The 72089-nt window shown below is 30.0% G+C and overlaps 1 protein-coding gene across 1 annotated transcript; it reads left to right on the forward strand.

Annotated features, from left to right (window-relative positions):
* Positions 1-5207: 5207 nt before the first annotated feature.
* On the forward strand, positions 5208-56133 carry LOC131845607 (prolactin-releasing peptide receptor-like). Its single transcript, XM_059194684.1, has 3 exons — positions 5208-5274; positions 51302-52855; positions 55582-56133. Exon 2 carries the CDS (start codon positions 51540-51542, stop codon positions 52845-52847), a length of 1308 nt encoding a protein of 435 aa, XP_059050667.1. The 5' UTR covers positions 5208-5274; positions 51302-51539; the 3' UTR covers positions 52848-52855; positions 55582-56133.
* The last annotated feature ends 15956 nt before the right edge of the window (positions 56134-72089 follow it).

The raw sequence follows: 72089 nt of genomic DNA on the forward strand, positions 1-72089 counted from the left end.
ATATATATATATTATATGACGACCTCGTATTTGAATCAGTTCTCTCTTCTTAATCAGTTATATAGTATCCATAACACAAGCTTTAGCTAGCTTAACTTGGGTCTAGTTGGTGCTGTGCGAATTATCTTCAGATTATTATTAATAGTGTCAGATTTCCGCATTGTGGTCTCTGTTATGCTAATAATAGCGAATGAACTTTCACAAAATAACACCCAATTTAATAAAATATAGACACTAAATTGATTCCGAAGCTCAGAAAAAAAGCGAACTTTTTGTGTATATTGAAGAGTCCTGGGTCCTGGTTAGCTTTATTGATATACGAGAACCTTTTTGTTTTATACTGAATTTTATTTACGTTCTACGACCGTCTTACTTTGGGTCTGTTTTCTCACACAGTATTTTATTATCATCAACCCAAAAATAGAAGCGTATTGTTTTTAAAATTATGTGTGTATGTTTGTTGGTTTTTATTGCATAATTATAATAATATAATACCTCGGTACAATTCACACAGCGCCATCTTGTCCCAACCTAAGCAGAACTCGTGTTATGGGTACTAAACAGTTGATATTTTTTTTGTGAATACATATTATACTTCGAAAACACCAAGACAGATACAAACAATCATACTCATGAATACAAAGGTTTGTACTGTGGAAGAAATCGATCCCGTGACTATCAGAGGTAATCGTGCTTAACAGCTAGACCACTATCATATTGTCTCATAAGTATCATTCAAATGTTTCGATTACAATAACGGTAACAAGTTTCATACTAAAGTTTCCATCTAGATTAACATAATTAAAGATCAATATTTAGAAGCCCTATCGTCTTAATCCTCAATAATGATAATGGATTAGATATGTAATTAAAATAACTAATAATATATTCTTACTTCTTACTTCTATTTATAGCTTTAATTATATGTTTTATATAATTACACACAATTTCACTGCCTCCCTGATTTAAAATCTGCATCACGGACGTTAATTTTTTTTTATATATCCGAGCATCTACGTCTGCATCACATTTTTTCATTTTTATTGCAGCTCTGCTCCTATAAGTTACAGCTTTATATTATATATAGCCGATAAATGGACTATCTGTTCTAAGGTTATCACTAATTTTCAAAATCAGTTCAGTCAATTCTGTGATCACCCCCTACAACCTAATCAATTTTACCTCTTTATAATATCATTGTTGTATAAATAATATTTTAATTTCACAATATAACTATTCAAGAATATTGTCACAGCAAAATCTAAATAATTTATTCATATAGGATCCTTTCAGTCACTTATCGCTATTCTTATAACCGTCCAATTCGACTAGCTACTTCAATTGAGAATAACTGACAAGAAATTCAGAAAAATGATTACCATTATACATTTATATATTTTGTTAACCTCGTAGAATAATAAATTATTCTACAGTAATTCTATTTCATGCAAAGTAATATAATAATATTATTTTGTTATTCTAGTATACGCAAAATGAACAAATAACTTATTAAAATTATAATTATTCATAAAGAAATACGAGCATATACAACACTATTTAATTCCAATACTAATCGTACAGTGAAATAAATAAAACGTAGAAAAACATACGTTTGCAAAGCCAAATGAATGCAGCGGCAAAAACCTGGCAGCATTGATTAAAAATGCCTTCCTTTGCAACAAATAATTTAAACAAATAGCAGAGTCTGAATTATATTTCCATTCTACCGTCAAAGATAATCAACTGCATACCCCCGCCAAGTTTTTATCTGCTTCCTCCTCATGAATTTCAATTGGGGGTATAATATTGGCCGGTGAGGTAACTTTTTATTGCAATATCGGAATAGATCAATGGATTATACATTCGAGATGCGATCACGTAACAAAGAAGCAGAAGTGAAGAAATTACTACACAGTATTCACCTGGATTGGTATTAATTAAACCTATTCTTATTATTTTATAAGTTATTAGAGCAGTCATGGTTACTTCACTATTGTATAAAATTGTAATGTTATTTAGTGGACTGTAGAAAGAGTCTTTGGAAACAACCAATTAAATTGACAGAAGATTTGTGTATTCCCATTACGTCACGATAGAAAAGAGAACGCGGAAGTGTTACCGTATAATAAACTCTGAATTGCCTAAATAAAATAGGGTTTCAAACAACTATCTGGTAGAGTAAGAGTTTACGTTGCTTTGTAAAACGTCAGCTGCGTACCCACCTCAGTCTTACCTGTTTGCTAAGCTGACAAGCAGCTTGCTTTGTAAGATGTGATTACGAGGAAGGGTGAAAATAAAGCAATGAAATTAAAGGATAGTGGCAAGGCATCTTAGTGATGTTTATATAGTCTCAGTGATGTCTATAGCGTTCATGTATATAGAGGAAGGTTACAATTTATTATCAGATGAGGCGGGGAAGGGAGGCAGGGCAAACGTGAAAATACCCCCGGGTGAAAATACGATAATTTATTTTAAAAATTGTAAGGATTAAATAAATAAATAGTAATAATTAAAGTAATCAACATGGCTCCGCGTACTAAAGTGGCAGTGTTTACGTCAATAGATATCAATTTCAATTGTTCATAGAATATATTAATATTCTTTCATAGATTTATATTATCTATACATATATAGTGTATATTTAATCTCTGAAAGTAATGAACACTATTTTCGTTATATATAGGTATACCTAGTTAGTTATTTGATGACAGAAATGAAACCATTACCTATCTAGGATAAATATCTATAGATCTATAGCTACATAGATATAATCGTGATATCATTATAAGTGTACATATATAAGATTATCTCCTGACCCAGTTCACAATACATTTTCAACGGATTACTCTGTCTAATTTAATCTTAACGCAACTCGTAGCTGAAATTGTGAGACCAGTGTGGCACATCTGCTAAATAATAATAACGTTACAAATACTTGATTTTTTTTGTAAATACATACATAATATTCATAGAAAACACTCATACAGGATACCTACAATAGTAACTATTGTAGGATAGTTATTACTGTCCTAAATATGAATCTTATTACCGTGCGAAGAATTAAACTCGCGACCATCTGAACAAAAGCGGTTTGCTAAACCGCTAGATCGCCAACACCATCGACATATTTTATTTTAATTTATTCATGCATCCAACGTCATCTGTCTTCTTCAGTTCCTATAGATGTGTATTTAATTGGTTTAATCAAAATAGAGTATTCAAAATGTAATAACTCCGCTCATTGTAGGATGCTGTTGACGATAGGTGACACTGGCGAAGCACTACTGAAAGACTAGTAAGATTCAGTTAATCCATCATGGCAAAATCACAAGGAATTAACGATAGTTTACAGGGGGAACCGAAATGTAGTTAAAAAATGCACCTTGCATTAATATCTATGAGGTACTGTACCAATACCAATACTACCTTCCTCCCAGACGAGGTATTTCCGTTTTTCATTACAAAATAGTAAATAAAGAACTGATATAAATATTTTTGTTATGAATTTTAAATAAAATCGTCAGCATTCAAAACTATTTTTTACGAATATCGTAATTATTAATTGTTGTTTTATTTTATTATTGTATTTATTGTACTAATTTAAATGTAAGGGTCATAACAGAATAGCAGAGAGGGTGGGCTCACTGTCCCCTACATCGTAAACCGTTTTGTCTTGATTGGACAGACAATCAAGACCCACACATCAAGGCCACACCGTGATATGACTAAAATATTTGTCTATTTAATTTTATTAATTGACATATATATGTGACTATTTGTGTGTATGAACAATGATAACAATTGTAAATAATAATGAATTAACACATATGTTATCTACATCTTTATTCAGCGATTACTCTGGAATTATTACCGTTATAGAATCAATAACAATGCATGTAAAAATACATATTATAATAGCAATAAAGAAAATAATAAGCAAGAAAAAGAAAACCAAATACATATATAGAAGAATTTTTTTTAAATATACTAATGATTTTCTGATGTAGGCTATGACATATTCAACAAACTGAAATATATAATATACTAGCTGTCCCAGCAAACGTTGTTTTTCCATATATATTAATAATGCTATAACAAAGGGGTTTGTGATAGAAGGGTGAAAATTTAGAGTTGTATATATTTTTTAATGCCACACAATAAAAAAATAAAAATAAGATATATTGCAGAAAAAATGAAACAAATATTTTTCCTGCGAGCATTTAACACTTAGGTGTACAAAAATTTTAAAGGTTATAAACCTATTCTCAGACCATAATGAATTTCTTCAAAATCGGTCAAACCATTTCGGAGGGGAAAGATACACGAAACCTGTGACACGAGAATTTTATACATTAGATATCTAATCAAAAGAATAAATAAAACCTTTTGGTTTTTTTTCCAGTTCACAGGTTTATGTGTCCAGTTATTCATTTTGGATATAATAAATGGAGGACAGGTAGCTTGTCTCTATAATCCTGTCGACCTATTCATCCTGTAAACAATCTTTCAGGTGGATTTAAACAGAGTATCCTGTAGAAATCGCCACAGACACGTTCCTCAGCCTAGAAACTATTTCAAGAACATTGTTTATATGGTTGGACAAGATTGATATAAAAACAAATACGGAAAGATATTTGACGACTCCTTTTTCTATTGAAAATATTTAAGTCTAGACAGCGCATAAAAACATATATGGCGATCGAACATAGAACCTTATATAGACAAATTTATTAAAAAAGTAATTTAATCAATGTTTTGAATATGTATAAATTAATATTCGTTACATCTTCGAAAATCAAATACTTAATAACAAAAAGGGGCGCGTTAGTGAATCTACTAAAAGATTAAACATCAACGCTATAGGTAGAGAGGTAGGTATTATAAAGATAAAATAGAAAGCATTATATTATAAAGCAAGTGAAGAGTGTCATAAAAATGTCTATCTTTTGTAAAATGATGTCAATATCATCATATTATATGATATTATTTTACTAACCGTATCTACAGCATACTGGACATAGAGAAAAGTCAGTCTGATTCTGAACATTGGTGCGTCAACACGAATACGCCCGATTATACGACAGTCACGCGCGTAAACACGGGAAAGTTTTAAATTTTCAAAATTCGAACATATTCTCTATTTAATAATATTAACTTTTCATTTATTTTAATTTATTATTTATCGTGAAAACATTTTATTTGTGCCGAACTCTTTTCATAAATTTAATACTGACTGAAAAGTTTCGAGGATTATTTTAATATCAAATATTTTTGGTAAGACGATTTTTTTTTTAAATACAATACATTGCATGCGCCACTAGGGACATAGATTGATCAAATATTTTTATGTAAATCTGTACAACTAATATTCTTAGCACTGCACGTTTGCAAGCAAATGTTTGCGTAGATTAATTCTGAAGGTTTTGTCCTTAAGTTTAAGCCTTACTTAATTAATAAAACAATTTTATATAAAATTATGATACTTTCCTATTTTTAGAACCTTTATGGTAACATTATAAAATTAATGCAATAACGGTTTATTTATTATAAGGGCGGTGTGAACTCTTACAGTATAAATAAGTATCTGTGTAGAATTAGCGTTAATTGGTCTGTAATTAATAGCATATAAACATAATTTATTATTAGCTGAGGATATGAATGGATAGAAATGGAACATGGTATTGCATACATGCATATTAATTATTTATGTGAGCACGAATAATTTTACATTAATTTCTAGTAATGTATGATTATATGGTTGTATTCTACAAAAGTATATGTGTAATATGTTTGTGTTTCATAATATGTCACCTTTATTCACTTGCTGTAAATAAATTTCAATTTCGTTTGTAAAAAACTTTATAAAAACAAGTATAATACAGTGAAAATTTATAATAATCTATATAAATATAAATTAATCATAATTAAAACCAAATCAAAAACATAATAATTATTCCAATTTTAAATGAAACTGCTAGATCCATATTAAAAAGTGAATTGTTATATTTATTGATGGTTTATTAATGTAAATAATAACAATATTAAAATATATATATATATATATTTATACTAATGTTATAAACTAATATTTAGTGAACTATAAATAGATTTTAGTAAGGTACAAGAGTATCTCCACATAGTATTTGTAGTGTTATTATAATATATATATCTATGTTTATATAGTCTATAGGTAATTACTAGGTATATTCATCAGATGAACCGTCAGCTTGTTTAATATTCTCCGAAGCACAAAGCACAAAGAAGCTAGTCTAACAGGAACAAATTAAATGAGATTGCAAACATCTAAAATTAATAACTAGACTATTTCAATAAAAGGAGCGATATTTGAAAGGTTGAAATTTTGTTTTATGTCAAACATAGCATCGCATAGCTAAATGTTAAAGCATTTATTCTCCGTACCCACTCTCTAGAGAATTCTAGAGTTGGCGATATATTTTAAAAGAAATGGGAATTTTGTTTCCTTAAATTCGGAATTTGATACGAACTTCTTTATTGTATAGTTATTGTAACTAAAATTTGTAAACAAAGTTCTCTATCTATATTCAATTTACCAAGCCAAAAATCCTACAAGAAGTAGTAGAATAGTCATAAAAATGAAACAATTTTCGGCAAAAAGCAAAAGTAAATAATATTTTTTGCTCAAAAATACAAATAGTATATAATATCATGTGGCTACGTGATTTATACTCAATGAATAGTATTGTATAATAGTTTTAAACATTATTTTAGATTTTCCATTTATCTTTATTGAATCAGTAATTCAATTTCATGCATATTAGACTCTTTAAGACTATAGAATCTTAGTCTTAAAGAGTACAAAACAATATAACGTTAATTATATGTTATACAATATATATTATATAACTATATATTATTATTATTAAAATTATACATCATTACTGTCCAACCCTAATGAAGTTAGATGACTATTAAATAAAACCAAGAGATTTGGAAGCCAACCCTCACTAAACAACTAGGATTATTACTTTGACCTACTCCTACGTAACTGTAATATCATGAGCTAATTCTATATACATTAAATTATACGTTATAAGAGCGGCACAGTGATTTACTACTGCGATTTATTGACAAATCTAAAGGTTTGTGGTAGTTATTGATAATTTATATATTGTAAATGCAAACGTACTATCTCGGGAAATACTAGTTCGAATTGAATATCATCATTACATAGTCTATACATATAAATAAAATTGGAGTGCCTGATTGTAATATTGAAATAACCGTTTTTTACGACATGCATATTAATATAAATACGGTACGGTACATACACCAAAACAACATTTTTTACAATTTTTGTCTGTCTGTCGGTCTGTTTGTTCCGGCTAATCTTTGAAATGGCTGGATTAAGTTAAAAACCACGCGGACGAAGACGCGGGTACAGCTAGTATAAAATAAAGTCGCTATCTATCGTATCTATTCGTTGTCTATCCCTATGTATGCTTAAATCTTTATAACTATGCAACGGATTTTGAATCTGTTTTTTAATAGATAGAGTGATTCGAGAGGAATTTTTATATGTATACATGTACACCCGGGTGTAGCTGGACCGAATAGTTAGTTTATATATAATACATTAATAATGTAATTAAGGGACAATATGAGCATAGGTACTTATCCCTAGAAGAAATCTCTTCCTGTCAACACAAAACAGTGGTATAGGTGGTAATAATTGATGCAAAAAAAACGATAATTTTAATGTTGCATAAACCATTAAGGCTATAGGCTATATAATATGAATATATGGCTTAACACATACATACTATATAATATATGTATAATATGAATACATACGATAACACAGCACATCCTGACTGCTGAAAAAAATTATCACAGTGTTGTGTATTATTCGAAAACTAAGGACAATTTATATACTACACGCACACCACATGTGTCTATTAAATTTCTATAAAGGAAATAAAGACATTTGTCTAAAATAATCCTCCAAAAAATAGAATCTCTTTGAAAAAATAACTGACGTCTTATATATTATTTGAACGTAAACTCAAAAATTGGCTGTTATTTAATAACTTTTACAGTGCTCAAGAATATTTAAAAAAATAATACTTTCTTGTAATTTGCATGACTGTTAAGATAATTACTTTTTAATATTTTTTTAAATAATTTCATTACAACCATTGGGAGCCAGTAATGAATAATGTAAAAACAGGGAAAATATAAAGAATAAAAAGTTACGCGGATCAACTAGTCATACATATTAGTTTAAGATATTTCTATGTCTAGTATTCTCTCTAATTATTATAGTTTCTATTCACACAGTGCCATCTAGATCCAAGTTAAGCTAGCTAAAGCTTGTATTATGGCTACTAGATAATTGATACATATACATTCATATTTCATAAATATATACATATTATACATAGAAAACACGCAGACCTATACAAACAATCATACTCCTGAATACATATGTTTGTGCCGTACGTGGAATCGAACCCATGACCATCAGAAATAAGGCGGTGTGCTAAACCACTAGGCCACCGAGGGCGTCAATGTGGTATAGTTCGGTAGAAAACTAAAATATTACTTCTAGAAGCGGATCACTGAATCGAATAGGTACAACCAATTACACCGCCTATCGACAACCCAATTAGAAGTCATGAAATCAATGTCAACATCAATGGGCTACAAATACAGGCCCGCCGCGCCGTCGCCCAACTGCGCGGCAACATAATGGATCCGCAAATAGTATCATGGCAAACGTCGATACGTATGTATGATTTATATACGACATACAATTTGCATAAAAACACACCCGCGAAATGATTTAGCGAAGTGGTTTTTGAATGACTTCCATTTTCAACACCATATAGTTAGTGGTATATTTATTTATTAAAAATAGAAGTCAATCTAAAACCCTATCAATAATATCATAAAATAGATTTCTCTTCTTTATTTTTAAATGGAATGGTAAGCAAGATCATAGCCCAAATAGTGGTAAATCGCAATCATCCGTATTGCCTATACACATTGAGAATGCTACGGATATTAAGTGTTCATGTGACGACTGTGCTCCCCTCATGCGTTGTCAGTCTGGAAGATTAACATATTATTTATCGTATCCTATAATTTAATTACCTAAGTTACCATCATTAATTACGTTAATTTATACACTATCAAAGTGGAAGCGAGAGGTATACCAGCGAAATCCCTCTACAATATTTTTGAAGATCTTAGCTGGCTTAGAACAGCAATAAGATATGTCTGATGAATTTTCTAGTATATATACTAGAACATTCATCAGACATATCCTACAAACTTGGCTGGACAGGGAGAGAAGTCATCGTCAAGGGGCCGTTAACCTACACCCAGGTCTCATGTCCCAGGAACTGATTAGAGTTTCCCCCTCTGTGACATGATAGACTCTATACCGCAAGGTGTCTCCATAGAATTCCAAGAAGTTCTTCTCTCTCTCTCTCACCGTCCAATCGTAACACGCTGCTTTTCAGCTACCTTCAATATACAAAACAGATAATATTCTTACAGGGATGCAAATGAGCTACATTTTGTTATAACTAAATACTCGCTGATAAAGTTACAATGTAAATTGATACATTACTTAATTTTACGTCCTGTTTACGACTTCGCATGTAAGTTTATGTTCGTTGAATGAATATTGTGTTTGATGTGAATTTATAATTAAGAAACAAAGTGAAGCGAATCCATAATATTCGAACTTGCTCAATACTAAAGTATATTACATAGAAACCCTTTTTCTCTTATATATATGTATATAAGAGAAAAAGGAAAGAAAAATAGAAATTTATATTAAAAATTAAAAGACTATAGTCTTTTCTAGTCATTTTTATAAATTTCTAGACAGTTGAAAATCCTTCTAATTACTTATATTGTAGGAATGAAAGTAAAACTATATTTCTTTATTTTTATAAAAACTTATTAGCTGAAAATTATTTGTTAATAAACTGTTTCCATTATTTTCTTTAGTAGGTATCTATAACAAAACCTTTACAAAGTTTGGGACTAAATGACGCTATAAATTTATTTATGGAACACAGATTTCTGAACCTGCATTGTTCTAAAATGGTTTCATTAATAGTATCAAGATGTTTCTCCTTTATCTTTTCAGTAACATATTCTCCATCATTGTTTATCAGTTGCCCTTCATACCTATATATGAGAATCTCAGATAGCTATACTTATCAACTCAAGATATAGTACTAATCATAATTCATATCAATTCTCGATGCAACATGTTATTAAAAGTATGTTTATATGCATTTTTTATTGTTATACACATTATTGTTGTTTTTAATATAGTAATACCAAATATCCTAACTGCTTGCCTGAAGGAAAATGTACATAGGTATGAAGTTATATAGTGAATGCCATGGAAACACTCAAGCGTTGTCATTCCTGGGGACTAAGTTGTTAAGCTCCTGTTCCATGAAATCTACTGCAATATCTCACTTTTCAGTCGGAACATAGCGTGCAAAGTAAACTGTTTGCTGCAAAATTCGGTGTGATAGACGTTTCTCGCGCTGACTACTTAGTAGTTACAATGTTTAGGTCTGTGTACTATATTGAATCTCTGTACTACGAAATTATAGCAATCTCTTCAGTCCGAAACATAACTTACAAAGTACTAATGTATATTTGTAAGAAGAGTATATTATACAGAAACAATTATCAACTATACATCAAAAGTCAGTAATAATATTAACGAAAGATAAGTAAATAATTTTAAATAATAAATTATTTATTTTCATCCGAGGTTTTTGCCTAGGTATTCATAACTCTATGAGTTATGTATTACTATTAGCATACCTATTTCACTCTGGCATACAATTCCCTGGAAAAAGAGAACGAATTTTAAAAATCAATGCATCACAATAATTTTTACATAGCTTATACTAAAATTTGTTCTCTCTCCATTAAATATCTCTCTCCATGTATTATTTATTACAGATAATGAAAACATCTCCTTAATACAACGTATATTAATGAATGTAATTACTAAAGAAATAATTATTCCCAAATAAAATAGCTAGTCTAATAAGATGGTAGGGATAATCATAAAAAAACACGTCCAAAAGATCGTATGTTAATAAATAATTTTAAACTTCAATTTTAATCAATTGCAATAATATTGAAACCAATAGTGTTTCACTAATTCTTCCTTCTTGTTATCGTGCCTACTATCTTAAAACAATTTATTACAGCAATGCTACTTGTCAAAAATACATAACCATTATCATTTTTTACAATCAGGCAGACACAACTTACCATAAATACTGAGCACGTTCATATATAAATACTAACAAACATGACGGTTTGTATGCATATTAGGGTAGAGTGGACAATGTATGAATACAATAAACAAAAACATACCGTAACATTAATTAAAATGTAAAAACCTTGGACCATTGTTAGCTCGTTTCGATTATCTTTCGTTTTGTTTTTACTTTAAATATTTTCTTTTAATGATACTGTAATAACGTATGCTTCATCTATCTCTTGAATTACTATCTATTGCTGAAAACTGCATTAAAATCCTTTGTGTATAATAAAAAATATAAACACACAGACCGTGGCGGCGTTCTTAATTTATACTATGTAAAGATATATTTTTAACTATTATTTCTGATTATTTTAGGTAAAACTAATTATAATTATTTTTTATCTGTACTTTTACAGTTACAATTTTTATAATTTTCGTAAAACAATAAGAAAAATACATCCAGTGTTCAGAGAAAATCACAGACGCTATTATTTCAAATTGAATCCACAAATGATAATAACGGTGAACTTCATTTTGAACTGGGAAGTTTCTAAAGCATTATTTTAACCGACGAGCACCCGGGATTGAGAAAATTAATTAATTCTCAGTTATAACAATTATATACTTCAAATTCACGACAATTAATTGGAGGACTAAATTCTATGAAACAAGTGCCTTTTATATTATAACTAAGTGCTTTAAAAGTGTTCTTAGAAGAAGCAACTTGAATAATCCTTAATAATAAACAGCAAAAAGTCAAACGATTTTAGTCTACAATTTTATAAATAACCTTTTGCTTAAATCATAATAAGCCAGAAGAATTTGCACATCGTCTTGTAATCCCAAGCTAGTGTTATGAGTTCTAGATAACTCATAAATACTTAAATACATAGGTAACTTATTTTACATAGAAAACACCCAGACTGATACAAGCAATCTTACTTCGAAAAACAAATGTTTATACCATTGGAAGTAATGTGATGTGCTAAACTGCTAGACCAACGAAGCTATCAATAGCAAAAGTTTAAAGTAATAATTGGAAAAAAATACAAGAGGCACCGTCAAATCTGTTATTACGGATGTGGTAGTTAGAAGCTTTATTGACTGTCAACGTCATTGTTAAAATTTGATATCTAGAAAAATGTGATATCCTTCGTGCTCACATTTCACTGGGTATTTTTGAATCCATCCTATCGCTGTTTAATTCTATTTTAAATCATTACGTCGATTTAGTTTTCAGGCTTCATATAGACTTGATGTAGCAGTTAAATTATTACAGTTCGAACACCATTACAGTTTCGTTCCTGTTCAACTATGAAAGCTATTTGAATTGCAAATTTAAATTCCAATCGGTTCGAAGTGCAATGGAGTCCCCTGTTATTAAAGCTGAATCTTGGTAAAAGCTTGGCAATTTACATAACATTTATCTATAAACTAATTGAATTATACGGAACCTGCAGCATTGCAGTTGTAACCTAATATTCAATTGTTTTCATATGCAATATGAAAACAGATGAATGTATTTGGTATAACATCTATTTCAACAGTTTTATCAGCAGGTGGAAAATTTTAGAAACGGGAGAATAATCTAAAAATGGTATATTTTAAATCGTTTACATGCATTATATCTTAGGGACACAAATTAGATATTTCAGAACCCCAGTCTGTTTCGAAATATTTGATTTTTAAATTGACCCTACCGATCAACGAATAGTACGGTCAACTTATTTACACAAAATGCCATACCACACAATAAGATTTCAGATCACGTCGTTGATTTAAATGTGATTTCTTAACAAAATATACGTATGTAAATATTTTGACAACCTAATTAGGTTATAACCCAATTATAATAAAAAGTATAATGCAAGTATATAACAAAAAAGAGCAAATATTAGGTACATTATAAAGACTTCATTTCTTTTACTTCGTAAGATAAAAGGTGAAACTTTATAGTGATAAAGTTTCACCTTTTATCAAAGGCAAAGTAAATACATCCAGGGCTAAATACAGTTTCAACTAAGATAATGCACGAATCCTTTAGCTGTCTGCACGGAAATATCTCTCTGTGATGTCAGATAACATTATGCAGGAAACTCTTACCTCAAAGGACATCAGTACTTTGACTGGCAAAAGCTTCCATGCAACGAAAATCCAACAAATGGAATATACTTACCTACATTATGACACAACAAAGCAACTATAAGAATGATTGAATGTAAATTTGGTATGTTAGAATAAGTTTATGTAAACTGAAAATTAAAAAGTGAAATACTAGTAATAATGCAAATATCGAGTAAGACGTAGATCAAATATTATGTAATAAAATAATAATAATCTTTATTCAAACTTATTTACATTTTGTTTATATTATTATAAATATGTTTTAAGTCAACTGCCATATTTAACATATGTATCATATTGAATTCTTATTCAATTGAATTCACTTAAAATTCGTGGTGCTAACAATATTATTTGATTAAACAAAATATACTCATATTTTGTTTAACCCGCTATGCACTCGCATAGCGGGTTCGATGTTAATTATCACATGCCTCCTCGTTAATATGTTCTGTGTGATTACTACAACATTTGTATAGTATAGTAATATATTAAAAACATGTAAGATGTAAACCAAAGACTTGTTCCTGTCTATATTGACATTTGACGTTGAAGCTATCCAATCGATGTGCCCCAAATTGGTTACATGTGAAAGGAAATAATGCGAAGTTAGTTTTAGGGTTTAGTTTAGAAAAACACTGGATTAGACTCGTTGCATCCATTCATGAAGTCAATTTAAGACTTTGTTCACATAAACATTATTTACCTCATCTAAGGGACAAGGTAAATAATTTTTATCCTTTGTTTATATTAGGTTACAAATTACTAATAACTATACTTAACAAATACGAGTACTAGTAAAGAATAGCGATATTTTCTGTATTTGGCTTTCAAAGACGTTGTCTAATAGTAGTATGGTAAAATTGTGTCCTTACAAATACTAAATACAAAGTTTATTATTGTTTTTTTATAGTACTTTTGTTTGTAGTGTTCTTTGTTTACTTGACTAATTTGTCATTTTCTTTTTGTTACGCTTGCCACGACTTTTTATTACTTTTCTCAGTCAGTGAAAACATGTTATTGGCTTTTTATTTGCAGCTGACACTTCTAACTGTTTACCACGATTTTGTTCACGCCAAACCGTTATCTTCCTTTTATATGGTACTTTCGAATTGGAGTTCTAAATATATTGCAGAATAGTTCCTTATTATATTATATTTGGTATGAAACTAAAGAAGAAACAACATCAGAAGAAGAACTATTTCTGCTTTCATTTTAATTAAATGTAATATTTTTTTATAATTTCTAATAATTTTGTATATCAGTAATTAAATTAATATTAATCGATAATAATAGAATTCTTAAATTAAAGTTATTCTTTTTATAAATTTTTTAAATTTTCTTGCTATAATTAGTCAATATTTATGTTTTTATAAAATTTAGCGAACAAATAATAATTTTGCAGTAAAGTATTTTGTTATATATAACAAAATTAATCCGGGGGAAGACAGTAAGCTCACCCCTGCCAAGTTGGATTCAAATATGCTCAACAATGTTTGGGCATGTTAAGCATTATATTTACCACAACGTTGACAGTTGACAATATAATCTGAATACAGATAAATCTATAATAATAATAAAATAATAAATAATATCTCAGGTCAATTCACACAGCGCCATATAGTACAAAGCTAACCAGATCTTGTTTTATGGGAACTAGACTAGACTGTTTCAAGTACATAGATCATTATGATTATATCTTATAGTAATGAATACAAGTTTGTACCGTATAAAGAATCGAAACTACGACCATCAGAAGTCAGGCGGGGTGCTGAACCACTAGACCAGCGAGATCATCAAATAGTACGTATATGTTTATTTCTTTATGCGAAAACAAAATAATAATTCTTATGTGAAGCAGATTAAAACCTACTCTTTCTTGTAAATGATGCGCATTTTATTACGGTAGATGATTATGAAATAGTGCACCCGCCTGCGCTAACCTGCACCAGTATAAACAACTGAATGCATTTTAATAAAATTTGGTATAAAGATAGATTGTATGAAGACATACATAGTCATACATATTTTATCTCAAAATAATGTAGTAGGGCGTAAAATTGGTAATAGAAGTTTTATACAGACGAAGTCACGAGTAAATAAAATAAAAAAATATCAACGAATTAATACACCTAATGAATATATTTATTTCCTATTCTAAAATAGCAACTTTGTACATTTATAAGTTAGTAAATACTACGGTATTGTTAATTTTTCAAGGTAAATACGCTATGAAAATATAATCTAGTATGCATTTCCCATTGACGTCAACGCAAAACACGATTACGACTACTAAAAATTAAATACGTGTAGTTTTAGAATTTAGGAATCTTTTGAGAAAAAACTTTTATCTTTACAGCATCCTGCTAACCTATGACCCGTGGGATAGCCGAGCTTTTCCCATTTCCTCTCGCTACTTCACTAGAGAAATACGTTTTTGAAACTGAAATTTTAATGACATTGCGTACTATATGTGCACTGTGGTATACTTTCATAGATACATGATTAGAATAGCAAATTACTAATAATAAAAACTGATAACCATACTGATAAATAATGCTCGTGTTAAGAGTCATATTAACACAGTATTAAATCAGATAGATCGCCCGTCCAATTAAAATGATAATCGAATTTCTTAATTATTGTACTGTTAATATCAACAAAGTTCGTGACGTATAACAAAATACCATATTTACTCGTTCCATAAGTTTTCGGATCAAGGATCATGTAATTTAATAACACGCTTCAGAAACTATATGGATAACTCTTATTTGCTACTCGATTCTCGCCAGCGGCTAGGACTGAGCTTAATATGATATTGAACGTACTACCATATAACTGAATTCCATTACGGAACTTGCAGTTCAATATTTTTCTCAGATTGGAAATCAAATGCGCGCCCACTTTCAACAAACGACTAATTTAGCCTGTGGCAAACACAGTATGGAGAGACGAGTGTATTTACAGTGCATTTATCTGTGACAAATCATATTATTATTATGTGCATTTTTCTTATAATAGAAATCAAAGTGCACGGATGTGACTGGCCACTGACGTGGTATGTGGGTAACACTGTAGCAGATGCATGTGTATAATGCATGCATGCATAGTACACAGTAGTGTGCAGCCAAAATTTCCAATTTGAGTAAAAATATTGTAGATATTTTTTTCTCAAAATGGAAATCTGAGTGCACAGCTACTCTAAACTGTCTATTATATACCCTGTGGCGAATGTACTACATGGAGTATGAATCTGTACGTACACAGCGCACATACCTGTGACACTGCATCGCCAGTTGTTAGGTAATTTTTATCGAACTGTCTAATGGTTACTTATGTATCATAAATAAATAAAGTTACCGACCTATTTGACCTGTGGCACACATGGTAGCGTGGACATGGACTAAGTGCATGCTTGTTTGGCAACTAGTCTAGTAATAACAAGCCTAATAAACATGATCGGTTAATTCAAGAATGGACTAACCAAAGCCTCATGTCAGCAGCAGTATTTTAATACACAAAGGGTTATTGTGTCCTTTCTCAAATAAAAAATATTCAGACAAATAGAGATGTGCGAGTGCTAGCATATATATACTCGCCTAGGAAATACATAACAAAAATTAATCTTTTTATAATACATATTTATTTGATTCATGGTTTATCTGTATACAAACTTTACCTTAATAAAAACACCTTCATACAAATACATTATATTATATGCTAGAAACCGCTGCTATGTATGTATAAAACCCTTCATCTCCCATACCCACGGTCATTCGAGAAAATCCTTTCCTAGTTGATGCCTACGAAACATAATATATATTTGAAATATCAAGTTTCTAACCCTTTTTACTCTAAACTTCTTTATACACAAAATAATAAAACCGAACTTAGAATCACTTCATTTTGAACTATTAAACAACCAAATAAATATTGTACTTTTATCTAATTTTTTTTTATTACGACGATGGTGGTAATCAAGCATACGGCCCATCTGATGGTAAATGGTTACCGTAGCCTATGAACGCTCGAAATATGGGGTATCACGTGCGCGTTGCCGACCCTTAAGAAACCTTAATATACCCTTCTTGAAAAACCCCATGCTGTAGTCTCGTGGGAAAACCTCAGCAGGAAGTTCATTCCAGAATCTAAGTGTACGCGGGAGGAAGCTCCTCTGAAACCGCACTAATTATCTCAGACATTTGGAATTTGTTGGTCATTGTATTTATAATGAATCTTAATCAGACAAGAAGTTTGTTTTCTATTGTTATGGTGGCCTGGCGGGTTGGTGTAGGGTATTTCTTTAAGTTTTTATCATTTCAGCAATATACTTACGCTTACGATATATTCAGGGAATAGGTATTTACATATTTCTTAACTATTTTAGAATAAACATAGAGTAACTATAAATAATTATAGCCTATGTTATACAACATAATATAGGATTCTAATGGTCAAAGGATTTATGAAATAAGTCTAGTAGTTTTTGTGTTTATTTGTTGCAAACAAACAAAAATACAAATCGTCCCTCTTCACAATATTGGTATCGAAATACAACGCTCTCAACTAAATCCCAAATTTATTAAATGCAGATAATTTCAACGAAACTGTCATTGTTATGAAAGAATTTAACGCTACATTTGCTCGACGTCAATATAATCCAGAATTTAATATTAAATAATGAAGAAAATACCTATTTCATAATCAAAACAGCCGCTTTCGCCACTTTTTGTTTACGCCCTGGGTGTCAGACAAATCACGAAAACTTGAAGAATTTTCTTATAAACTTCTCCAAACAAACTTCACTAAGTACGGTTCGAAGTTCAAATACATTTGTTTGGGCATTTAAATTTCGAACAAACCCCAATGCCAGACGGATCGTTATTGTTATGCCTACAGATAACTAATACCTGGACCCTTAAAGAATATTCATTCATTATCTATGGCATTATAATTTAAATAACAAAGTCTCTGCTAAAATCTTTTACAATGATTGGCCTCCGTGACTTATTGAACATATTTCTTTCCATGAATGACGTCACTTATTAGGAATAAATTTTTATAGACTACTTAATTATAGACCTTATTACCTTAGAGTACGTTGATTCGATCATATTAAGTACCAATTTTTACTTCCAACTTGGTCTGCTATTTTTAGATATAAGATAACCAATGTTCATCCTCATAATATGATCTATCTTCAAATTAAATTTCATTAAGATCCGATTATGCGTACAGTCGTGAAAAGATGGACAGATGGACAGACAGACAGGTACACACACATGTGCATTTATAACCTTAGGGTGAATTATAAAATTTGAATTATATGTATAATATCTACATATATAATATTCATTTTATTTGTATTTAAATATAAATTAAAAATATAAAAATTAAAATATAAATTATTTAAAAAAAATTTTTTTTAAGATAGGAATACCGGTTACACGTTTTTCGCCAGAACTACCCCACAACGCTTTCTTTTATACCTAAAGGTTAGCTGGTGGATAATGCCATACGGCATTAAGCTAACCTTTTGAACAAGTTTATTGTACAATAAAGAATAAATAAATAAATATATTGGAGATTATAAAATGAAGAAGTGAATGAAATGAAATGTCATGCCGAAAGGCTACGATTTTTATTTTTGTTTATAATGAATTCACTTAAAGTACTCGTAATATAACAGACAATACGAGAAAGTCATTTGTGTTAGTATGAATATGTGATTCGCCGGAATGAATACTATGCGACCAGAAAAGTGATGACGTAGAAGATCTACAATGACGTAGAAGGCAGAACAGTGGACGTCCAGTGACCTTGGCTCCGACCATCCAGAAGGAACTTTTGACATTGGGTTTAACACCTAAAATGACGCAAAACTGTTGTAGTTTATTTTTATATCGTTACGGGTAAGAAGAAAAAGTCTAGGAATACGGATATATATATTATGAAGATTGTAAAGACATTAAAGTATAAACAAAAATGAATAATAAAAGAACAATAAATTTAAATACAAATTTAGGATAATAAATACATTTTAATTAGCCAGTACAGTATACAACACAAACTGTCCCGAGTAGCATCAAAATATAAGAAGGGCTAACCCAAAATAGAGAAATAGGATAATGATGATGTTTATAATGAAGTTACTCAAGGAATACATAACTGATTTTCAAAATTAATTCCCCTATAGAGGTATACATAATAAATGAGTAATTTGGCTATAACTCTCGAAGGCAACGCCGCGTGATAATCTAGATTTAAATAGAAGAAAATAGTTCAAGAGACTATTATAATGAATTCACCGCACGTATATGCTATTCATAAGTGTAGTACAGGCTGGTGTCGATTTATTTAGATCGGAGTTCGCAAAAAACATGTTTGTAGTCTGTCATTGAATGACAATGATGAAGTATACAATATAAGAAAAATCTGAATGTTCCCACATTCAGATTTTTTCTTATATATATGTGAGAGAGATTGAAAGTATGCTTTGCATATAAACAGACATAAATTTTAATATTGATTGCTTGTATCCACACGGAACCACGTCCGCGTGACTATGATTAGGACAAAAAGTAGCCCTTCTTCGTTCTTCCTCGTTCTCTTTTACAAATGCTGTGTTGCTAACTTAAAGAATAGCTTTTTTATATATTTTCTATTTGTAAACTTCTTAGTTTATATAAGAATTTATAATTGACACTTTATCTTACGTTACGTACCTATATTTTGAGATAACCAAAATAACTTTTGTAGTAGGAAATTTCGGTTTTGTTTGTTTGCGTCATTAAGGTATGATTATCGGTGTTTCTATGTCTGGAGATTCAGTCAGCTATTTAAATTCACACATAGTTTTTAGTTCACACGATCAATATCGAACTCATAACGTTAGAATTGTGAATCGGGGTAGCAAACCACTAAATTACGACGCTCTCCATTACCTAAAACTCTTAATACAAAACGAGTTTGGCATGACCGACTTTATAAAAAGCCATACCTTTGACGTGTATCTTCACAATGCTCATCTCTCTGGAAGACCCTTGATTTGTAGCCATCATAAGGCAAATCTGTTCAACTATAAGGCCGGTAAGTTGCCTGAATTATGTGATCCAGACGGCAAGGGCCATTGAAACTCGCTCAACTTGAACTGTTTTTGATACTCGTAGTTTCTTATATAATAGCACTCCATTATGTTTAGTAACTTTAGACGTAGTTTATATAAGTATGTAGCAAACTAGAAGATCTGTGTACAAAAAGATTTTAAGGTATGCATATCTATACCAATTTTATAAAGAGGTAATGTTTATAGGTTTAGATTCGGGTTAATCTCCTACATTACTAATCCTATTTCGATATTTTTTAGTATTGAATAGTCCGTTTATCGAGGAAGGCTATATACTATATTATAGAGATGAATAGTGTTCATCCCTATTCGTCGTAGCACGATTTAATAAAAAATGTTGCAAAAATGGGTTGCGCGAATCAGCTAGTTTTTATTTGAAGAAAAACTATCATATGTTCCCGTAAATGGCAGAATTTATCTAATAACACTAATATTATTAAAAAATATATAATATTAGTGTTATTAGATAAATTCTGAAAAAAAAATTATATTTTGTTATTATATATATATATATAATAACAAAATATAATTTTTTTATATATATATATATACGTTCATTTTTAAGGTATTTATAATATGGGCCATCAGTAACCTCAACTAAATAAAGTAATAAAGTGGAAAGATTTGGTTATTTACATTTATAATAGATAAGAAATATGTATATACTGGATCGATTTAAAGAATCAGCTACATTATACCTGCCATTCTGATAAGATTGGTATTAAATGGTAAAAGAAAAGTAGAAGTTTAAAATTATATTGAACGCAATAATTTATATGATCATTAATATATATAATCGAGTCTTAGCACGAATATTTTTTCATTAAATAAGATATTGTACTATTTTGACATTTCGACGAAGTTACACTAATACTTGTTACCATAAAAATATTCGTATTGAGACCTGATTACATATATTAATAATGTGTAATGACTACGAAAATTTAAAAATAAATATATACACCAATTACATAATTTAACTCTGTCTTCTATGTAAATAATTTAAAAATAATTATTTCATTATCTATATGACGAATCTAAAATTACATATACCTTATCAAACAGTAGTATTAAACACATTACATAAAACAATTTCATAAATTGTAATAAAGTGTCATAAAATTAAGAGCCGGCATTACGAATAGGTCGATACGCGTATCTCAACACGATAAAAGGAATCAACTTTTATCACAGTAAAGATTATGTACACTTTAGATTGCCTTCAAAAACATTGAAACCAGCAATGGGATATATTATAGCCTCGGCGTGGCAAATTTATACAGATTTATCTGCAATTTAGGAAATTCCCTATAATTCATTCTTGGAATATCATATCATTTGCGTTGCATGGATTTATTGGCGATCATTGTGTAGGTATGTGTGTATAAATTTTTTTCAACAATGAATAGAAATTTTTTTCAACAAATTCATGGATGAATGGATAAATGGTGAACCCGATTTAGGCAAGCGGAGCACTAGTGAAGGACGATAAGATGAACATAAGGTCCATGAATATATGGTTAGCCCATCGTGACAAGTTCACTAGTAATTTATTAAGATAGTTTCCAGGGGGAACCGCATTCAAGTAGATTCGGACAATTTTCCATAAGTGAAAAAAAAAGATCACCAGGACTAATGGCCCAATGCAATGTATATATATACATTGTAATTGCGCTATATATGTATATACTGAAAACACGTCACTGAACTAAACGTTTTCAATAATAGAAAGAAAGTAGAAAATACTTTGAAAACGTAATTACGGTTTCAAAGTATTTTCTACTTTCTCAGGAATTCCTGAGTATATTCCGTATTACGGGACGATGACAAATGTCTCTCTTCCCTTTTAAACAAAGAGTCTAAATTTATAAAGAATACATATAACTAATTTCAATTCAGGATATCGTATGCTATTTCCGTACTAAATGTATATTTTGTGCGTGGTTCAGTAACAAATAACGTCAAATAAACATTCAGATAGTCTTGAGGAAATGTATTTACTAACAAATCTGCTGGTGATTGGTATTGTGCAAATAGCAATTTAATATGCTCAGTTGGATTATAAGAAGAATCTAATTTATAGCATTTTATTCTTACTTCCTCATTCACCGTACGAAGAAAAAAAAACTTATATAGACATTGTAAAAAGTCGTCTGTGTGAATGTCTCTATCTACCTATTTCAGCCGCCAAGCAGCTTGCTTTGGAAATTGTTTCAGTTAAAGGGTGATATAGAACAGTGAAATTAAAGGACATCTTCCAATCTTTTCAAGGACGTCCTCTAAAAGTGAAACCATGGTCGTGATGTCCGTAATGCTGGTAATGCTGTTCATGTATATAGGCATCAGTTACGTTACCATCAGGTAGGCCGTCAGATTATTTGTCATTACAGAAAAAAATCTCTGTCTTTATATAATTTATTTTATCTTTGTGTAGTTTGCAGTTATATTTGTTTCTGAAGATTTCTAAATAAATAATATAATAAAATAAATTGGGTTAAATAAATTTCATATCATTATAATTTATCCAATTAAAATTCATAGAAATATTAAGCATAGTGCAATTAAATTTCGAATCATAAGGACAAAGTATCAAATAGGAAGTGACAATTTTTTTTAATGTAATTTATTAGTATGGAAAATTATTCTAAAATGGCATATTATCTATCAGATTGTAAGCTACAACCGCCGTCTGTTCGTCACGATATCATTAATTATTCTGTAATTTCATTGCATAGTGTCATCCTGCAATCGAAATATAGCTTGCGAAACTGCTAGGACACTAAAATAGGGGAGACTACGGAACACCCCACGCAGACATTTTTTTATAATCTACCTTTACTACCTAAGTTATTGTTACATGATCAATTTTATAAAAAAAGTTCAGAATTTGTTTTCAATTATCAACTTTGTTTCTTTGGGACAATTTATCAGTTTCATGAAAACTGTAATCGAAAACGAATGACATGTATTACATTGGCTTTGATATTGTATGTACACAATTTACAATTACAAACAAACATCGTCACAATATCTTAAAACTAGTTCCTTTTATGTCTATTCCATACAACGCTCGTCCTTTGTAACTGGGACCTTGAATTTATTGGTTGACAATAGCAATCTGTTAGCAGTGACTTAAGAATGATGGTGATATTAAATCATGTCCAGATGGACAAGCAGATGCTGGTCCAATCTACTAAAGGACAGTTACTATATACACCTTTCTTATGTATTATATAACAAGAGAAGTCATTTATAATTATTTTACGGACACAGATTAAAACAAGTAATAAAAAATAATCGATACGATATATCGTTACGTTAGATATATCATAGCCTGGTATGATTGATGATCATCAAGTTCTTCATGTCTTAAAAAGTCTTCAGTTGAGTTTCCTGCCAATTGAATGTATACTGAACTGTACGCTACGAAAAAACAAATTTTAATACAAAGAAGTTAACGAACATAAGCGGCTAAAATGACCTACATGAATAAATTATTTCTGATTTGATTTCAGGCAGTTCTCCAAAACACATAATGAGTACAGCGGACATCAGATGATTATATGATGCTCATATTGCCATTCATGTACATATATAAGCGATGAATACCATGACATGATAATAACATGAGGTCAAATGAAAATTTATATGCTTGTTTACAATCCAATTTAAACAAGAAAATCTTCTTTAATTGCCAGATCTAGGCGATGGTTATTACTTTCTATCATATGAGCAAATATATTCATAATGCGCAATATTTATGTATATAATATATATACCTTAAGAACTTAGAACAGCCTTATAGTAAGTTAAATTTAATATATTCCAAGATAATCGCTTTGTCATTACGTTTATCCACATGTCTCACCCTCGTCTATCTTTATTTGTATAAATATATAATACAACCTGCGTATAAAATGAGTACTTATATATATTATACATTGCTATATGACTGCCTAAACATAAAGCTTACTATTTTTTTATTTTCGATTCATTTTCAACGGAAAAGTTACGAAGTCGTATTTCGCATATTAGAAAATAATATTTGTATATGTCAATTTATATTTCTGACACTCACGTCATGTTGGGCATATCAAGTATTGCATTCACCACAATATCGACAGTTGACACTACCTCTATCTATCCCATCTGGAATAATAGTCTGTATTATATTCCTTCAGTGTTGTACATTATTTTCTGCATGTTTCGTCGTTAATGTTATTTATTCTATGAGATAAATTCTGTTCAATTCTAATCTACAAAATTTTTCTCTACTCGACTCTTTCCTCCGAACTCCCATAGTCTCAATGGTTTAGGGTCTGATTGATTAGTTAGTTAGTCATTATAAGACTCTTTTTATATTTAACGTACATACTAACGTAAATACATATTGTTAACAAAATCTACCCACAATTATTCATTGAACTGTAGTTCTACATTTCTTTCTGTCTTTATATTATTATATACTTTTTATTATCTAACCTTATCTAGCGTGTATTGCATGTATTTTATATAATTTAACTTATTCATGCGTAATGTTAAATTACAATGCAGTTTTGCAGAAATGCTAGTACTGATGGTAATCCATTTTTGTGTGCTATTAAATAAATGAATAATACTATATTGAATCCTAGATCAACTTGTTTACATAAATTCTACAAAATCAATATGTCTAGAAGTTTTATTACCTAGCGTAGACCATATCCAGACGTTTGTCGTTATAGACTATCAATGACATACTTATTTATACACCCGAATAATGTCCTGGGTCTGGTTATCTGGTTCGAACAGTTGAGTTATTTACGGGGACATCTCGAGTCACGATAAATTATTCACAAGTGGACATGTGAATAAGATTTTATCGATTCCCAGCAGGCATAGTAAATAACTAAAATTAAATATAATTTTATTTTGTCCGTCTGTAATTATATATGTATTTTGACGGCCTCGGTGGTCTAGCGGTTTACGACAGCGGGTTCGATTCTTCGCATAGCACAAAACATTTCTATTCAGAAGTATGATTGTTTGTATCGGTCTGAGTGTTCTCTATGTATAATAATTACGAAATGTATTTGCGAAAAAAAATCTATGCACTTGCATTAGTTATCTAGTACCCTTAACACAAGCTTTAGTTAGCTTAACTTGATAACTAGGACTAGATAGCGCTATGTGAGTTTTCTTGAGATTATTATTATTATCTGTATCTCATATCCATATATATTTAGATAAAAAGTATCATATATGCTAGTCTAGGATATGAGCTATTTATGTCGTAAAAGAGCAGCAAAATTTTCAGGAATACAAACTTTCACATTTATAGTATTCGCAGAATTTTACTCATTTTCAGAGTCTTTATTTATATACACATCGTACGCTAAAGAATAAAATGTTTTACGAAAAATGATAACGGGAATACGACTTTAAAATTTCATTTCCTAAAAGTATTTTTTTAGTTTCTACAGTTTTATTTATCGTGCAATATGCTTTTCCGCTGACTGAGTTGAAATATCACGTGTCACTCTTTTTCATATCCTGAATATAGCAAAAGTTCGAGCAATGCTTAAAAAAAGAAAATTCAAAGTAAAATACTATAATAATAAATCTAACACTGTTAATTCTAGTCTTCAGGTTCTTTTTGTTCAGGTCTTCGGGTCAGGGACAGGGAAGGGACCCTTCCCTGTCCCTGACCAGTATTAGGTTAACAAAATAAAGTCATCATGATGTTGTCATGCAATAACCTATTCACAAATTCCGTAAAAAAAACCAGCTTTACATTAAAAAGAGTGTTTTGAAAACTAATTTTAGAAAACTAATTTTATCCATATTCAAGTCGGATTTATTAAAGAAAATCATAAATTACTGATAGCCCGCCTATCCTTTACTCGAATGCTCATAACTTTGTGAGTTTTGTATATATTATCATAATATATAACTGAATCAGTGAAAGAAATTCACAAATCGGAGCAGTAGTTCCTGAGTTTACTTTCCTCATGACATAATCCAGCTAAAACAAAGATCCGCATAATCTTACATAACATTATAGTAGGGAATAAATTATAAGAAAACCCTCATTTGTTATTCGATAATGACGTTTTTATGTTAGCTAATATGTAGGATTAGAAATTACACATGGGTTGTCGTGCCAAATCGAGGGTCTAACGTGTCAAATGTTCACCTCAACAATTTGTTTCTTAATTTTCCCTTATTAGTTAGTAATAAAATCAAACAAAAAAATTACACCAAGAATTGAACAAAACATTGAATAATTATTGAAGAGTCATGGTAATGTATGGTATAAAATAAGTATAGTGTGCTGACACTTGTAATATTTCTGTTAACATTTGACACCCTGTCAGATAGAGAGATAAATAATAAATACTTCCGTACTAATGGTAATCCATTACTAAATGTAATGGTAGTATTAATATACTACTATATAAATATATAGTAGTATATTAATTGACTGATTTTAACTGATTTTAAATTAAACTTAAATAAGTTCAATTTAAAATCAGTCTACGCTACGACTCCGTGTCGAATATACACATTAATAAACACACTACCAAATAAACTTAATAATATACAATAAGTAGTATAATTATATGATCGGTGCACTTTCTACCTATATACTAAACAAATAAATTATGTAGCGACACCTCATCACATCATATAACTTCACAGCGGTCAAAGTTCTGTCCGTTATTAACATTCAATTGTAATCTAACTTCAAGCAACGTCCTATGTAAAATTTTGAGTATGTATGTTAAGGGTAGTAATGAACTAATTTGATGACAAATGAAAATCGAGAATCGTAACTCTATAATAAATCAAATAACGCCATCGAATTTGAGCTCATTTGATTTATGTGAAATTTTCGATGAATATCTATTGAGCAGAGTGGTATTAATCAGGGTGTAATCAATAAAGCGAAGATCATTAATATACAGGTACATAAATACATACGAACTTTATTTTTAACAAAATTATACCAAACAGTAGTTTTGTAGGTATAGGAAAAAAATTACTGGCAAATTTATAAAATTACTAATATATATACGTATTATTTAATTATAATATTTGTTTATTTATTAAAATAAGAATTCGTCATTTATGTATCTGGTTTTAACGCAGATATTATATATAACCTCGCAAATGTATGCATTTATTATGCATACATTTGCGAGGTTATTACCGTAAAGTTATATTTTACATCAAAAACATTAGTATGTGTACAGATTATATCAAACATATAAAAATAAAAGACATCGCTACTTATATATCATCATCAACATCATCTATTGTATACCTATTTTTATATATATATTATTTTTGTTCCTCTTAAATAAACATTTTTTAATAGTATAAAACAATATAATAATTTCTACGTTTAGTTCTAAAACTTTGCGCAACCCATTTCGTAATGAGTTTTACAATTATTTTAAACATTTTTTTACAGGAGGTTTATTTATATACCTATATATACTTTGTATTGCACCAGACATTTACTGGAATCAAACTACTCAAATTTGTTAGAATACAAAAGGCGGTTTTATCACTTATGCAATCTCTTCCAGACGGCATATATTATAATTCTTTTTTTTTTTACACAAATGTTCAAAGAGACCGGCTTGCTATACGCCTTTTGCCACGTCTAATTCATGTATTCTCAGTTATATGTAGGCGTATAAAGCCTTCTCCGAGACGTCGACGGTTCAAATGCCTGTAACTATTCCACATGAGATTACAATTGTAAGGATATTTATGTTCTTTATGTGTATGCTATTTTAGTTTCCATAACTGTTTTCGGTTTGCCTGACTGGATGTACAAAGCGATTACGTATAACAGCAAAGCTTATGAATAATTTATAAACTAGAGATAAATCTTTCAAATTTTACGGTAACAGCTGTCAGGGTTACAATCGGCATCGCATTCAATATATCCCTTTATAGCTTTGTTAAGTTTACACACCCGGTCTCAGGGTGAGTCTGTGATGAATATGGGTCCTATAAAAATATGGTTCTTGTCCTTCACGCAGATGTTGGAAACATTATCTTTACAAAACCCACTCTTTTATGTATTCATTTGACTGTCCTTTGAATTCGTTTCTGTAAATTTAATAGCAACTGGATATTGAATATGTTTTTCTTACCAGTTATTTTCTATAGTGTTTACTTTAAATATTTAATAGGTATTTTAGAAACATTGGTCGACAGTATTGATAGAGAGTTCCAATTATCGCCAATAAAAAGATAAATAGTAAATAAAAAGATATATGGTATACATAATATGCGATGCTTTATTTTGTCTTGTACAATACTCTTGGACTATAAATGTTACTAGATAAGTGTTAGTTAAATTTTGCCGGTTTTTCGATAAAGAAAACACTTTATTTTCAGGATATATCAAAATGTCTTTATTCAAAATTGGACCTTTCATTCTACACTTCACCAATATCAAAATTTCCTTATTCAAAATATTGACCTTTGTATTCTACACTTCGCCCATCTTTTTTTAGGCAAATTATGGATACCTTCCCAAAAAAAGTTTTTCTCTTTCGAGCCATCTTACAGTAAAACCGGCAAACTTCAATTTACACTCCTAAGTAAATATTTACTATCTTTTCTATAATATAATGATAAAGAAATGTAGCTATAAAAAATCCATATGTACAACATATTGATTCAAACTAATGAAAACCGAAATAGTTCAGCAGATTTAGTTCAATAGACGCTCATGCTTCTATAAAAGTTAATTCTTGAATAACACAGTATCACGTTTTTCTGAAATTGATGAACTTGGCTTTTACACTACACCAAACAATTAACTAAATAAATAAGTAAGCAGTAAATTACGTAGATTATCGTGGGATTTATACGGTTGTTAACCTTAATACGAATACGTATTATTAATAACAAGTTTCTGTGAAGACTTCTTTGTATTACTAACAAAGAAAATCATACAAAGATTTTGTTTTAGGTTCCTTTGTTTGAGATAAGCTTATTGTTTTGACCAAACAACAAACATTCGTTACAAGCATTCGTAAGCTTATCATACATAATACATTGAAAGCGATATTTGTACACTTATGTTATATACACTCAAATAAATTTATGAGTATCGGACATTTTACTCACTTAGGCAAAAATTTTTTTTTTCGGCTTACTGCCTGATTCTAGTAATTAACTTTAATTTAAATTGAAAATAATTGTATTGTAGCCTAAACAGGAGTTCAGGCTACAATGCAATTTCAATTGAGTAAGAATGGACGAAAATCTTAACTGTTGTTTTTATAAAATCAGTCTACTGACGTTATTTACCGAATTTTCAATTTAATTAAACGTATGTATGTAACTCTGAGTGAGTTCTAACATTCCATTGAAAATTTCATACATGAAGATTTCATTCAGACTAATGACGTACTCATTTAAGTTTTTTTGTAATGCTATACACGGTAATATTATTTTAATTTGAAGTTTTAAATTTGCAGTAAAATAATTCCAGAATATCCTTTGGTAACAAAGTGTAAGATTTAATATTAAATTTTCACAACGATACTGAAGAACTTCATGTGTAGAATAATATCATTGATTGCCACAAAATAATAATAACATATATCTATAAAACTGCCACAAAATAATAAAAACATATATACAAGACAGTATAAAGGTATTAAGTAGATATCAATTAACGTTACGTTCCATTAATTATAAAGGACTATACACATTACAACGACCATCGTATGAATCCGAACTACGGACTGAAATGAAGATATAAATTTATACTTAAATATATATTTGTTTCGTGTATATATATTTGTGTCGTGTTGTACCTTGTTCTGGAGATAGGTGCAAATAACTGAAATACAGTTTTATAAACTGTAAATCAATTTTTTATAATGCAGACGAACCAAATCTGTTAAGGTTATTATTGTCATCGATTTTACTTAATATATTACCTATACCCATATCCAGGATTTCTTCATATACTCGTATTTGTACAGCGACTCCATAATGGTGATGTGCTGTACAGTTGTACTATAGTAGTGCCTAGTTTCGTTTGAAAATGTTGAACCCTGCACAAAATAAATATTATTACGTACATTGTGTCTGTAGTTATAGAAAAATTAATTAATTATTTATTATTCGTAATACAAGCCTTACTAAATGAAGTACTAGACTACGCTGTATAATATGCCCACAATTATTTATTTAGCCATAAAAATAATAAATATTGTATCGCGTCGTCGCCCACCTGTTTTTCGCGCGTAGTAGGTAATGTGTATACACCTTAATTCCATTGTGTATTACCATTGTGAATATACCTGTTGTTACGTAACACGATCAGGGACTAATGAGATTTCTCCATCAGCTAGTCCCAAAATCCGACGACATGTAATTTGATCTCGCCGATTAAAATGCCATTACACTAATCGCTTTACGTAAACCGAAGGATATAATTTAATTATTTTTTTTGCAGACAGCGACTCTTAGGAGTCGTGTTCACAATAAAAAAATTTTTGGTAGATAATACTAACTTGAATAATGAATATTGATTTAACATTTGGACTATCAGATTCTGCCAAAGTGGAGACTATTCCAGTAATTTCATAATTAATTATACATCACACTGTTTTTTTACTGTCAAAATATTTTAACATTTTGAAATTAATATCAAAAATTGCTCTCAGACGTTACAAAATGATTTAATAATTGGCAATACCTGTAAAAGAAGCTAATATTCTGCTGTACTATGCAATTACAATGTCTTATCAATCCATTACAGTACATATAGTACAACTATGTAAGGTGCTGCATGGCAGATACACCATTTTAATATTTTAAAAGCATTGCAGTCGTTATTATAAGAATAGATTTTCTTAAAATAAACTTTCGTATTACATAAAATGTAACACTAATTGGGTGTTCGCTGTAAAATGATTATAGAAATTAATATAACCATTTAAATTTGTGTCAAAGAGGATAATTCCGCGACGTTATATTAAGCTCTGCCCGAGAATTGAGCCTTTACGAACAATTATTTAAAACGGCCAGGAGGATTAATTTACACCCTCGCCGGTGCGTACCTTTGAAGAAAAATTAACTTATAAAATACCAAAGAGAATTTACCTTAACACCTATGAGTATTAAAATATAATTTAAAATAACGTTTTATTAGATATGTGTATAATTAAGAGTTATAGAGTTATACATATAATAAAAAAAAATCAAATATAAAACCATTATAAAACATTTTTTTTATTCCTTTATTGTTATTGTTAATATACATATAAATTTTGAACCACCACTGCACCGGGACCAAATGGAAAAACAGCGCCGTTCTGTTCCTAGCTATTAATATTTCTTAATAGTTGTTTTATGCATATGTATATACGCCATACGTACACATAAAATAATTTGATAATGTAGTCTACTATTACCATTCTGGTCTGTATTAAATAGTATAGAAACTCGTTTTAATATTTATTCTCACGCACCACTGTAATAAGTATTTATTAGACACTTTTAAACAACCTATAAATAAAAAGAAGTGGCAAAAGAAGAACACAATGTATCACTACTCCACCGCCACATGAAGTTTGCGATGCGATCATGCGAAGAAAGGAAAGTATAGCAGGACAATTCATCGCAGCGCATCTAGTCCCAAGCTAAGCAGAGCTTGTGTTATAGGTACTAGACAATATATATAAATACAAGAACACATTTTTTTTGTAAATAAACACATATTATACATAGAAAACACCCAGATCGATACAAACAATCATATTCATGAATTCATGAATACAAATGTTTGTACCGTGCGAGGAATCGAATCCAGGACCATCGGATAGTAAAGCGATGCGCTAAACCACTAGACCACCGAGGCTGTCGAGAAGTAATCAAAAACTTGCTATAAAACAAGTAAGGAATACACAGCGGTTGTTTTTTTAAAAACATGAATGGAAGGCGACTGGAACAACCCGTTTAATTAGAATGTATCATGAATGAAGCGTTTATTGAAATATCAATACCGTTTATTTAACATAACGCCATTGATGCCTTTACACGGGTTCTATTCATACGATGTCGGAATGTTACATTCACGCCGAGCTCGGAGAACAAAGTAGTTTTAATTGTAAATTAAATCGATGCATCACACTAGTAACATGAAATTGCAAGGGAATATAAGTGCTTGATTTTACGTAAAAATTAGACAACAAGGAAAATATTACATAATTATTTAAATTATAAAATTTGATTAAGAATTACCTATAAAATAAAACCTTTTAACTCTGTAAATAATTATTTGGGAGATGACTTTGAGTGTCAGGGGTTTTCGATGGTATAAATATGTTTGATATAGATATTATTGACTTGGTGTATTAATCAATTTAAAGATTGTCAATGATTAAAAACCAAAACAGCATATAAAATATACCAGTTACTTGCCAGTTCATCTCAACTGAATTCCTTATTGCTTGCAATGGCTCTTTTTCTAAAATGCATTAAAAAATTAAATGTTATTAATATAGTATGTCAAAAAATTCTTTGTTTTTTAAATTTTTTTTATTTTGTATACAAATATATATATATATATTATGTATATATTTTAATTTGCTGTTTATGTACCATATTCACAAATGTCATGATACATGTACCTATATAGTATACTGGAAGAAACTAGTTGTCGTGGCTCTTATTTCCAAAGCCAGGGTTAAAAGTGTAATATTGTACTGATATATTTGTGAATAAAGATTATTGTTATCAATATTATTTCACAAAAGATTAATTTGGCCTGATGAAGAAGAGTAAAAAGTAAAAGCTGGTTTCATATTGCTCTTGTATGTTCCCGGCGGTCCAAAGATGTATATTGTTTCATGATCTCATCATATCATCATTCCATCAACGTGTTACTTTAATCCCCATTTTCTGCATTGTGATCTGTTTGTTACACATACAGTGGCCTTTTTTGTGCTTGCTTTTAAACAGTGGCCAACCATAAATACCCATCAGTATCGTGATTAGGTGATTACCATTTTGTTTAGTCTGTGTACACAGAGCTATATAAAACTATATTTATTATTATTTCTATACCTTTATTCAATATTTAGCGAGGAACTAATGAAGCAAACAGCTGCCGCACATAACTCTTCAACAAACAGATAAATCTAACTTGAAACACATTTCGCACAATTTATTCTGAACCTTATATCATTGGCAACTAGACAGATTTCTTTTATCTTAAAGATTGTTATAATGAATTATGTTGTGATCGTAATGGAATATTATATTTTGTACTCATGATATATTTATGTATTTCAGACGGCATGACGTCTGGTTTCGTGATATGCTCGTAGTATAGTAATAAATCCGGTACACTTTATACTAAGTATCCGCGTGGGCATTTCAGTTTCATCTATTCCCAATCCAAACAGCTTATTTTGTAAGCATTGTTTCCTTTGAAATGTGAAATAAAGCAGCAAAATTACAGGAGACAGACCTTAAAAAAAAAAAAATTTAAAATATAAATATAAATACTTTTATACGTCATCAGACAACAGCCATTGATTTAATACATAATATAATAAAATAAATGGTAAGAACCAGCAAAGACACACATTTAAGTGGTATACATTAGAAAGCAGGTAGAGTAAGTAATTGAGCCATACCCAATAAAGACGACAAACTTGTACGGTCTGCTTTGGTAAAAACATCAATGGGAAACTTTCAGAGATCCATTAATAAACTGATTTATATGCCATTGCAAGACTTTTTTATTATATATATATATATATCATTTATTTTTAGATAGATATGATAGATAGAAATGAAAAAATAATTTATTTTAAAGCTTTTTTAATTTAATATTTTTATAACACCGGGAACAAACGAGCATGCGGCTCACCTGATGGTAAGTGATTACCGCCGCCCATGAGTACCTGCAACACCAGGGGAATTGCAAGCACATTGTCGGCCTATTAAAAAGGAATAAGCTCTTTTCTAGAAGGTTTCAATATCGTATCGGTGCGGAAATTCTATTGCTGGAAGGTGATTCCACAATGTGGTTGTGCGAGGCAAAAAGTTTCTAGAAAACCGCACTGTGGAAGACCGCCATTCATCCAGATGATCAGGATGGTATTTCAGTCTCTGGCGGGTGGTACGGTGGTGAAACTCAGCAGCTGGTATTAATCCGAACAATTCCTCAGAACACTCCCCGTGATATATGCGGTAGAAAATGCACAGAGATGCAATATCACGCCGCAAAGCCAATGGGTCGAGTCTGTCACATAGACGTTGATTACCGATGATTCTGGCTGCTCGGTTCTGAATGCGGTCAAATGGAAGTAGCTGGTATTGTGGTGCTCCCGCCCAAAGATGAGAACAGTATTCCATTGTGCGGCCGGATCTGCGCCTTGTATAATTGCAAGCGATGGGCCGCCGTAAAATACCGTCTCAATCTACTGAGCACACCAAGCTTTTTTGAGGCTATTTTAACCTTGTCCTCCAAATGAGCGCAAAACTGAACGTCACTGGATATATCAACGCCAAGGGCCTCGAGATTTGGCTTCACATCAAGGAGAGTGTCTTAATAAAAATAAACAAAAAAAATACATGTCAATAAACAACAGACTTTTATTTAATACAAATTATAATAAAATAAATAATAAGAACCAGCAAAAATACACAATAACATACTTGAGTGGTATCACGGGCTTTACAAGGATGACGTTACATCCGTTGTTTGAATGTCACATTAATGATCAAATAGTTATTAACAATAACATTTATGAAGATATCTGTTCAGACGTTTCGATACTGTCTACTTAATTTCTTTCAGTCGATGGAGAGATTTAAATTTTAATATGTAATTTTTTTTTATTTATTTAATAGTGGTTGTCAGTATAAGTTTACTCTTTTTTTATGCAATTTCTTTTCTAGACAACTTACCTATCTATTATTCGGTCGTCCTCTACCCCTGCGTCTATTCATATTTTCTATAAGACACTACCGTCTTTATGACATGGTCCTCGCTCCTTCAAGGCTTGGTGCTATTATATTGTACCTAATCTTCTCATATATAAAATGACGTTTGTTAGTCTTGCTAAAACTCGAATTTTGGCTTTGAAATATTTGTAGAGCTTCAAGGAAGGTATGTATAATATAAAATTGCATGGAAAATACTAAAAACAACAATTTTATTTTCCCATACAAACTTTCCGTACCTGTCGAAATAATCTGTTCAGAAATTTATAGCGTAACTAAACTGCTATAAACTTGCACATATTATTTAATTCTGAGACGGATCAGAATTCACTAAATCAGCCAATTATTTATAGATTACTTTTACGTATTGATTAATCTAATTAATACTATATTAAAATTCCCAGTACTGTGTCTGCCTATACTCCCTTATATGTGTCCGAAAAATTATAACTAACTCCAATATTTATATAAGATCTTTATATATATCATATGAAAGGGCATATCAAAGGGATTCCGATAACATATATTTGTTGCTAGATTAATAGTAAGCTTTTTCGTTTATCTGATATATTTAATGGTTACGATAACTACAAGTTTATTGCCCACGATAGCACTCTGTATGTGATAGATATTTCTACGCAATACATGTATCTAGATTACTGGATTAACTATATATTGAGATAGACTTCATACAAAGTTGTCTAACTTTGTCTCGCCTGTTTTAGCCGCTAAGCATTTTTTTAAGCTAAGTTGTAGGACAAGAGGACAGGTAGTGAAAATACAGGATATAGAGACATAGCATTTTAAGCTATAGCCGCCAGATTGCTTTGTAACTTTAGTTGTAGAGTGAGATTAGAAAGTGAAATTATATGAAGAGAAGTATGACATCTTAGTCCCGAAATGACAACTCGTTAATGGTCACATGATCATAGGCGTCACGTGATATCGTGATGCCTATGATGCTGATCATGTATATAGGTGACGTGACAATCATCAGGCCTTCAGTTTTTTAACCATATCAATTGTATAATGAAATACCTATTATGTTATTCTTATAGCTCATAGTAAATTGACAAATTGTGTTTTTGTTTACTAAAAAACTGTTTTTTTAATGTAATACAAATGTTCAGACATACAAAAACAAAATGTAAATGAATTTTATTATATAAATACCGCTAATAATTTGTGTGAAAAACTTTTAAGAATTATAAACATACACATAAATTTTATTTATTTGTATAGATAAGCATGTATAAGTGAGCAATGAATTTTTGTCTGTATATTATCTTATCACCGGAATGTTTTTGTATACGGGTACTATACCTAAGTGCAGTACTTTAGTTGATACCGCATGACGCCATTGCAATTTTCACTTGAGACTCCATTGACCTCTATTGCTTTGAGATAAAGATGAAATTACTTTGTCGAGAGTAGAATGAATTACTTGCCGTCTCTTATGGTCCCTTTCAATAAAATCACTAGACTAGTAGCAGATTTAATGGGTTTTCGATGCTAAAAGCCATTGTATTCATATATAGCTTAGGCAAAACTGAACACCTTCCTCTTCAAATAGAAATGTGAAAATCTGAGACTAATTTTGAAACTTTCGTATTAAGTCCATGACACTTTTCATGACAATTTTGCAGTTTACTCAAAGGATCGAAACTTCATTTTACATTTTCATATTACTTCTTGGAAAAAGTAGCTCAATTTTATAAAAGCTATTTATTTTGTTAATCCATAGGAAACCAACCCCGAGTAATCATTCTTCCATCAAACCATCAAACCATCCAACCATTCATACTTTTATAACGATATATTTATTTTTTATTTATATAACAATTCTAAATTTGAAATACAAAATTAATTAGATACATAAGTTTGATACGTCATGATCGTATAAAGAATATACTTTTATTTCGTAAAATTACATAATATTGCACAATAGTGAAAAGTAATATTATTATTTGAGGTAGTCTACTCAGGTAGTACAGCAGTTAGCACACTACATGACATCTGATGGTCGCGGATTCATCTATGAACAGCACAAACATTTACGTTTATATTGATCATATATTTTGCTCATCATTTTTTTTTTCTACTTATAAAAACAATCGATTTAGTAGTACTACGATCTAGTAGTAATACGATCTAGTAGATACCATAATACAAGCTTTGCTTAGTTAAGAGGAAGTGTATAGTATGTAAGTTGTCTATGATTTGTTTATTCATTTATAACTTAGACAATATAAGCAGAGTCTTTTACTAATAATTATATATCAAATAAAAAGAAATATTTACCTTGTTATACTAACGACTTACTAATAATGTTTGGATTTGTCAATAATGTCGCTGGGGACAAACAAATTCCTAAGTGTTTATATTTGTTAAGGAGTGGTACGTTAACGGAAATATCTGAAAGTAGTTGGATCAATTAGTTTGCACTACTAATTAATAGGATTACTGAGCAGAGAATGACGTCAGTCCAGTGGCAGTGTTTTAAGATATATTTACATAATGCTTACATAAATTACATACAGAATCTCTATGCGGTAGTGTAATATTTCGATGTGTTGTTTTATAATAAAAAAAATATAGGATTTATTTTAGTCAATACATCTAGTGGGCAGAACCTGTACTTTACTATCTGTTTCTTCCTTATCCCATTCATTTGGGGTCGGCGTAGCATATTTTTCTCTTCAATTCATTCCTGTTCCCAGTCATCTCGTTTTTCACTCCCTTTCTAGTTAGTGCATCCATCTTTTTTTAGCCTTCCTACCTTTATAACCTACACTAATAGTATAGGTACTAGACAACTCCTATAAATAGTCAAATATTCAATTGACAGCTTTGAAGTATAAAAATGCACCTATCACTGGTACATAAAGTTTATATTATTGATAAAAAAAAATTGTGGTTTTTAATATATGAATATATAATAAGGTACTGTGACGGTTCGCCTAGTACTCATTTTAGTTTTACGTCATATTTTGCATAAAATGGGCGATAAAAGGAAATAACAAGAAAAATGTACATATTAAAAATATTCACTTCAAAAATTATACATACATAGAATAAATTAGCATATATTCCGTTATTTAATTGACAAAATAATTGTAGTAGAAGCATCGTTTTATTTGATAAATAAAATACATAAAATAAGTTAGATGTAAAATAGTACAAAATACTAAATAAAATTAATATTGTGTATTTAGCTCTCAACACCAGAAAAAGGATAGTTCGCTATAACTATCTATAGATATTACATGTGTGTCAAAATAAAGCCATTAAAAACTGTTAAATGCATATATGTAAACATGTTTACTAGCAGAAAAGACAATAGGGCGGCATCCTTTTGTGTTCGTCAAAAGAAGGCCGACAAACACACTATCTACAGATATTACACGTGTGTTAAAAACAAAACTATTAAGAACTGTTAAATATTTTTCTGTAAACATATTTACTAGCAAATAGGACAATAGAACGGCATCCTTTGTGTTTAACAAAAGAAAGCCGACATGCATACATAGGATGTTCCAATTTACTACGTTGTAAGAGATCATGATTTAAATAGATAAATAGAAAACAACTTCTAAGGAATTAATTGTATTGAAACATTAGTTCAGGTTTTGATAATAGAAAGGAATTTATTAGAATTTCATAAAAACACAGTATGTAAAATAATAGTATCAACAGAATGAGCATTTATATATGAATACTAACGTTTATCTAATTATAATGATTTATTAAGTAAATTATAAATTACATTTTTATTTTTATTACAGACTTTAATATTAATTACATATTATATATGTGTTTGCAATTTATTATAAAGTTATATCAACATTAAATTAATAAACAAGTAAATATATTATGTAAACTCGGTAAATGGTTATTTATAATTTATATAGGAAAAATATTTGAAAACAAAATAAAATTTAGGATAAATAAAAGTGTTACAAAATAAATTTAAAAATCATCCTGTATAATTAGTGTGAACTGCATAAGAACGAAGTTCTCACGTTGAGTTATGTTTAGATATATATATATATATTTGGCAAGACCAAAATTGGTAGAATTGTGAGGAAGGATCAAAAGAAAGTTTAGTCGTCGGCGAGCTTCCGTAGGAGTAACAAGTGTATATTTAACTCTTTTAATATTCGTAATAAAGGAGATTTTAGTAAGTGATTTTAATACTTTAATATCCGTTCTTGTCAACATATTGGTAAGTCATTTTAATTCTTTCACTTTATTTATTGTGCTCATAATATACTGTATGTCTGTTATCATTTGACTGTATTATTGGGATATGTTAGATAAACTGCCAAGTTAATTAGGAAATGTACATGTGTTTATTTATTTTATGATTTGCGTGGAATTAATATGTTGACGAATACATTGATTTAGTTTAATTACTTATAATATAAAATTTAACGAGCATGGTTTATTTGTGTCTTTCTTATATTACGATAATAGTCTCAATTTGTACCTAAATCTGAGTTATATTGATTTATTTTCTTTAGTTAGGTTGAAAGGTTAGGAGTTTAATATTAAAGGTGTATATTTACTCGTTAGATGCTAATGAATTTAATTGTGTCCTTTAACAGTTGTTGATAACTCTAATATTTTATATGAGAATTATATTAATAATAAATTTACTACGACTAAACTAAAAGTAAATTAAGGAAGTTATAGTAAAACCCTATTGTACTTATAATGATGGCTAATAATAGTTCAGTTACTTATCAAAATTAAATATTTCATTTACTTATTTCAACTATTTATTACTTATTTCAAATATTTCATTATTCACACTAAATGTCTTGCTGTGTGGTGTTCTTTGTTTGGGATAGTAAATTACGTTTACTATTTCGAATATATAGATATTGCATGGTTAATATTTAGTACATGTCTACATTACATTACACGGAAGATGTAGTGAGAGGAAGATCTTTGAGTCTTATATATATATTTTGCTGAAGGCTTTATTAGAAGGAGGCAAATGTTTGTATCGATGAATAAACTATTGAAGTAACATTTTCCAATAATTTATGATGATCAAATGTGAACCGTAAATCTCTATGGAGACTTTAGCAAGTAAGTGAAGTTTATAATAAATAGGTTGTGGAAGTTTTTATCAGGAGGAGAGAGAGGCTCAGATCGATGAATCTATGATGAAGTCACATGTTCCATCATTTGAGGAGAGATGAGTCAAAGCTCGCAATGAAGGTTTTAGACCACGATCCCTGTGGAGATTTCTACAACCAGTAAGGACTTAACTTAGTTGATAACACTGTGGTTATCTAGGACACACACCCTAAGTTTTACCGTATGCATGTTGTATGGCTAGTGTATCAATATAGCGATATGTTGCTACTCTGGATATGCAGCATTGTGTGGGTAAAGTTTAGGACGCATTACATTTATTATATTACAACTTATTATACACTGCACAAATTAAATAGATAATTAATAGATGAATTAACCCATACGAAGATTATATACATTCCACAAAAGATGTCGCTTGGGGGAGGGTTCTGGTTACTGAAGGCTTCACTAGAAGGAGGAAAATAATTGTATCGATGATTGAACTATTGAAGAGACATTTTCCAATAGTTTTTGATGATATATTATGATCCGTAAATCTCTATGGAGGCTTTAGTAAAGAAATATAATTTCTGTAATAGTTGTGGAAGTTTTCATCAGGAGGAGAGAGAGGCTCAGATCGATGAATTTATGATGAAGTCACATGTTCCATCATTGGAGGAGAGATGAGTCAAAGCTCGCAATGAAGGTTTTAGACCACGATCCCTGTGGAGATTTCTACAACCAGTAGGGACTTAACTTAGTTGATAACACTGTGGTTATTTAGGACACACACCCTAAGTTTTACCGTACGCATGTTGTATGGCTAGTGTATCAATATAGCGATATGTTGCTACTCTGGATATGCAGCATTGTGTGGGTAAAGTTTAGGACGCATTACATTTATTATATTACAACTTATTATACACTGCACAAATTAAATAGATAATTAATAGATGAATTAACCCATACGAAGATTATATACATTCCACAAAAGATATCACTTGGGGGGGGATTCTGGTTACTGAAGGCTTCACTAGAAGGAGGAAAATACTTGTATCGATGATTGAACTATTGAAGTGACATTTTCCAATAGTTTTTGATGATATATTATGATCCGTAAATCTCTATGGAGGCTTTAGTAAGGAAATATAATTTCTTTAATAGTTGTGGAAGTTTTCATCAGGAGGAGAGAGAGGCTCAGATCGATGAATTTATGATGAAGTCACATGTTCCATCATTTGAGGAGAGATGGGTCAAAGCTCGCAATGAAGGTTTTAGACCACGATCCCTGTGGAGATTTCTACAACGAATAGGGACTTCTGTTTAGTTGATAACACTGTGGTTATCTAGGACACACACCCTAAGCATTACTATATGTGCGTTGTATGTGTGGTGTATCAGTATAGAGATATATTGCTACCCTGGACATATGGCGTTACGTGGGTAAAGGTTTAGGACGCATGCCACATTTATTATATACCTAACACAAATTATTACACTGCACAAATATGTATATAATGGATGAATTAAACTGTATTGAATATTGTTTATATGAACCAGCTGAAGCAGTAGCAATTCGGTTCAGTATAACTTCCTTATAGATATAGAGATGTCTTTCGCATTCTATAAATAGTGGAACTATCAAATTAATACAGAATTATCATATTGAATTTATACGAATGCAACTATTAAAATACATCACGTTGAAATTAGTAATGTTAAGTGCACTTATCTTTTCTGTTGAGTATATTCTACATGAATAGTATAAACTAATAATTAAGGTTGTAATAAATTAACGTTAACTAATAGGTGAAGAAGTGTACATTAAGCAGTTAAGTAAAAAAGATATGTAATTGTGAATATTATAGTTTTGGGGGTTATTAGTTGGGAATGGGAGGTTACCAGAAGTAGTGAAGGTGAGTGTTAATGCATTCTAAAAGGATCCTTTAAACCTACACCCGAGTCACAAGTCTCGGGCACCACTTGTGGTTCTCTCCCTGAACCATCAAGGGCCGATATGAATGCTGAATTGTCATCATAATTAGTGGGTTTAATAAACAGGTACATATAAAAGTATAATTGCTAATTAAGTTGGTATTATAATAGGACTATATTGTTTTCTTATTTAATAAAACCACTTGTAATGTTGAATTAATAAAATAAATTAATCTTGTTTTGGTGCTGAGAATACTCATCCCATTTCACTTTTAAATGGTGCATATTGCAACTCTACTTTGCATATCCCACATTATTCATTAAAATCATAATGGTTCAATGATTCAAATATAGACCTTATAATTATTATTCATAACATATACTCTGTATCATAATTTGTATTATTGAGATATGTATTTATCTCGCAGTTATTACTCCATCATATACCAATAAAAGAATCTATAGTTACTACAAACACAACGGGTCCACCGATACTAGACGATCACAATAATTTATTTATATGGCCAAATGATTAAAGATTAAGTGTTCCATCGTTATATGATCTATATTTAGAGATTCCTCCGATATTTAGAGAGGGTATCGTAGATTGTGTTTTTAGGTAAGGGGGGGAATGTTACAATTGGTGTGGCGCCGTAACCAGGATTACCAGGATGCCAGAATTGGGGTATAAGTAAAATTTTATTAAAATAGATCACTTCGAACACTTGATCACAATTGGAGTCTGTGACTGAGTGAATTGGTTTTAAAATATGATGAGAGTAGTAAATATATGTAATTTAATATGTTATACTATTATGAAAATAAATTTACGAATATATTAGGTAACTTATGGAATATTAGGTGACTTGTGGAATATTAGGAAATTAGTGGAATATTAGGTAACTAGTGGAATATTAGGGGACTTATGGAATATTAGGTGACTAGTGGAATATTAGGTGACTTGTGGATTATTAGGTAAATAGTGGAATATTAGGGGACTTATGGAATATTAGGTGACTAGTGGAATATTAGGTAACTAATCCACTAGTACGAATCTAATTGATATTACAGATGACGTCATTTTTTAACAATAAATAATTGCGAAATTTTGCGATCGAAGTTAGATAATTGGTACACTGGTTAAAATATAAGTAAATGTGTTAAGTTAGTTAATATGTATTATTGTTTCGAAATTACTAAAGGTTTGGGGGTCGCTTAGAAATTAAAACTGTCGAGGAGATAGAATAAATTTAACGAATAATTAATTATATAAAGTAATTGTGTTAACTAACTACTACCATTTTTATTGCTTTCAAAATTACTAAAATGTTGGGTGTCACTTATAAATTAGAACTTGTTAGGAATCGATAGAATAAGTGCAACAAGTAAATAATTATGTAAAGTATATGTATCAAATTAGTTACCATGTTATTAATTGTAGGGTCGCTTATAAATTATAACATGTTAATTATATAAATAATATGTATCAAACGTAAAGTTATTATGCTATTGTTTTTTCAAATTACTGAGAGGATGGGGGTCGATAGACATATTTATATAACTATGTTATGCATAAAACTAATTATTAATTACTGTTTTCGAATTATTAATCAATTGGGGGTCGCTTATAATTTAAAATTGTTGGGAGTCGATAGAAACATTTACAACAAAATTAATTATATAAATAATATGTATCAAACTAGTTATTGTATTATTAGTTTTTGAAATTACTAAAGGATGGGGGGTCGATAGAAACATTTACAACAAAATTAATTATATAAATAATATGTATCAAGCTAGTTATTGTGTTATTGGTTTTTGAAATTACTAAAGGATGGGGGGTCGATAGAAACATTTACAACAAAATTAATTATATAAATAATATGTATCAAGCTAGTTATTGTGTTATTGGTTTTTGAAATTACTAAAGGATGGGGGGTCGATAGAAATATTTACAACAAAATTAATTATATAAATAATATGTATCAAGCTAGTTATTGTGTTATTGGGTTTTGAAATTACTAAAGGATGGAAGGTCGATAGAAATATTTACAACAAAATTAATTATATAAATAATATGTATCAAGCTAGTTATTGTGTTATTGGGTTTTGAAATTACTAAAGGATGGAGGGTCGATAGAAATATTTACAAAAAAATTAATTATATAAATAATATGTATCAAACTAGTTATTGTGTTATTGGTTTTTCGAAATTACTAAGAGGTTGGGGTCGATAGAAATATTGATATAATTATATTATGCATAAAACTAATTATTAATTATTATTTCCAAGTTGCTAGCAGTTTGGGGGTCGATTATAATTTGAAATTATAGGGGTTTGATAGAAAGATTTATTAGAAATGAATAATTATTTTCGAATTCCTACCTTCTATTAGAAATGGCATCTGCCTCTGCAATAGTATACTCAATAATCCATTAATAGAAAAGGCCATAGAAATTATCAATATAGTCAAATTTGGCATTATCGAAAGAAATGTATCATAATTTAGATATTTTGTATTGATGCATCGATAGGAGTGGCATATTCTCCGAAAAAAAAAAAAAAATTTTGAAATTTAAGTATTAATAATAACATTCAGGTCGAAAAAAAAACCGTAGGGGTGGATATTAATATTTACCACAAAGTATGTACCACCAAATAGGTTAGAATGCAATGCAGGTTGCAATTAGCGTTAGTATATAATATTATCTTATTAGTAGCATTAGAAATAATGATGCATATGTTTTATTAAATTGTCAACCATACTGAAATCTCCGTTAATACGTAAGTTAGATATTGCATTGCATAGCTTTGGAAACAATATTACAAAACATAACCACAGAAAAAAAAAAAAGAGTTATGTTCGGTCATTCTTAATAAAAGGAAACAGTCTTATAAATATAAAATAAATTGTCAAAAGTTTAAAACTATAAGTTATATAATGAAAATAAAATATGTTATATAGGAAAATCTAATGTAATTATCCAACTTATTAATTGTACTATTATTAATTGAACTCCATGATAATTAGGGGGTCGACTGTGACGGTTCGCCTGGTATTCATTTTAGTTAACACCATATATTTTATAGAATTATGATAAAAGAAAATAATAACAATAATTATTTAAAGATTAAGACTTATAAGTTATATAATGGAAATAAAGCAAACAAAACAAAAGAAAGAAATAGTTATTAGTAAGTAATTCTAATGTAATTATCATTCTGATAAACTCCATGATAATTAGGGGGTCGACTGTGACGGTTCGCCTGGTATTCATTTTAGTTAACACCATATATTTTATAAAATTATGATAAAAGAAAATAATAATAATAATTGTTTAAAACAAACAAAACGAAAGAAAGAAATAGTTATTAGTAGATAATTTTAATGTAATTATCATTCTGATAAACTCCATGATAATTAGGGGGTCGACTGTGACGGTTCGCCTAGTACTCATTTTAGTTTTACGTCATATTTTGCATAAAATGGGCGATAAAAGGAAATAACAAGAAAAATGTACATATTAAAAATATTCACTTCAAAAATTATACATACATAGAATAAATTAGCATATATTCCGTTATTTAATTGACAAAATAATTGTAGTAGAAGCATCGTTTTATTTGATAAATAAAATACATAAAATAAGTTAGATGTAAAATAGTACAAAATACTAAATAAAATTAATATTGTGTATTTAGCTCTCAACACCAGAAAAAGGATAGTTCGCTATAACTATCTATAGATATTACATGTGTGTCAAAATAAAGCCATTAAAAACTGTTAAATGCATATATGTAAACATGTTTACTAGCAGAAAAGACAATAGGGCGGCATCCTTTTGTGTTCGTCAAAAGAAGGCCGACAAACACACTATCTACAGATATTACACGTGTGTTAAAAACAAAACTATTAAGAACTGTTAAATATTTTTCTGTAAACATATTTACTAGCAAATAGGACAATAGAACGGCATCCTTTGTGTTTAACAAAAGAAAGCCGACATGCATACATAGGATGTTCCAATTTACTACGTTGTAAGAGATCATGATTTAAATAGATAAATAGAAAACAACTTCTAAGGAATTAATTGTATTGAAACATTAGTTCAGGTTTTGATAATAGAAAGGAATTTATTAGAATTTCATAAAAACACAGTATGTAAAATAATAGTATCAACAGAATGAGCATTTATATATGAATACTAACGTTTATCTAATTATAATGATTTATTAAGTAAATTATAAATTACATTTTTATTTTTATTACAGACTTTAATATTAATTACATATTATATATGTGTTTGCAATTTATTATAAAGTTATATCAACATTAAATTAATAAACAAGTAAATATATTATGTAAACTCGGTAAATGGTTATTTATAATTTATATAGGAAAAATATTTGAAAACAAAATAAAATTTAGGATAAATAAAAGTGTTACAAAATAAATTTAAAAATCATCCTGTATAATTAGTGTGAACTGCATAAGAACGAAGTTCTCACGTTGAGTTATGTTTAGATATATATATATATATTTGGCAAGACCAAAATTGGTAGAATTGTGAGGAAGGATCAAAAGAAAGTTTAGTCGTCGGCGAGCTTCCGTAGGAGTAACAAGTGTATATTTAACTCTTTTAATATTCGTAATAAAGGAGATTTTAGTAAGTGATTTTAATACTTTAATATCCGTTCTTGTCAACATATTGGTAAGTCATTTTAATTCTTTCACTTTATTTATTGTGCTCATAATATACTGTATGTCTGTTATCATTTGACTGTATTATTGGGATATGTTAGATAAACTGCCAAGTTAATTAGGAAATGTACATGTGTTTATTTATTTTATGATTTGCGTGGAATTAATATGTTGACGAATACATTGATTTAGTTTAATTACTTATAATATAAAATTTAACGAGCATGGTTTATTTGTGTCTTTCTTATATTACGATAATAGTCTCAATTTGTACCTAAATCTGAGTTATATTGATTTATTTTCTTTAGTTAGGTTGAAAGGTTAGGAGTTTAATATTAAAGGTGTATATTTACTCGTTAGATGCTAATGAATTTAATTGTGTCCTTTAACAGTTGTTGATAACTCTAATATTTTATATGAGAATTATATTAATAATAAATTTACTACGACTAAACTAAAAGTAAATTAAGGAAGTTATAGTAAAACCCTATTGTACTTATAATGATGGCTAATAATAGTTCAGTTACTTATCAAAATTAAATATTTCATTTACTTATTTCAACTATTTATTACTTATTTCAAATATTTCATTATTCACACTAAATGTCTTGCTGTGTGGTGTTCTTTGTTTGGGATAGTAAATTACGTTTACTATTTCGAATATATAGATATTGCATGGTTAATATTTAGTACATGTCTACATTACATTACACGGAAGATGTAGTGAGAGGAAGATCTTTGAGTCTTATATATATATTTTGCTGAAGGCTTTATTAGAAGGAGGCAAATGTTTGTATCGATGAATAAACTATTGAAGTAACATTTTCCAATAATTTATGATGATCAAATGTGAACCGTAAATCTCTATGGAGACTTTAGCAAGTAAGTGAAGTTTATAATAAATAGGTTGTGGAAGTTTTTATCAGGAGGAGAGAGAGGCTCAGATCGATGAATCTATGATGAAGTCACATGTTCCATCATTTGAGGAGAGATGAGTCAAAGCTCGCAATGAAGGTTTTAGACCACGATCCCTGTGGAGATTTCTACAACCAGTAAGGACTTAACTTAGTTGATAACACTGTGGTTATCTAGGACACACACCCTAAGTTTTACCGTATGCATGTTGTATGGCTAGTGTATCAATATAGCGATATGTTGCTACTCTGGATATGCAGCATTGTGTGGGTAAAGTTTAGGACGCATTACATTTATTATATTACAACTTATTATACACTGCACAAATTAAATAGATAATTAATAGATGAATTAACCCATACGAAGATTATATACATTCCACAAAAGATGTCGCTTGGGGGAGGGTTCTGGTTACTGAAGGCTTCACTAGAAGGAGGAAAATAATTGTATCGATGATTGAACTATTGAAGAGACATTTTCCAATAGTTTTTGATGATATATTATGATCCGTAAATCTCTATGGAGGCTTTAGTAAAGAAATATAATTTCTGTAATATTTGTGGAAGTTTTCATCAGGAGGAGAGAGAGGCTCAGATCGATGAATTTATGATGAAGTCACATGTTCCATCATTTGAGGAGAGATGAGTCAAAGCTCGCAATGAAGGTTTTAGACCACGATCCCTGTGGAGATTTCTACAACCAGTAGGGACTTAACTTAGTTGATAACACTGTGGTTATTTAGGACACACACCCTAAGTTTTACCGTACGCATGTTGTATGGCTAGTGTATCAATATAGCGATATGTTGCTACTCTGGATATGCAGCATTGTGTGGGTAAAGTTTAGGACGCATTACATTTATTATATTACAACTTATTATACACTGCACAAATTAAATAGATAATTAATAGATGAATTAACCCATACGAAGATTATATACATTCCACAAAAGATATCACTTGGGGGGGTTCTGGTTACTGAAGGCTTCACTAGAAGGAGGAAAATACTTGTATCGATGATTGAACTATTGAAGTGACATTTTCCAATAGTTTTTGATGATATATTATGATCCGTAAATCTCTATGGAGGCTTTAGTAAGGAAATATAATTTCTTTAATAGTTGTGGAAGTTTTCATCAGGAGGAGAGAGAGGCTCAGATCGATGAATTTATGATGAAGTCACATGTTCCATCATTTGAGGAGAGATGGGTCAAAGCTCGCAATGAAGGTTTTAGACCACGATCCCTGTGGAGATTTCTACAACGAATAGGGACTTCTGTTTAGTTGATAACACTGTGGTTATCTAGGACACACACCCTAAGCATTACTATATGTGCGTTGTATGTGTGGTGTATCAGTATAGAGATATATTGCTACCCTGGACATATGGCGTTACGTGGGTAAAGGTTTAGGACGCATGCCACATTTATTATATACCTAACACAAATTATTACACTGCACAAATATGTATATAATGGATGAATTAAACTGTATTGAATATTGTTTATATGAACCAGCTGAAGCAGTAGCAATTCGGTTCAGTATAACTTCCTTATAGATATAGAGATGTCTTTCGCATTCTATAAATAGTGGAACTATCAAATTAATACAGAATTATCATATTGAATTTATACGAATGCAACTATTAAAATACATCACGTTGAAATTAGTAATGTTAAGTGCACTTATCTTTTCTGTTGAGTATATTCTACATGAATAGTATAAACTAATAATTAAGGTTGTAATAAATTAACGTTAACTAATAGGTGAAGAAGTGTACATTAAGCAGTTAAGTAAAAAAGATATGTAATTGTGAATATTATAGTTTTGGGGGGTTATTAGTTGGGAATGGGAGGTTACCAGAAGTAGTGAAGGTGAGTGTTAATGCATTCTAAAAGGATCCTTTAAACCTACACCCGAGTCACAAGTCTCGGGCACCACTTGTGGTTCTCTCCCTGAACCATCAAGGGCCGATATGAATGCTGAATTGTCATCATAATTAGTGGGTTTAATAAACAGGTACATATAAAAGTATAATTGCTAATTAAGTTGGTATTATAATAGGACTATATTGTTTTCTTATTTAATAAAACCACTTGTAATGTTGAATTAATAAAATAAATTAATCTTGTTTTGGTGCTGAGAATACTCATCCCATTTCACTTTTAAATGGTGCATATTGCAACTCTACTTTGCATATCCCACATTATTCATTAAAATCATAATGGTTCAATGATTCAAATATAGACCTTATAATTATTATTCATAACATATACTCTGTATCATAATTTGTATTATTGAGATATGTATTTATCTCGCAGTTATTACTCCATCATATACCAATAAAAGAATCTATAGTTACTACAAACACAACGGGTCCACCGATACTAGACGATCACAATAATTTATTTATATGGCCAAATGATTAAAGATTAAGTGTTCCATGCGTATATGATCTATTATTTAGATGATCCTCCGATATTTAGAGAGGGTGTTTCAGTCTATTTTATAGGGAAGGGGGGGAACGTTACAGTACCCGTATACGTTAACAGCATATGCTGGCGAGACATCAATGAACGATGATATTCATCAAGGCAAGTTCACCTGGAATTATCCACGATAATTTCCAATGTGATCTCTTCGGAAAATGTGAAGTGGAGATCAACCGAACTGTACAAATTACTAACAATCCCATCCCTCCGATAAGAAAATATCATATTTATAAAAAAAAAAACAAAAATTAGTGAATATCTCAATTGAATTATAATCAGTTGGGATAAAATATGGATTAATCAATTTTCCATTCAAAGTCGCTCCATCTGATACGAACTAAATATTAATTTTCATTACAAAAGGACCATTGAGGCGTTAATATCTATCCATTGTGCCAACCAAAGTACCTACTGATAAGGAAAATTTGAATTTTATGTAGATACTTGAAAGGAGCTTAGTGCTGAAATACCAATAAACTTATCTTCTCTAGCTCATTTTTGCAGTATCAACCCAAACTACTTTGACCGCTCATAGTTCTATAATATATATAGAAACTACTTAAATTATCGACATGAAATATATTTAGATATTGTTTATAATTAACTAACTTAACCAATAATTAATTTCTTTTTATTTGTTTCAGATAATAAAAGAAGAACAGTAATGATATCGACCATATACAAGTCTAACAATGCAGATGTATACTAACAATTTGAAGTTGATTACCATATTTTGTATACAAAGTCAATAATTCCTACATAAACATTATGAGACACAACAATACAGAGGACAATACAAAAACGAAACAAATAGAACAGTACAAATATGTTAGTAGCAAACCTAATTGGTTTATGATGCCAAGTTAAAAACAATATAAAATTATGCCGACCGAACAATGGATAACAGATGAGCCTGTATTAAATGATACACTGACAATAGAGAATGTACACGATGTAAATTCAACAACATTCACTGATCCAATTGAGGATAAGGCTATCCAGGCAGCGTTCTGTATTGCGTACACTATCATATTCGTCGTTGGAATTTTTGGAAATGCTCTAGTATGTTACGCAGTCATCAGGAACCGAGCTATGCAAACTGTAACTAATCTCTTTATCACGAACTTAGCATTATCGGATATACTCTTATGTGTATTTGCCGTACCATTTACTCCTCTTTACACATTTCTTGGAAGATGGGTCTTTGGCGGTTTGTTGTGCCATATCATGCCTTATGCACAAGGTTGTAGCGTTTATATTTCAACTCTCACACTTACTTCCATAGCTATAGATAGATTTTTCGTCATAATCTACCCATTCAAACCTCGAATGAAAATCAAGACTTGTATTGGCCTAATCATTTTTATATGGGTTTTCGCATTGTCTGTTACTTTTCCTTATGGTTATTACATGGCACTTGAAGACGCTTATTGCGCCGAAAAATGGCCATCAGATCACATTCGTAAGGCTTTTGGAGCCGTTACTACTATAATGCAATTTGTTATACCTTTTATTGTAATGGCATTTTGCTATACTTGTGTTAGTGTAAAATTAAATGATCGATTGAAGTCTAGACCAGGAAGTAAGAATAGTAAGAAGGAAGATGCGGAAAGAGAAAGAAAAAGAAGAACAAATAGAATGTTAATCGCAATGGTGGCCATATTTGGCTTGTCCTGGTTGCCACTGAATCTTATAAATATTAGTAGTGACTTTTACTCCTTAGCAGAAGACTGGACCTATTATATGGTATTATTCTTCATTGCACACTTCATAGCAATGTCTTCCACTTGCTATAATCCGTTTTTGTATGCATGGCTCAATGAGAATTTCCGTAAAGAGTTCAAACAGATCCTGCCATGTTTAGGAGCTTTAGTTACAAAGAAATCTAAAAGAAAATTCAGTCAGTCTGAAAAAACTGGTGCATTTCGCTCAGAGAAAACCTGCAACGGTAATGATACTGTTCAGGAATCATTATTAGCATCAACAATTAATAAATTGCCTTCAGTTAGATATACAATAGAATTTGAAGAAAAGTTAAAAGGTCTTGAAGATGAAGGTATAGAGAATATAAGTCCCGATGAGAAGCCAGTGGACAACACAAGTCCTGATGAAGACCGTCTGAATATGTATATGTTTGTAGATAAAACACTAATTACTTCTGATAAGGAACCAATTGTATCAGCGTTGTAGTTTTATAGGTAAGTAAGCTTTTTGTAATATTTATGAATATATCAACAAAGTTTCTTAACATATTTTTAACTTCTATACATCTATATAGTCCACCCTACATGATGCTGAAGACAGCAACCACACTTTTGTGAAACTCAATCTAATAATCTTAACTGAATTTTTTTTATAGTCAATTATTTTATTGGATACAATAAAGCTTTCGTAAATTATCTACAATGTTACTTGTATGCCTGTCACACTCACCACGATGTAACGAGCAGAGTATAAAAAATGACAGTGCCTTTAAATAATTGGAATCTCTGACACAAAAGCGATAAGTAAAATTTATTTAGATACATCAGATATTGTTGCTGAACAGATTATAATAAAATTTTATATTTTTTCCATTATTGAGTTCAGCATTACTGTATTACAACATATACAATATAAAAATCAGTTACAATGAAAATTGCAATTACATATTATATTTCAAAATAATATAGATATAAAAAATTACAGATAATTAGTTTAATTTTTACTTCTATGAACGAGGTTAATGACTGCATGCCATATTAGCGGTCAAACAATCTCATTGCCAACATTTGATATTTATACAATTACTCTCTCTGCAGATAAGAGAATAATTTAATAATAAAGCATTTATGTCTCGGCTCAGTATAAGTAATAGTAATCCGATCTTGGTTTATCTGAGGCTGTTCGTGACAGGCCGATGACTTCGCAGTTCCAAAACTAAACGCTGGCACTGTGAATTACAGATACTAGATTAAGGAAATTAAAAGAATAGAATAGAAAAAATCTTTATTAAAATAAACTTATATAAGTACTTTTAAATAGTCATAGTTTTTTCACTCATTCGAAGGAGTGTTAGAATACGTACAAGAAAAATGAACAAGATTCTTGCTTATTACGAAAAAGCACGAATCTTGTTAAAGGAAAATGGAAAGAAGAAACTATAATGAAATAAATCTATAGGAATATGTAATAAAAGTGTAATAAAGGAAAAAACTATGTTTGCTATTTTCGCTAAATGAAATCTCGCAGATCACTAGTATAAAACGAAATTACACTGTTTTATTACTTCTTGATACGTGTTTTTAATGTATTTTTTTACCTGGAATGGTAAACCACCTGATGGTAAGTTGTAACTATGATATCACGTTATCATATGCCACCCGATATCACTCTTGGGTTTCCAATCCGATGAACATATATTATGTCATGCCTCTAATCTTGTAATTTGTCACTTATGTCACCATTCAAACGAAACAAAGCAAGCTTTGTTGCTAAAATAAATAGCCAGAGACTTAGACAATTTTTTATAAAGTCTGAGGTAGTACATATTTTAGGTTAACTCATGATAGCTTGGTAGGCTTTAGCTACCATGAAACTCGATGTTTCGAATTTTATATGTATATATATAAAAAAGACAATAATATGTCAATAAATCATACAATAAGTTAAAAGTAACATAAATTTACGTTAATAAACATATTTGTAATATATATCTTCTTAAATTCAATATATCCATATACGATATAAAATTGTGAAATATAATTCATACAATCAAATAAATTAATTTTACACCAGCAACAATTTCCTATGCACGACTCTCTCTTTATTTACTCCTTATTTTGTAAGTTAAATAAATACAATGTACAAAAATATAATAAAAATAAATTAAACTACATAAAAAATATAAATTATAAACAATAGTGAAGCGCTTCTGAAATATACATAGGTACATATATTAGTATTATACGAAATCTGACTCATTATCTATTTAGGTGAGTCTTGTAACGTGATTTACAATCGACTATAATGTTATTTATGTCGATTTCGTGCTACTTTTTTATGTTTATTGAGTTTATTTTCGTTTATTATTAGTACAATATCATATTCTCGAACAAATGTTTTTATTCTTATTATAAGAATGAAAGACTACTACAAACATCGACAAAAATAGGATCTCAGTGGTTGCTGAACTTTCAGTTGGTTTTTTTTATTTTAGTATAAATTTTTTTATGCTTGTATACATTATATATAATATCATTATATATAATATGTATTATATATAATGTAAAATGATATAGGTAGACTTCATAAAAAGTCATCTGCATGGGTACCTCATCTATTTCAGTCAAGCAGGTTTCTTTGTAAGTTATGTTTGGATTGAAAGATGAGATGAGGTAGTCAAATTGTATGACATCTCAGGTCTCCTGAATAGCAACGTATGAGAATTCGCGGGTACCAACTGATAACGTGATATCCGTATTGCTGTTCATGTACATACATAGCATAATTTCATTTAATCAGATATCCATTTTTAATCTTAATTAATTACAACTTTTCTTTAACTTTCTTTATATATAAATAAATCAACAAATTAAGTTTAAAAATATTTATCTGCCAGTTCTTGCAAATGTCTGAAATGGCTGGACCTATTTTAACGGGACTTTCACTCGCAGATAACTAATATTATAAGGAGTAACTTAGGCAAAACAAAATTCCATGCGGATCTATTCGTAGGTAATAGCTAGTTTATAAATAAAACAATTACATATAGAATTTTCATTACATTATTAGAAATTTGTAATGCACTTTTATACTCTTACAAATTTCTAATAATTGTCTAAGAATACTTAAGTCAAATAACACTGGTAATATGTTATGATTATACCTGTACTCCATACATAAAATATTACTCTAATTAATATATGTTTTATGTTATTTTCAGATAACGTTCCAGTCGCAGCGAAATATGAATATATACAACAAATAAGGATATTTTACAAATAATATGAAAAAATTCGTTGCATTTGTACACTGTAACAAATAATAGTTATCCCTTTTTTAGATATCGTCTGGTATCCTCAAAGAAATATGAAGTTTATTGTAAATATTATTGAAAAAGTATTTTCTTACTTTGATCTAACTTTATAAATATAGTACACAATTGATTTATTATTTCATTATAACAGTTCAAAATCAATTGATTGATTGAGTAGTAAATATCTTTTTTGAAATCGGTAATGTTTAATCTTTGTAAAATTTTGTTTTGACATCTTTACATAAGAACCAAATACAGTTAAATTACTCGCTGTCATTAAAAATAAATAATTGTTTATTTAATTAATTTCAAATACAAATTTTTTGCGACAAATATACGTTCATTTTTATACATTATGTATAAATTACACATTATGTTATTAATCTTAGTACCTACAACTCCTTCATTTTTAATTGAAGCACTTTGCCAAGTAAATTACTAACAGGCAGAAAATAAATAGAAACTAATTATTTTTATACGTTTTGTAAATTTTAGCATTTATTCGAGAGGTCTTTAATCTTTGTAGCTCCATTTTTAAATCATGAAGAAGATTATTTAATTATGATTTAAATAATAGTCAACCAATCCGAATTTTTACATTAATTTCTTTTGAAAATATAACTCATAAATAAAAATAAATGAATGTTTTAAATTCAATATAAGGAAAACAAAGTATCTGTTATTTAATTATAATAATATCAGAATATGATCTGATTTCAATAGATCATCATATAAATGTCGAAATCCATAGGACATCGAATTTTTAAAATTATGATGTCATTGAAACATGTAAATAATTAGTATCTAATAATATATATACTAAATCAATGATAAATGTAAATATATGTAATTTAAAAAAGTATTTACGTCAATTATGTAGTTCCATGTGAACTTTGAGCCCATTGTCGAAAGTACTTTTTGAATCTAGATATTACGTAGTAAGTAGTGAAGAAATTTCAATTGTATAGTTAGAAACATCATAACTATTTTTATAACTGTATAAAACATATTGTGTATAATATATATATATGATACAACGCCTTGTATTTAATGTCAATGGAGAAATATGTGCAATTTGTTGTAATTAAATATAAATAAAGTATACCAAAGAGAATCTTTTTTTATTTCATCATTACATTAGTTTACCACCGAGGCTGACGCATCAGAATTAGAAAATTCCCAGCTTAACAGTAACAGGCAAGAAAAAATATTAAACATTAAGCAATATTTTACACAGCTACAGTATACAATATTCTATCATAATGATATATGCATTTATCAATAAGTTCACAAATATTCTCTTTTCATTTCAAGCATTAAGGACTATTTCTTAATTGTTAAGACGGACTCGGTAGTCTAGCGTTAAGCACACTACCTTACTTTCCAATGGTCGCAGGTTCGATTCCCTGCACTGTACAGATATTTGTATCCATGAGTATGATTGTTTGTATCGAAAACACCTAGATGTTTTCTATGTATATTACGAATTTACAAAAAAAAGTATTTATATCAGCAGAACTTGTGTTATGTTGGTACTAGACAACTAGTACCAACATAACACAAGTTCTGCTTAGTTTTGGATTAGATGACGCTGTGTGAATTGTTTTAAGATATTATTATGTAAAGTAATTACAAAAAAATATTTAAGTATATACATCAATTGTCTAGTACCCATAACACAAGCTCTGCTTAGCTTAGGCCTAAATGGCACCGTGGCACGTTCCAGGGTTATTCTTACTAATATCATTATTAGCTACAAGCTTTACTACGAATATGTTTGTATTCTCCATACCCAGTACGTAGTCATGCAAACTGATGATTCATTTAGTCATAAGTTAAGAAATCTCAGTAAGTATTTATTACTAGCTTAACCCGCGACTTCGTCCGCGTGGAATTTAACTTTATTTTTCTAAAATAAAAAAAATCTGAAATAAAAGTAGTCTAAGTAACTCCTTATTTCATCAGCTACCTACCAAAAAAAGTTCCGTCAAAATCGGTCCAGCCATTTCAGAGATTAGCTGGAATAAACAGACAGACAGACAGACAAAAGTTGTAAAAATGTTATTTTGGTGTATGTATCGTATAAATTTATATTCATATGCTACATGCATATGAATATAAATTTAAAAATACGGTTATTTAAATTTTACAAACAGACACTCCAATTTCATTTATATATATAGGCTTAGTTTTCGTGTATATGATAAGATTTTGTTAGTTGTGAATGTAATATGGAAAAACACGTAACACTTAAATCTTTTTTTTTTCACAGTGGAAACTTAAATATAATAATAAAGCCAGGATGATTTTTAATGGAAATAAAGGTCAGAATACTTAAGTGCGTTCGTTATAATTGAGTTCTAAAAGTATTAAAGTACTACAACAATCCTCAGTGTTCGGAAAATCGTTATTGTTTTAACTTTTATATCTGTACATACAAGTTATTTTCATTATCGTTATTTATAGTAGGTATTCTAATTAAGCTGAGGGCCGCCTGAATCGAATATCCTAATAGTTATTTAGATACGTTCCTCTCTTTTACTTTAATCGCCATTATTAGATCTACCTTAGTACTGAACGATAGACTTTCTAAAACCTACCTATACAAGTTCATTGCTGGTACTTACTTACCATCAAGTGTTTACTGTAGTATTGTATGCCTATGCTATAAAAAACAGTTATGAACGTTGGGTATTATATTATAGAATATAGTTGCTGAAATTCTCGACAGACATTTCAACTTAATCCTAATTGAATCGCATCAAAGAATCAGACTACAATAGGTCTACATGTGAATCTAAACTCAATAATGATTTGATTACAATCCAGTAATGTAGATGCCTACCGTTCTTTTGAAATGGAATCATGAAAAAAATGGATAAATCCGGATTAAAGACAACCAAATATAAAAAAATCTTACCTACTAGTGACACAATTATATGTGGACTTTATTCACTTAGAAGCGTATAGCGTTAGTATTATTAATCCATGCACTTATTTTTTTTAGTATATATTTGTACATGCTGTTAATTGCACAGTTTTATATTATTTTGTTTACATGAAGATTTTATTCGTCACTTTTTGCATGAAACTATGATAACTCTTTTAGAATCATTACAAGTCGTTACATAGTTCCAATATTTAATTCATTCTTAGAAAGATGACGGTAACTCTTATAAAACTTAATTTTAATTGCTCTGAAAAAAGATTCAATATCATGAAACACTTTCTCTGTAAAAATGAAAACTTTAAATTCATAATGCTCACAATATTATCTGATTGCACTAAGAATGAGTGCGAAGCGGTTTCTATGTTGATTATGGCATGTCTTTGACTTGTTATTGTGAAATTATCTATTTAAAAAACATTTAACTAATCAAAAGTGAGTGTTATTGAGTTTATTTCAATAAAAAATATTTCTTATTCTTCTTATCCTATTTCGGCGGTTAAACAATTTAAAAATACGAAAATGAATGAAGTTTTATTGCAAATAAAAAAAAGAAGTTTCCAGAATAACTGTCTAACTGTCTAACTAGTCGTGATTCGAAATGGAATAAGACTTGTAAAGAAAGCAACCCATTTAATCCTGACACAGTCGAACACCTCTGATCTATCTAATTACTTAACAAGCAAGGGTAATTGGGGGTGCTATCGTCAGGTTGGATTGTGGGCCAAATATCGGACGTATACGTAACAAACTTAGCCAATTAGCGCAGGTAAACTTTGCAACATTGTAGAAGATCCACAAAGGTAGCGGTGACAGGCAGCGAAAATTTATAGTTATTATTGGGGAAACTTTTTAATTTGTCTCCTAATCTAAGTGCGGTCTGGGAAATCTAAGATACTGACAAAAGGTATAAAAGAAAATCGAATTGTTCAACTTGATAAATCACTGAATTTCAATTTATTACAAAATTTTGTTCAAATTTAAATAGATGCATACCTTTTCTCTAAAATGTAACAACGTAAAATCCCTAAATAATTTTTTAGATTACTAATAATATTTAAATTACATTTTAGTAACAAAGAATTATTTCTTTTTTAATCTCTAAGTTTATTTAGAGATTTTTATCAGAATAAGATAATACTATTCCCATCGTACCTCATTCCTACCTTTAGCTTCAATTATACAACGAAAATAAAATTTCTGCTGATATAGGATCAGATAATATACCGCAGTACATACCAATATCAAGCCGATTCAGTCCAACTTTTTTTATGCACAATTCCCTTTGATGTACTTAACATCTTGTCGAGATATTCTTAATAACTTGAATTTAGGCATCACGTTGCAAGTTTATAAGTATAACTCTAATTACTATGGACTTATAAAAGACCTGCGTCGGTTTCAAATAAGTTTTTTATTTGACAGATGACAAATGATATTCAGTCATAAAATAGCTTAAATTCAATATTAGTGTTTTATGTTTAAAAATTGTAATCAATATTCGAAATTCAAATATTTAGAAGCTGTCATTTACTTCTTTTCTTTTGAATGAGGGTCCAATTTTTTAAATTATAATGTACAAAAATTTTATACGTTTTTTAGTCTTCTAAATTTAACTATAACTATCGGTATATATTATTATTATTATAGCTTGATAATATAACATAAACCTAGGCAACGGTAGCGGCCCCTTATATATAAAATTATATAAGCATATTCTAGGTAGATACACAAAAATGTAAACATTGCGGTCTAAATCCGGAAAAGTAACAATAACTTTAAAAAGGTTTGTTTATGGTGTGCAGACCCATAAACAAACCTTTTTCAAGCTTTCTCATAACAATACTCGGAGACTTGCAATACATACAAATGGGAGGCGAGATTTGTTTTTACTTGCCCTCGTGTCGTTTGACAGAGGCCTGGGATAAATATATAATATTATTTTTACTAGCAAGCCCGCCATTTTATTCTAGTGCTAGTACTTGTGAGCTTGAGTGTACAAAGTATTCGATTCCATTAGTGTAAAAAATGGAATTAATTTAATATTTGCCTACGTACCAGTTCTACATATAAAAATGTAGAAGTCTGTAAAGATTGTATGTTTGTTTTTCAGTCATACTTACATGTTCATATATTTTTGGATACACATAATCTTAATTAACGTAAATTGTACCTTTACATCATCACGGCCTAATATTTGACGGCCTCGTCTTATCACACTGCCTTACCTCCTATGATAACGCGTTCGATTCCTCGCACGGTACAAACATTTGTATGCATGAGTATAATTATTTGACTTGATATTATTTATGCATAATATGTATATATAAATATATATATATACATTTAAAATTATATAGTTCTAAGTATCGCGGGCTCAATAAATAGACTTCACAGCAAATAAAATGTCATAAGTATTTACTATGAAAGCACACTATAATAACTTATTTTATATTCATAGACTGTCTCGAATCCAAGCGACTCTAGATCTGAATATTGATGAGGAGTTCACCTAGAACAAAGCGAGTGGATATTGAAAAATTTTATGATAATAGACGGGTTCAATTATAGGACAGAATCTTAATCAAAATAGTTTGTACGAGAGAAGGTTTATATAAAAGGTAATTTCAAGTTTGAAATCCGCTCTATAATTTATAGATGTAATTTTAAATTTCGCCATTTCAGTTATGGTTATTACAATCCACAAAATGCAGTATTAGAGTTAAAAGAATAGTACGAGAGTTTTTTATTAAACTATCTTAAAGGAATTCATTAAATAGTAGAAGAGTAATTAAAACGCAGACGCAAAGCGTTCCCTTTTTAATCCCGTTTTACAATTGAGCATATGAATGGAAAAGACAATTAAAAACATCGTTTCATTCAGAATGTATTGAATCTTTATATTTTTTTTAACTGAAATGGCAAAGAAACTCCCATCCGGTGATAAATGGCAAGTCACCTATATGCATAAAAAGCGCCAAGGATATTACGTGTGCATGATGCATTGCTATTCGAGACCTGTAGTTTTATTGCCATTACATTTATTATAGAACTAGCTGCACCCGCGCCTTCGTGCGCGTGGAATTTAACTTTATTTTTCTAAAATAAAAGTAGCCTAAATAACTCCCTATTACTTCAGCTACCTGTCAAAAAAAGTCCCGTTAAAATCGGTCCAACCATTTCAGAGATTAGCCGGAACAAACAGACCGACAGACAGACAGACAAAAATTTTAAAAAGTGTTTTTTTGGTGTATATACCGTATTTATATTCATATGCATGTAGTAAAATACGGTTATTTCAATATTACAAACAGACAATCCAATTTTATTTATATGTATAGATGTATAGATTAATATAAAATAGACAATGAGAATAATAGTGTTGATATTTCATTCCTATTTTATTTATATATTATTTTCTGATCAAATAGATAGAAATAAGAGAAGGGGGAAGTCGAGCGTCTTAGAAAATACATACATATATAAAAACATTTATAACCTGATATTATTATGTAATAATGGAAGCCTTGAGACATGTTTCTTTGGATATGTAACAAAGTCATCGTGAAAATTAATAGTAAGTACATTTTCACGCCAACTTTATTTGCATGAAAAATAAACAACAGTAAATCTAATAATACTCGTATTAAACTAACAATTATCGTACAATATGTTTGTATATTTATACATCACTAGCAACTAGTTACGACTTCGCATAAGTGCAATTATTGTAATAATTTTTGTTTTTTCTCTAAGTAAAAGATTTATTTTTCATGTTAGTCTACTTTTCTAGATTTGTCTTAATGGTTTCATTGGAAAACATCGTATTTAAATATTTTATATATTTGACACAGTAGGTATAGCCTATATAAACCCCAAAACTTAAAAGAATTTTTACGAAAATGTTAGCCGCCCAATACAGGGGGCACCGATCCGCTAGTAATAAAATCATTAGAGAATAAAGAAAAAAGATCAAACAAATAATACCGGTAACTACTCTCTAAATTATTTATTATATATCAGTACAAATTTATCTTCTATGTTATAAATATTAGCTGTCAATTTCGAGAATATTTCGGATCGTAAGAATTTCTGATATGGTTTATTACAAGCGACCTTTTTGTCCCTATCGGCAAGATAGCTTATATTTTACACAATTTGATTGCAATGAGACATACCGGACCCGTTTGGGGCTAAAATTGATTTACGGTTATGATATAAATTGAATTATAATAAGATTTTGTCCCGCACAATGATATTGACTATAACGTTTCATATTTTATTACTGATTTCGTTGACAAATATAGCAAAAAAAATGATGTATTTGTATCAGTTGTCTAGTGCCAATCGTGAAACAGAATAAACAGCGCCATCTAGGCCCAAGCTCTGCTTAGATTAGGCCTGGATGGCGCTGTGGGAATTGTCCATGGATATTATTAATATTATATGTGTGAGAACGCGAAAAACACATAAATGATTAATGAGCAAACAAGTAAATAGAAACCTTCATCGAGATATGTCTGTCATTTACTTTTATTTACCTTCCTGTTTCCTTAAAGACAATAGTGTGGTACTTAACCCAATTACTGGCATAATAGCTTCAATTCGAACTGGTGAATTAATAGACTAAAGCGACCTTTATTGCTTCTGATAGCTGTATTCAATCCCTATTAAAGAAGGAGAACAGCTAAAGAAACTAGGAATAAAGTAAGAAGATTAAATAGAATACTATTATAGTTTATACATAGTACAGAGAGTCAAAAACATATAAAACCCTGGTATAAAGAGGTGAACCATTCATAGGTGGTGGCAAACAGACGACGACGACAACAAGGCATCTGAAATCGTTAAAAATATGAATAACCATTTACTTTTAACACCTCAATATAACTAATTACATATTTACAATATTTACAACATTACCCATAGCCTTCCTCAATAAATGGGCTATCCAAGACTAAAAGAATTTTCATAACTGGTTCAGTAGGTCCAGAGTTTACTCCTAAACTTTTAACAAACTTTACCTCTTTATAATATTGGTACAGATGAATTTAAATTTATTAGCATAGTACAATTATATATGAAAGTATTATGTGCCACAGTGGTGTGTAGCAATCATCATATAGATACCAATAAATGTAACAGTAACTGCAAATATCTGACTTTTCTGTGCTTCTGTAAAAGTTTTTTAGTACTTTGGATATAAAAATTCAACAAAACCGCATGCTTTTCTTAATTTTTCGATGTACCTAATTTAAAATGCATTTGAACACCTTTTGTGTTTTTGTCGAATATCTTCTGTCTTTAGTTCCAATTTATAGCCGAACAGCTTCTGTAGTTTCTGTATTACGAGATCGTTATTTTATGTCAAAATCTATAACACGGTGTTCAAAGCACTTCTGCCATGTTTTATTTTATGAATATAGTTAGTCGGGTCTTGACACGGATAATTTAAATAGTAAATGAAGTATTTAACTTGCTAGTGAGGGTAGGTGATCAAACTGTTGGTACCTACTAATATTGCTGTACTCCAGTCGGCTCGGGACCACGGCAAGGACAATAGTTTATAAGTCCAATAAGGTAATTTTTTCAGTTCTTTTCAAATATATGACAATTTATACGAAAAATAAAACTGAAGTGTTGTAAATTCCTTGTAAGTTGTAAATTTCCTGTTTGTAATTTCAATTTAATAGCTTTTCACTAAATGCATATGAAAGTATAGCGTAAGACAATAATGAAAAAAAACTTGTCTGTTTGTCTGTTCGTTCTCGCTAATCTCTGAAAATCTAGGTCCACCGGGAACCTAGATTTTTTTTAAAGTTTCACTCGCAGATAGTTGTTAAAAGTACTTATATTATAGAATATTTTTTAATTCCACGCTGATAAAGTGATACCTTGATATCTTTGCACTTTGCACTTTCAAGCGTTGGCATCGCCTATATATGAACAGCACCACAGATTTGTATTTAATTAATATTAAAAACAATTGTACACAATAAACAAGAAAGAACGATGTCGTATAATATAAAAGTAACAATATATGTTAGGTATTTAAAATAATATGAATAAGAAAAAGAAAAGAGGTCCACATGAATCTAAACTCCAAAGTTTTGATATTTTTATTTTTAGTTTTGAAGTTAAAACTTAAAAGATCAATATACAGGCAGTATATTGATGATGAAAGAGGAAAATTAATCAAACGGAATTAAATTCGAAAAATCGGGAACCTTTAAAAATGTCTTGCGTCAAACTTATACGAAATTTGATTTGTTGGGAACATCTGCCAGCCATTAAATGAATTTGAATAAATAATCTCGTAACTTCAATCTTGCAATAACCGTTGCTGTAATATGAATGACGTATGGTATTTAATTAGGTTTAACCACTATGTTGTATTAGACATCCTGTTATTTTTCGTATTTACATATTTTACGACGTAGTACCTAATAGATCAGTTTATATAGTCAGCATATTATAATAACAGTAATTAGTCGTTAACGTTTTGGGTGACACATTCGCTAAAAATTTTTATAAAATAGCCTTAAGGCTTATGAAACTATTTGTTGACCTACAGTAATAAAAAAAGACGTTTGGTATATTGTTACATAATTATTCTCGGAAAATGTTTAGTATGGGATGCCACGTGTGTGGATACATTGGCACCAAGTCATGTGTCTGGATCGTCCTCTCGTCCTGGCACGGCAGCAACACAGGCGGCAATTTTAAAAAGGCGAAAATATACGAATCTGGAGGGTTCGTATTGGTTTTTACCATTTGCCGTGGAGACGTTGGGCCCATGGAGCCCGGAAGCCAAATTGTTTTTAACGTATATTTCAGCGCGGCTCATTGAGGTTACTTGTGACCCGAGAGCTGGTAGCTATTTTGCCCAAAGGCTAAGTATGGCCATTTAAAGAGGCAACGCTGCCAGTATCTTGGGTACGCTGCTTCGATGTGCCGCGTTGGATTACAATGATTGTTTTTTGTAATTGTTTGTATTGAATTATGAAATTGATAGGCTGTTTATTAAATGTTAGACAATAACCTAACAATAAATAAATTATTTATTATTATTTTCTATTAATTTTATTGCACTATTTTTCACTTCTTAAAATTCATGCGTTCCTCCGAAGTTGATGATTTTAGCGAGTAGTGTAATGGCGCGAAGACGACTTTTTACAGTCTACCTCTGGTAAAACAACAGAATTTACTCTTTCTACTGAAACAGAATTTTACACATGGCATCCCTACATAACATATTACGCACTGAAAGTATTTCCCAAAATCCTTACGAAATCGGGAAGTATTCCACGCCGATAACATTGAGGTAAACAGCAAATAATGGAACCTAAAGTTAATTTAATGAAACAAGATCTTTGTAATAATTCTGAACTCAGCTAATTAGGTACTTTGTAAGCCTTGCAGAGTATATAGTATCTAGGGATTTAGACAGAGTTGAAATGCTGGAATGAACGATGTCTTTGTATTGTGTATTTCTGTCGCGTTTTGCTTTGAAGACAGTCAAATTACTGGGTACGCATCTTATGCACAGAATGAAGCAACGCAAGAGGAGTTATTACTTCTATTTGTTATACAATTACTTACCATCATGAAGGTCGTTTTGATGGAGTTTCGCAACACAACGGGTTTGCCATTTCAAGCTATAAAATAAAGGCATTGTTTCAGTTACATTAAAGACATTCTTCTAAAGTCGCAGAAGAAATCAGAAGTTAATTTTATATTCTGTTAGTGTTATTATATACTGATAGTAACTTTTGAATTAAATCATACTTTTCATTATCTCACAGTCCAACGTTTTCATTATTTTACATAAATTAACATGATTGACTGAATAGATAACATTTGTCAATTTGAATCCTATAATCCACCATCTCCTGATGGCAGCCATTTGGAACATATGATACGTAATGCATATAGTATTGGTATTAGAATTAAAATGTGCCTAACTGCAGCAAAATCGGCATGAGAATCTTGTTATAATACAGTAAAAATGTTTGTTTGCCACGATCAGAGTAAACAAAATGTAAAATTTGACCTAAATGAACTCACCAATAAACTGCAATATTAAATAAAGGCCTGAAATAAGATCTCATATCTCATAAATTCTCTCAAGTAACATAAAGTTATAAATTGGTGAGCGACAATAAATATGCCAAATTCTGAAGGAGCTGTAAAGTTTTATAGGGAAGAATCAATTTTCTGTGTACTAAATGGTTAGAGAATTTTATGTCAATTGGAACGCTTATTGCTTTTATTATATTATAAAATGAATACTGTGAACGTAATGTAATATAATACACCTGTTTAACTTACTTAGTTTTTTTGAAGATAAATGGTTTTTGTTGTTACTTTGTAAAAAAAATTTGCAACTAACCAAGCACAGTACGAGTACATAATATGCGATCTTTATCTACAATTTACTTTGTTCATTTCAGGCAACGTAATATAATTGTACAACAACATGAACCCATATTACATATTATATTTTTGGTATGTCTATACAAAAATTGACTCCATAAAATTTTACTGCATTATTTTATTCTGTTTTTATTTAGAAGCGAGTCGCCGCAGAAATGTCATAATGAATAACTAATTATCACTTAAATGTCACATAGCAAAGGGACACTCGCCACCTTTATCTTTATAAAAATGAACCCGTTAACATTCATGTATAAACAATGGATAAACCGGGTCATAACCTGGTAACAATAGATGAAGAGTGAAAAGCAAAGCAGCGTAAAGAAATTTTCGTAACAAAATAAAACATACATTTGATATAAGTTTTCACGGAAAATCATGAAATATATTCATTATTTTTATAATCTATTAGCTGTGCCCGTGGCTTCACCGGCATGAAATTTATAGCCTATGTGTTATTCTGATGTATAAGCTATATTCTGTAAAGTTTCATCAAAATCTGTTTAGTAGTTTTTGCGTGAAAGAGTAACAAACATCCATACTCACAAACTTTCGCATTTATTACATGAATAAGATGTCAATACAGTGATAAATATGCTCAATAATAGCTCACTTCGTGTAAAGTGATAACTATAGTCTGTAGACGTAGACATTACTAGAAAATAGATCTTTTGTTAAACGTTATACGTTACGTTATACTTTTAGACGATTCTACCAATTTCGGTTTAAATTCGTAATTACATTAAAAAATAATAATAAGTCAAGACACAAGCTAGCTGCTTAGCTAGGGACTAGATTAGGCTCTGTGTAATTTGTCCATTGGTTATTGTTATTATATTATATTACCAGAAAGACAAGCAAATTCGTCAAAATTAGATATATTATTTCGTGTGGCCATTGTCATTGCAAGTATGACGTGCTTTGTTCAACTAGTCTATCTACATTTTCTAGTAGATTAAAAACATGAACATTACTTGTTTATTACAATTGTATAGGACTCCTTATATTCGGGCCGCTGCGCTGGCTGGTACGACTATTCCTTATTTTTTAATATTTATATTTTATACCGGTTTCCTTGTATTGCTCTTGCTTTCATATAGTTTGTTACGACACATTTTTATAATATACTATTACTTTTACATATTGCATCTTTAATTACCACCATCGTTGGCTGCACCGGTCCCAGCACCCTATACACAGTCCCACACAACAATTATTCTGTATCTTACAAAGAAATAAATAATTAATTAAATAATTTAACTACTTATTTTCATTGAAAAGACGTGAATAATTCTATAAACGAAATGCGAATTAGGAAAATCGTATAACAACTTAATGGATACAGAGGAATTCAGTGAAACAGCTAAGCCGTTCTGGAGGTCAGGATTCTATTACCAGGGAACTATTCTCCATTGTAAATGCATATATCTCAGGTAACAATAGAAAGCGAAATTAACATCGTATTTAGTACAATACTTACCGGGATATATTCAGAGCTACTATTCATTGAGAGCCAGAATCGTTTCCTTACTAGGAAAGTTCTTGACGCTCCAGCCAAGCGCTGGATGGATGAGGATGGCTTATCCTTATATAATTGACAGCAGAATAAATGCATAATTATTATAACAGTCAATAATGCAAAGTAATATAAATTACAAATTATTTGTTCTTGCAAAACAAGTACCTATTGTATTTATTTTTTGTTTACAACTTATTTTCTAAAATATAACTTCATACATTTGTATGTGTATTATTAATTGTATCATTTCTTTCTTTCCACCGCCAACCGTTATTCTCTGCACCACCCATGGTTGTCTGGTTAATAATGCCGCAAGGCGTAATCCCACCATGCACTATGTGCGTTGAAGTTATATAATGTATAATAAAATATATACACTTTTTAAGGTAACATTATGCGATGGTAAAAATTATCATACTTATGAACGTCTGAAAGCACAGTAGGATCAGGTACCTACATGTTATAGAACTCGAGGTATATATCTTCCAGAACTTATCTAATCGTATAATTAGTAAATCACGGGATCTTACCACGTTTTATTTTTTTTGAGTTCAGAATATATCTGCCCATAAAAGATTTATTTACCTTCTACTCGCTGCTCTTCAGTTTACCCGTGATCATGGCGGTTGAAAGACTGCCGAAATATCGGGAACTCAATAAAAATAAAACGTGATAAGATCCCGTGATTTACTAATTATACTTATAAATAATGACAATGTCAAACTTAAAACAGTATAAATACTGTTTTAAGTTTGTATTTGAACCAACCGTATTTGAGCGGACTCTATCGAAAACCTTAATTTAGTGTTAGAATTTGAAGTATGTATAGACAGTCTAGGATGTTAATTTCTCATGGGATTACATAAAGTACCATACCGTAGACATCATTTTGAGAGAACATCAGCATTTACAAGACTTACGACTGCAGAGAGTATAACATAAAATAAAATATTATATAAATATTTATATAGAAATATTTTTATCCACATAGTGTAGAATATATTATATTTATTATTGCAATATAATATAGGAGGAATATAGGAAACGCGGAAAAACATCATAATAGACATTATTATTTCCAAACCATTGAAACTTTTTTCAAAACATTATTCATCTCGAATCTGGTCGCCTAAGGCCACCCATCGTACCTACATTACGAGGTCGTTATAATGTAATAATCAAATTGCTTGAGGCAACTAAGAATACATGAACTTTCTCGTTCATAAATATAGCAGAAATATAATATAAATAACTCGTGTGTTATATATTAACGCTAAACCGTAAGAACTTTTGAAATATGATGTTCACTGGAGCGAGAAATATCTACAGGCTCGGTACAGGTGTATGTAATCAGTACAATTTTTAGTCTATGTTCCTGTTTTTATAAATATCTTCTGTTTTTTAACATAATGCTTTGACTTTTGAATACACCTGAACTGTATTCCATTATTCATTCTTCAAAATTTTAATAATGACATCTATAAAAAATACTTTAATTTAATCTCAGTAATATATTTTTTATACTAGACTTGTACTTTTTTAAGAAAATCTCAGTACGTTATTCCATATTTCGGAAGTGTACTTTAATGAGTCTATACTTTTTGCGGCTGTTTAAATTCTAAAATTTGAACAAGTAAAGGTAAATAGGGGTAAATAGAAAGTGAAATACTTTAACAGAACATTATCCATTATACCACAGGTACCTAAAACGCGGAGGCAAGCTTCGACAAAGGCCACATTTTCCAGCAAAAGTTGACATTATCTACATAAATGTACTGACAAAAATCCACAACGAAATAGGTGACGTTCACTTTGAGAAGAATTTCATGCTCTTTTAGAACGGAAATTAGCTCTTACATATACAGAGTACAATGAAATTTTCTACATGCACGTTAAATTTTTACATTACAATTATGTAGTTGCAGATGAAAGTGGTATATAGTTAGATAAAATATACTTACTAAATTTTGTTTTCAGCAAAGCGCTGTTGGTGTTGTTAGGTATAATTCTACTCTACTTAGGTGCTACGTTATGAAATAAATCGTTGTTCCAAATTTCAGGTCATTAAATTCAGTAATTTCGACTGTGCGATAATAGTTGGTCTGAAAAAATATACATACAGATACATACATACATAAATTATGTCAGAATTTAAAAAAAAAGAATAATGGAGGTTGACAAAAGTGGGAGATATTAAATATCGTGACGTCACATTTCAAAATCTAATATAATAAACATTTTTCTGTAGTTTTTCATCAAAAATTCAATTTCGTGTTTTTCTTCGTATAGTAGAACACGAAATATGAACTATTGAAGAAAAACGAATAAAATCTTAATATTCATCGTAATTACAAACTCAGTTCAATTCAATAAAATTTTACGTCACACTTACAATTGTGACCAGTTATGTCACTGTCCCTGTTGCCGGCAGCTTCTCCACCATTCTTTTTATAAGCTGTGTATTTTTGATATCTGTTTTTTATATATCACTTTTTTCTAGTTGTTATTCTTCGCTGTGAGCCCTTTTGGGAAATATACACATTTATCACTATTATTCTGATTTTTTAAATAAAAAATAGTCGTTGTATTCCCACTCCAGTCACAGTTGCCATACTTAAAACGTCATAAATTATAAAATTCCAATGTTGTAACTCATAGATAGCCTAGTATGTATTGCTAAAAAATTGGCATGTTGACCAAAAGACTGGCGTGCAGAAAACTATACTCGTTACACCATTGCCACTGCATTACATAATGAAGCCAACAATATCATGTTTTAACAGGTCACAGTAACTGAACCATTGAGCAAAAATGTATCATGGCTTGCCTCATAACATCGTGGGTATCATAAGGTATTATGGCATCACGTAAAAAATAATATGTGCGACGTAAAATGAAAAAAATAAGTAGGCAACACAAAAAATTGAAATAAAACCTATGTTCTGTAAAAGCTGGATAATTAAATGTGTATGCCAAAAAGTAAAAAAAGGTGGACAGTATATACTAGTCACTTTTTTCATTAGTTTCTCCTAAAAATGTGATTCAAATTTTTATCATGTAGCATATACAGCATATTCTAGGATTATTGTTTATTAAGAATTAGCTTTAACCCGCTCATTCGTCGCTACAAACTTGTATTCTTTAACAGATTTTTTATGATAGAAAAAAGAGGCTGTCTCCGTCCTTGTGATACAATTTTAATTTCACTAAAATCCCTTTAATAGTAATGATATTGTAATAACGGCTTTGGTGATCTTACTGTTTAACGCACCACTTACTTCCAATTGTCAAGGGTTTGATTCCTCGAACGTACAAACATTATATTCATGAATATTATTGTTTGTATCGGTCTAGGTGTTTTCTATGTCTACAGTATGTTATATGTACACCTAGTGTGATTATAAAAAAAATATTTGTATTTTAGTTGTCTATACCCATAATACAAGCTCTGTATAACTTGGGACTTGAGATGGCTCTGTGTGAATTACCCAGGGTAATTATCATTATTATTAC

Source organism: Achroia grisella, unplaced genomic scaffold (genome assembly GCF_030625045.1).
Source record: "Achroia grisella isolate CSIRO2021 unplaced genomic scaffold, CSIRO_AGI_Agris_v1 utg478, whole genome shotgun sequence".
Taxonomy (NCBI): Eukaryota; Metazoa; Arthropoda; class Insecta; order Lepidoptera; family Pyralidae; genus Achroia; species Achroia grisella.

Excerpts from the sequence above, each read along its gene's own strand:
- LOC131845607 (XM_059194684.1), top strand. The coding sequence starts at position 51,540 with ATGCCGACCGAACAATGGATAACAGATGAGCCTGTATTAAATGATACA.